Genomic DNA, 61556 nt, shown 5'->3' on the forward strand with positions numbered 1-61556 from the left:
GGGTCTCTCCTCACTTGTCAAGATATGGTTTTCGTTATTTCCTATTGATAATGGATGTCTATTCTCATTTTACCTGGGTTTTCCCACTTGTGCAAAGGTCTGATGCTCTTAAAACCTTCATTATTTTTCACAAACAGGTTGAAAATCTAACTGACCACAACATCAAAATATTTCAATCAGATAATGCCTTAGAGTTTAAGAAGTTCACTTCTTATCTCAATGATTCAGGCATTCAACATAGATTTTCATGCCCTCACACGTCACCTCAAAATGGCCTTGCAGAACGTAGAATTCGTCATGTGACTGAATCTGGTTTGGCACTTTTGTTTCATGCACACATGCCTCGTTCCTTCTGGGCTGATGCCTTTACCACAGCCTGTTTTTTGATCAACAGGCTCCCAAAATCCAACTCAGAGTCTATAACTCCTTTAGAACTTCTTTTTCAAAAGTCTCCAGACTACTCTTCCTTACGAGTTTTTGGTTGTCTAGCTTACCCCTGCCTTAGGCCTTATAATGCAAATAAACTTGAACCAAGGTCACTTCCATGTGTCTTCATAGGGTATAGCAGTGCACACAAGGGTTATTTGTGTTTGCATCAGAAAACAAACAGGCTTCACATATCTCGTCATGTTAGGTTTGAATAAAGGCGTTTCCATTCAAGTCTTCTCGGCAGCGCCACACTCCGTTGACTTGTTCAGGTAATGATCCATCAAGAACTAGTGTTTTACTTTCTCCTCCTTTTAATCAATGTAACTCTCAAGTACATCAGGAGGCTGCTACATTATCTCCAATGGTTCTTGCTCCATCACCAACTGCATCATATGCTCCAGATTCACCTGCTCTGGTGAATTCTTCTGCACAATCACAGGCTGTATCTGATCAGATTTCAGCTTCTGATTCAGAGTTATCTAACACTGTTGCAGCTTCATCAAGGGATATTTCTGCGGAACCGACAGTTGTGGCCCACCCTATGACGACTCGAGCTAAATCTGGTATTACGAAACCCATTCAGAAGCTATGTTTAACCGCCACGAAACGTCCGCTGTTGGAAGAGGACTTCATGGAGCCGACTTGCTACTCTATGGCCTGCAAGCTTCTTTAGTGGAGAAAAGCTATGGACGTCCAGATTAATGCCTTGATTAAAAATGGTACATTCTCATTGGTGCCTTTCAAAGATGGTATGAATGTTGTAGGTTCAAAGTGGGTCTTTCGTGTAAAACAAAATCCTGATGGCAGTATCAGTCAGCATAAAGCCCGTCTGGTTGCAAAAGGGTTCAATCAACAAGCAGGGATTGATTATGGTGAAACTTTCAGTCCTGTGATAAAACCATGTATTATACGTCTTGTCTTATCTATTGCTGTGATGCACGGTTGGCCGCTAAAGCAATTGGATGTCGAAAATGCTTTCCTACATGGAAATTTGGAGGAGGAGGTTTACATGAAGCAGCCTGCTGGGTATGTTGATCCAAACTATCCACATCATGTCTGTAAGCTGCATAAATCTTTATATGGTCTCAAACAAGCCCCACGTGCTTGTTTTTCAAGGCTAAGCAACTATCTGGTTAAGCTTGGTTCCACAGGTTCTATCTCTGATAGCTCATTGTTCATATTAAAAACTCCTGAGCATGTAACCTATGTTCTCATTTATGTGGATGACATCATTGTCACGGGTTCTAATGCCTTAAAGATACAACAGCTGATTGAGTCTCTTGGTTCTGAGTTTTCTCTGAAGGATATAGGGGATTTATCATTCTTCTTGGGTGTTGAGGTCATCAGGAGTTCCAATTCACTGATACTTACTCAGAGAAAGTATGTAACTGATCTTTTGAGACGTACGAAAATGGATGGTGTGAAGCCTGTGTCCACTCCTCTAGCTGCAAATGCAAAGATTCAGAAGGGAGGTAGTGAGAGAGTCAAGGATCCTACTCTCTACCGTAGTGTAGTAGGTGCGCTGCAATATCTACATCTTACCAGACCTGACATTTCTGTTGCTGTAAACAAGGTGTGTCAGTATATGCATGACCCGTATATTGAGCATTGGGAAAATGTCAAACGAATTCTCAGATATTTAAAAACCACCATAGACGATGGCCTTCATCTTGGTGGTTCTCGTGATTACTCTCTCCATGCGTATTCTGATGCAGACTGGGCTGGCAGTCTAGATGATCGACGTTCGACGAGTGGTTATTGTGTTTATTTTGGTGGCAATCTTATCTCATGGAGTGCAAGGAAGCAGAAGACGGTCTCTAAGTCTAGTACAGAGGCAGAGTATCGAGGCATGGCTATTGCTACTTCAGAGGTTATCTGGATCCAATCTTTGCTTCGGGAACTTGGCTTCAACATTGCACCACCATTGCTCTGGTGTGACAACCTAGGGGCTACATATCTTGCAGCAAATCCAGTTTTACATGCCCGTACCAAACACATTGAGATAGATTTTCATTTTGTCCGTGAAAGAGTTGCTAGCAAGCAGTTGCTAGTAAGGTTCATCAGCTCAAAGGATCAGTTTGCAGATATTTTCACCAAGGGCCTTTCTGCGCCAAGGTTTAATCTTTTGCGAGCCAAGTTGCACATTCGTCAACTCACGCACAACTTGAGGGGAGGTGTTAAGCAAATAGCTCAGTCTTCCTAGGCGTCAGCTATCAGCTCAGTTCAGTTCAGTCTTCCTCAAGACTAGCTACCAAGTCTCGTTGAATGCATATAACTCGTTCACTCTTTGTTAGCTATTTTATCGGTTGATAAACTCTATCTCTGTAACATCTTCAAGTATAAATAATGAATGAGTCTCCACAGTTCAGGTGTGGAAGATATTAAACCAAAAACCTTGTTCTAACTTTCAACAACGACTGCGGGAAGTGATCAGACAGAATCACCTTCCCTAATTCGTTCCTCTCTAATATCACAGTTTTGATCACTTTCCACCAGCTCCTAAGACCCCATGAACAATAATAAAATAAAAATAAATAAAAGCTTCTTGTTCCACTCTCTTTGGATTCCTCTTTCTGCTTCTCCTTTGAGGAGTCTTTTTGGTTGCTGGTAAAGATACATCTGGAGACTGAGAACGTGTGAAAGTGCGTGCATAAAGAATCTGTCCACAGTTATGTGGTATCTTATAGGACGTTTGAAGCTTTCAAGTGTTTTAAGTCTCTTTTTCTTTTTAGCGATCGATTAGTATAATAAATAGATTACTTTTAATTAATTATTAATTAATAAATAACAGCGGTAGTAATGATTTTGTAAGCGATAATCACTGATTACGTTGTTGAAATATTAGAGATGGTAGTAATTGTGTTGATTAAGGTTTAAAACGTGATAGTACTATTATTAGTCTGCCTAATTTGTAGGCTTTTAGACATTTGTATGGGGGACAGCTTCTACTTTTTAGACATTCAAGATCCGGTTTTGAATTATGAATTAGCTGATTAGAATCGATGTCTTTCGTAGAACATCGTCTCAGTCTAACTTTCAGAATGCTGTATCTTTTCATAATTTGCTGTAGTAGATATGACTGTTTGAGTGTTTCAAATGGAAAAGGGACAGGGATTTTCGTATTACATAGGGGGAAATGATTGATACAAATCTGCACATGACTAATGAAATATAAATGTGACATTTGACGCAAGATTATTGAATGTGCATGTAATATAGCTAGTCTTAAGATTACTAAAGGGCAACTCAGTTTTACTGTTTCCAAGTTAACTGAAAGCTTATTTTTTCTTTGGTTTCAATTGCAGTTTCCGTGCACTTGGAGCCATCTATGATGTAAAATCTTGAGGCTATAGAAGGAGTTTATACCAAATTTGCTAGATTTCACTGAGATCGATCAAGTTCAAAATCAAACTATGTGATCAAGATAACTAGAGTGACTGCCACTGTATTCTTTTTTTGAGTGAAGAGACTCCAGCACGCTGCAATGTTCTTGGCCCTAGTCCACGAAAGATTCTGAGTTCAAGGTTTGGATATGTGAGTTACCTTACCGAGCTAGCTCTACTAAATGGTGTAGCTAGTTTGACATCAAAATAATGGATATAGGACTTTTTCAATATTCCTACTGGCGGCCAGAGCCACTATTGGGCATGTCCGGTCCTAAATGTTAATTCTTCGCAAATTGAACCTTCTATCCGATCTTCTTCTTTTTTGTAAAAAGATTTAGATATTTACATGGTTAGGACGGTGGAAACGCGACCAACTAAAACACAATACTTTGCACAAGATAGATGGTTACAGAATCTTCACAAGGAAAAACAAAATGATACCATCCACCAACAAGTGATGGTATCAAGTCATACCAGACGTTTGAACTTTTCACCAGGCTTCATCATCCCAGAAGATTCAGCTAGGTCAAAAGCTTGGTTTACTTGATCCTTGGCCCACTTTACGTAAAATTCCTTGGCCCGGTTTGCGTTTTCCTTGAGCTGAGATTTCAGACCCGCAACTTCATCTTGCAGTTGAAGCTGCACACCCGCATGTTGTAGAGCTTGATCCTGGTTTGAACTTTCAAGCTCTTGTATTCGGGCATTCGCAATTCTCAGCTGCTCTTGGACACCTACACAAAGGAAGAAAGGATATAAAGGCTGATAAGAATGATATAATCGGAGAAAGGCGAGTATCAGTGCAAACCAAACTACCTTCCATACAAGTCGAACTTACTGAACTCGATCCAAGGCTCTTTATGTAATTATATGATCTACATTTATTTGTTGCTTTCACGGGACCTATGCTTGGTGGATATGGATTCATAGTCCTTACCAAGCCTAATAAAATATGCTCGAAGGTTCTTGAACTTCTTCGTTTTTCTGTGGCAAGATTACAGTTTTGTGCACTAAAGATGTCACAGGCAGCAGTAGTATTCTTTATTCTAGAATTGCCTTTTCTAGGCTGGCCCTAAGTTATAAATAACAGCCTCAGCATTGTCACTAAAACGTCTTCAGGTCGCCTAAGGATTTTTCTAGCTGGGCCACACGGTCTTAGGGATTTTCCTACGGACTATTATGAAGGTCAGATTGAAAGTTTTCTTGCACAAGGGCTCGCAAAATTGAGTGATCATATTCTTGGAAAAAGCAAGGATTGTTCGGACTTGTGGTTGACTTCGTGTAACAGGAAAAAATGGAGGACCCCAGACGACCACCACAAAAATGACTTTATCAGCTCACGAAAGAAAAGAGAGCAGTCTAGAAACACTTACAATTAGTGGTTTCTATTTGTTTAGCCAGTGCAGTGTCTGCCTCGTCTGCACGACTGACCAATCCCTGCATCCGCTTCTTAAGACCGCAAACCTCTGACGCCAGCAAATCCTTCTCACGCTGAGTACCAGACAAGCGGGTAGCAAACTCTTTGAATTTGGCATGGTTTAACTTACGGGCCATACGGCAGTACTCACCAAACCTAGCAAGCTGGGGGTAGAAAAAAAGAAGTTAGAATCAGAGTTTGGCCATGGTCAGCATAAAAAGCAGCAGGAAGTCAGAATCACTTACAGAAGAGAAGGCAGACTCGTAGTCCAACATGGCGGACTGCATCAACCCATCCTCATCCTCGAATTCTTCAAGAGCAACAAAGGGATTACAGAACATATGGGACTTCGTCGGCTCGACGCCAGATGAAGAGGATAGCGGGTCAGAAGCAATTATGTTGGATGACACTGCACCAGGAACAGACACAGAAGCTTGACCCGCAGCCATGGCGCCAGACTGCACTTCTGAAGTGAGATTTGCACCAAGAGGGGTAGAAGCTGGACCCGCATCCACAGCAGGAGTGGCACTGGAAGAATATTCTTTTGAAGGTCCACCAAAGATACTACCTGGTACCTCAAACTCATTGCCTCCATCACCGACTTCGAAATCAAGAACGCTCGAATTCACAAAAGGAGCAGCATGAGTAGTACTCTCTTCCATAACCCTTGGGGCATCACCGTTAGGCAATGGCACAACATTCGTAGCAACAGGTGGGTTGGCCAAAGGATCAACGGGTGGAATGGATGCATCCCCACTTGAAGAATTCACTGTATATTTCTCACACAAACCCACATCACAGCTGGTGGTTGAGGTGTCAAGAACTTGCAGAGCATCGTCAACATTTGGGATCTCCACATCTTCAGTATTCTTACTAGAAGACCGGACATCCAATGTATCAGGCCTAGACCTTTTCACAGTTGTATCCTGCGGCAAGGCAGTTCCTAAACATGTTTAGACAAAAAAACAGGGGCACATATATGAACTACTTCAAAAGATTATTCTTTACCTCAACAGTCTTGTCACCAGGGGCGGGCTTTCGCTTCAGACGAACTAGTGGAGTCGTCCAATTGGGATCATCACCAACTGTGGCAGTCCCATCGGTAGAACGAGGAACAGAAGTCTATGCAGAGAAGCAAACAGGCAAAAAAGTTAAAAGAAAGCATGAGCAGATTACAAAGGGTAACATAAGGTAGGAATCTACCACTTCAGTACTAGCAACCATGTTTAGAGTCCATGGTTCGTAAGGAGGATAGTATTTCACAAAGCTGGTGCGGGGATCTCCAGAAGTTAACCAGCCCATCACCCAAGGACCCTTAATACGCAAGGGAGTCCGGAACCACTTGTCATCATGATCAAGTCGCACCATATCAAACTTTTTCCCCTTATTAGGCTTATACTCAGAGAGGAGCTCGACTTTACCGGAGAAATCCTAATCCTGGCTATAAGGGATGCGACGAGGGCCGACACACCAAGGAAACCGGTTCCTCACTGATATGTTATCACCCCAAGTCCACTTGAAGTTGGTTGCAGTGTAATCCTCACGACGAAACTGAGGAACAATAGACGTGATCCCAGTGCAGCCCTTGCTACGTTTGCGACATTCACGCAAAAAACGAAAGAAATTGCCGGTGTACTGAAAGATGCCCCTCTTATCAGCACGTTGACTCAACACCTCATAATAGAAAGGATTTTCCGGGTAGTACAAAGGTAAACGTAGCCCGGCCTCCAACTGGCCGACAGCAATCAATAGGTTATCTCTGTCATAAGGAAAATTCTTGATAAGTGTGTCAGTCAGCTTATCTCCTCCTTCGACGAACTCAACTTCGAATCTTTCATCAAGATGATACCTAACCTTGATTTCATCAATGGAATACTTCCGATAACAATCTGATTTCTTGAGCGACGTGGGTGTAACAAAAACTGCAGCAGAAACTGGAGGAGGCGTCGACTGATCATCAATGTTAGACTTGGAAGAAACTGGAGGACGCGTCGACTGATCATTGATTCTAGAATTGGAAGAAACTGGAAATTTTTCATTTTTATCCCAGTTAGACCTAGAAGGAAAACAAGAAATATTAGAAATAAACAAGGTAGAAAGGTTACGGAAGGAGTAAATGGATAAGGATGGTGATAGACACATTGACAGTTTTATTTTTTAAACATGGTCCATATGGCATCAAGAGCAAATACTGGTGTTTGGAGTACATAGCCTTGGAATCAAAAATGCATAAACATGGTATACTAGTGGGAAGTCAGTAGTGTGAAACTATACCTTTGAACAGCTGAAGAATTGTCCTTTGCTAGCTTCTTTCTGTTCTTGGTTTTTTCATGTGAAGACTTCATACCAGAATGGCCGGATTCCTCGAGTTCGATGGGCAAGAACTCCTGAATCACAAAATCAACAAACACAACAGTTAATTAATTTCATCATAATATTTCAAGGCTAGCTAATTATATCATAATTACAGAATTGCCTACCACAACATGATATCAAGATTAGTATCCAACTATCCATCAAAGCAGAAATTGTATGTAGCATATAAATAGTAGTAGTACTGCAGAAACTTAGGGGTTGGTCACAAAGATGAGCAATGTACCATTTATAAGGACCTACAGTGAATGTAGGCGAGAAATGATTGTCCTGGTTCAATTCAGAAACTTTTTCGATCCTCCATTTGAATTTGGCAGAAGGGAAGTCGTCCATAACTGCATGCCGATTTTGTACTGCGAGAAACATTGCAGAAATGACTAAAACAATGACTTAACAAAACCATCATATTTGCAAAAGAAAATGACTAAACCAAAGTAAAGATTACTATCTTACATTTGAGGTAACTAGAACCTCAACAGGGAGTACTGCAATTTCACACTAGCAACCAAGGGTGACCTGAATAACCCCAATTGGTAATCAGGACAACAATCAAATGACAAATTTACAAACAAAATACTAAAAAACTGAACCAACTTTTATACCTTTGATTTGATTTCCACTTGATTGCAATATCTTGAAGAACCCTAGCTAGTAGGGTTTATAAGAATCGTACTACAAAAACAACCCACTCTTCAGAAGATGATCAAAAGGATAAATCTATGTTTCTTCCTCAGAATAGAACTCGAAAGTAACCTTTGATTGATATAAATAACTCAAAATTCATAGAATTGATTTTTCTGAAACATGAATAGTAGTAAATCAAAGTGCATGCAACAACATAATCTCTTAGACAACCAGCATTAGCTCCTGATTAAAATGGATTTCTTACTCACCCTGTAGTTAAAATATCAAGCAACACCGTGAAGTAGCAGTAGAAACACCAGAACTCTCCGCAATCAAATGAACTCTAACTACTCGGGAATGACTAGTGGGAAGGAAGTCGGAAAAGTTGGAAAGATGGTTTGACACTATGACCGCATAACAACTTTAGATGGTGTTTGGATGCACCTTCACTAATTCCTTCAACAGTGCTTCTTCACAGACCGCCACCCGCAAACCACGCCAAAACCGAATTGTCTTTTTCTCTCACGGTTTGACCCGCAAACCACGCCAAAACCGAATTGTCTTTTTCTCTCACGGTTTGGTATGGTGGGTCCCAGTGGGCCCCGTCGGAGGACAGCAAGGGGACCATTTATGATGGAGCCATTGAAAATTCTGTGAGAGGTAGTTTTCACGTTGTCTAAATCTCTCGGTTCATATAGAATTTTTGTTCCTTCAAAGCAAAAAAAAATTAGGTTGGGACTTGGGATTTATTTTTGACTTTTTGGGTTGACTTTTGTATTTGGTATCCAACATCTTTTACTTTTAAAGTTTGTTTGTATCCCTGAGCATTAAAATATTACTTTCCGATTTCTATAAACAAAAAGTCAAAAGTTAATTTGGATATGCAATTTTTAAACGGGGGTGATACCATCTGAGCGATCAGACAGATATAATGATATCACCCCCACTAATTTTGGTATCTCCTTTATAAACCGTGACAATTTGAAACCAACTTCGAAAAGCAGTTTTAGAAAAGCAGAAACAATTCTGTTTTTGACATCCAAACATCCTCTAAAAGTTACTCATTTAGTACGAGAGGTTGATTATTATGAGAAGTTAATCCAATGCCCCCTATGTACATACCCTGAAGGAATATATTACCTTATAGCATCTTTAGTGCTTGGGGTCAAGATCATCCTATGTGGAGGTCTTATTAACAGCTTCTCTTAGTTGGTCATTGCTAAAAGACCAAAAAAAAAAATCATTTAAAGTTCATCTGTAATCTTCAAGTCTCTAAGATCTTATCTAACAAACTTTGTTTAAATTTAAAAACAAATGATGATATGGACTTAAGACTCAAGGTCATAGAGAGATTCTAGTCTATAAGTTCTCCTTTACCCCCACTTAGCCATGTTATCATTTTTATGAGCTTCACCTTTGCATTGAAGATGAAACTTTGGTGGAAAATGACTTAAATCCTAGGCGTCATGCAATTTTAAGACTTTGGCCCCTTGCATTGGAGATGTTTGAAACAATATAGAAAATTTCACAAAATAAATCTCAAACAGCTGAGTCACGGACTAGGTCGCTATCTTTAAGGTATTTCGCGACTCTGCCTCTTTGATTGTGCTAGCAGTCCAAACTGTCGAAAAACCTATGGGATAAAACAGCTGATACTCTCTTGTTCGATTTCTCTGCACTATGAGAAATCGAATCACAATACTCTTTCTACACTTGCTCTCTATTTTTACATCCTCTGCAAAACTAGTCTAATATAGCTCAAGAGAATCAATCAAATTTAATGAAAATAAATTTTGAGTAACTCCCCTCAATTAACTTTCCGTAACAGTAAGAAAACGGGCAGAAAAGACTGTCAAAATTAAAGACAATTAACTAGAGAATAATTACCATAAACGTTTCAAAACTAGTCATAAAAACCCAAGGTGACCAAACTTGTGGTACAAAAACCCCATTCAAATGTTGGGATCCATTAAAATTCCATCTTAAACAAAATTGATACAAAAACCCCAAATTTTTAAAAATTGATACAAAAACCCCAAATTTCAAAATTGGTTTCATCAAATTCTTTGGGGTTTTTGTGTTACTTTTTTTTTCATGGGGTTTTCGTGTTACTTTTGTTTTGATGGGTTTTTTGTGAATGGATAGTGACACCTTTGGGGTTATAACTCGCGAACCGTAAACGTTTTTCAAAACCAAAAGTCAGATGTGCAAAAAAAAAAAAAAGTTTTTGAATCACAGACCCCCAAGGCCCCACTCTCCCGGATTTTATTAAATAAATATAGATATATAAATATACCTGGTCACATGCATGGGGTGAGACTTGAACCCAAGTCTTTATTGTGGGAGCCCAAAATAATACCACCACACTATCTCTCTAAGTTTGGTATATTATTACAAAATTATGTTTTTAAATATACATACCCCAACAATCCCCCACTTATATTTCAAAACATTTAGCAAGTGTTGTATAGTTGTGCATCTGTAAAGGTGCCTTTCGACTTGAACCTCTGCATAGTGTTAAACTTTCTAAGTACCAGGTGACTAGAGTGACTTGCGTCTTGAATTCTAACTAATATTAGATTATTTAACACACACAACTATATCTAGAGTAAAGTCCTTAAGTTCGCACATTAAGGCTATGTGTTTATCCCTTTTTTTAACAAATGATCTAGAGAAATGCCCAATTTCTCATAGAAGGCGACTACACCTTCACATTCGTATAGGTGAGTCTATCAAGAATACTCCTGTGTATCCCACTCTAACTTAAGAGCTATAGACTTCGTTAAGAGTTAAAAAAAAACTCAACCTGTTTCCCACTTCAGGATATCATGCTATGGGAATGCATGACTCTATCATATTATTTATAACTTCGTCTAGTCCCTTTGAACCTATTTCTAGGTTGGGTATCCATTACAAATGACTCAACTTCTCACGGGAAAAAGTCCCATACTTTTAGAGATATTCCATACCTTTTCTCTTGTTAATCCTTTCGTCAAAGTATCAGCTATATTTCCTTCAGACCTTACATGATATACTCTAATAACACCATGAGAAATTATCTAACTGTGTCGTGCTTTCGACGTATCTGTCGATTCTTATTGTTATTATAACGATTCTCTACTACTCTGATAGCCGCGGTACTATCGCAGTGGATCAAAGTGGCTGGTAACGGTTTTTCCCATACTGGAATGTCTGACAATAGACTCTTCAGCCATCCTGCCTCTTCACTAGCTGCTGGTAGTGCCATCAATTCAGCCTCCATCGTAGATTGGGCTATAATTCTATGTTTGTTTGATCTCCAAGATACAGCTCCCCCAGCAATAGTAAAAACATATCCACTTGTGGCCTTGGAATCATCTGAAAGAGTGTTCCAATTAGCATCGTTAAATCCTTCAAGGACTGCGGGATACCTCTGATAGTGTAATCCTAGGTTTGTGGTTCTTTTCAGATACCGCATAACCCTCTCAATAGCATCCCAGTGTTCCAAACTAGGATTACTGGTAAACCTGCACAAAACTCCCACTGCATAGGCAATGTCTGGTCTAGTACAATCAGTTGCATAACGCAGACTGCCAATTATACTAGCATATTCAGATTGTCTAACACTTTCTCCAGTATTCTTAAACAATTTCACATTAGGATCAAACGGAGTACAAATAGGTTTACAATCAAAATATTCATACTTCCTCAGAATTTTCTCAATGTAGTGAGATTGATTTAAAGAAATACCACTATCAGTTCTAGTTATTTTGATTCCCAAGATTACACTAGCTTCACCCAAATCTTTCATGTCAAAATTCGAACTAAGCATGCTTTTAGTTTCATTGACAACATATAAATTGGAACCAAATATCAGCAAATCATCCACATACAAGCAAACAATCACACACACATCATTTTCAGATTTATAATAGATGCATTTGTCACCCTCATTTATTCTGAAGTTATTTGAAATCATTAAATTATCAAATTTCTCATGCCATTGTTTAGGAGCTTGTTTCAAACCATAAAGAGATTTTTCTAGATTACATACTTTTTGTTCTTGTCCAGGAATTACAAAACCTTCAGGTTGTTCCATGTAAATTTCCTCTTCTAGTTCACCATTCAAAAAAGCAGTTTTAACATCCATTTGGTGAATAACAAGATTATGAGCAACAGCAACGACAATCAAAACACGTATAGATGTTAATCTAGTAACAGGAGAATATGTATCAAAAAAATCTACGTTCTCTCGTTGCCTAAATCCTTTAGCAACCAGTCTAGCTTTGTGCTTATCTACTGTTCCATCAGGTTTGAGTTTCCTTTTCAAAAACCATTTACAACCTATAGGCTTACAACCAGGAGGTAAATCTACTATACGCCAAGTTCCATTAGACATGTGAGAATTCCATTCATTATTACAGCTTCTTTCCAGAAACTAGACTCTGCAGAACTAAATGCCTCTTGTAAATTAGAAGGTTCTTCCTCTACAGCGTAAAATTCAAAGTCAGGATTTTTATCTTTTGTCTCAGTCCTAGTTCTTTTACTGCATCTAGGTTCAAATTCAGTGATCCTAGTTTCTTCACTTCTAGGTTCTTCTAATCTAGGTTCAGAATCAGAACTAGGTAAAGTACTTGGTATTGAACCCCCACTATTACCCCCATTATTTCTAGATTTAAAAGGAAATCTCTCTTCAAAGAAATCAACATCAATAGATTCAATAATAACCTTATTATTAATATCAAAGAACCTATAAGCTTTACTGTTTTGAGCATAACCAATAAAAACGCATTCATAAGCTCTACTTTCTAACTTATGTCTTTTAGGATCAGGTTTTCTAACAAAAGCTAAAGAACCCCAAACTCTAAAATAAGAGACATTAGGTTTTCTACCTCTCCATATTTCATAAGGAGATATTTTGGTTTTATTATTGGGAATGCGATTCAAAACATGGCAAACAGTCAACAAACATTCACCCCACCAATGAGAAGCAGCACCAGAACTAAGCAAACAAGCTACAGTCAATTCAGTAAGAGTACGATTCTTTCTTTCAGCTTTCCCATTCATTTGAGGATTATATGGAGCAGTTCTTTCATGTATTATGCCATTAGTTTGATAAATTTCAGTAAAGGGTGCAGAATCATATTCAGTGCCTCTATCACTACGAAACCTCTTAATTTTTCTACCAAATTGATTTTCAATTTCAGCAATAAAGATCTTAAACTTTTCAATAGCTTCATTTTTATGGCTCAACAAATAAACATAAGTATAATTAGAACATTCATCAATGAACGTCATGATATACCTTTTTCCATTTCTAGTTAGGATACCTTCATATTCACACAAATCAGAATGTATTAAGTCTAGTGGTTTGGATTCTCTTACAACAGATTATGTGAAGTTTTGGTTATTTTTGCTTGACTGCAATATTCACATTTTTCAAATTCATTTTCAGAAAATTCAGGGAGGACACCTAACTTGCTCATGTTATTTACTAACTTTTTACCCACATGACAAAGCCTACCATGCCAAACATTAAAATTTCAAACCATATAAGCAGAAGATTCAATTTTATTCATAGCATCAACATTAAGCTTAAACATTCCATCAGTAGCATAACTTTTCCTATAAAACTCTTATTCTTAGTTATAGTGTAAATATCAGACCCAATAGTTTGATACAACCCAGCCTTGTTGGGAAGATAGCCGGAAACAAGGTTCTTTCTCATTTCTGGAGTGTGAAGGACATCTTCCAGCATGAGTGTCTTCCCAGAAGTAAACTTCAACTCTATCGTACCAGAACCTTTCACCATGGTGCTGTGAGAGTCTTCCAACAACACTTTCTTATCCTTTGTTTCAGCATATGTCTTAAACATGGACCTATCAAAACAACAATGACGCGAAGCAGCACTGTCTATCCACCACCCATCAGATCCACCAACCATGTAGAACTCTGGATCAGAGACCATGGAAATTATAAGTTTATAACGTCACCCACAACATTAGCTTGTGCGTTATTCTTTTCCTTGTTAAACCTGCAATTCCTAGCCATGTGGTTTGGTTTATTACAGGTATAACAAAGAAACTCAGAATTGGAATTTTTTCCATTTCTTGATGGGTGTTGGTTCTTGTTTTGATTAGGCCTTCCTTCTTTCTTTTGGTTCGGGTTAGGTTTTAGGTCATTCTTCTTAGGTTTCAAACTAGGATGAGTCTTATTGTTAGAAACAACGAGAATCGCTTCCTTCTTATCTTGTTTCCGAGCTTCTTCCTCAACCCTGAGCTTAACAATCAAACTTTCAAGAGAAAATTATTTAGGTGGTAACTTGTCAATCATTACAGAAACTTGAAATTGTTCATCAGTTTTCATACCTTCGTTCATAATTTCGTGGTAAATTTTTTGAAGTTCATGAGCCTGTGCAACAACTGACCTATCATCCACCATTTGGTGTCTCAAATACCGGCTCACATCATACTTCTTTGAGCCATCTTCCTCGGTGTCATATTTTTTCTGTAGTGCATTCCACACATCTTTAGCAGTTTCAAAAGTTGAATAATACTCATATAAATCATCAGATAATGCGTTAAGAATGTAGTTTTTGCAATCAAAGTCATCATCGACCCATTTGTCAATGGCCTTCTGTTTCTCCTCAGGAGTTTGAGAAACAACGTCTTTGGCACCAGCGGTAGGAGGTGGATCAGTAGCAGCAGCACCAACATCAGCATCGGCAGCAGCAGCAGCCTTATCAGCAGCAGCAGTCTTATCAACAGCAGGTTCCAGGATGAACACTCGACACAATCATATGCAGCTTCATGAGTTTGAGATAAAAGAACATATTCATCTTCCATCTTCTGAAATGCAGCCCTTCAAATTTGAATGGCTTGTTGGTATCATCAACGCGCTTCTTTTCAACCTCCATAGAAAAATCAAATTACCTTAAAATTGTTGGAAACAATATAGAAAAATTCACAAAATAAATCTCAAACGGCTGAGTCGCGGACTAGGTCGCTATCTTTAAGGTATTTCGCGACTCTGCCTCTTTGATTGTGCTAGCAGTCAAAATTGTCGAAAAACCTATGGGATAAAACAGCTGATACTCTCTTATTCGATTTCTCTGCACTATGAGAAATCGAATCACAATACTCTTTCTACACTTGCTCAGAACTCAAAAATATATGTAAAACTCTGTTTTTACATCCTCTGCAAAACTAGTCTAATATAGCTCAAGTGAATCAATCAAATTTAATGAAAATAAATTTTGAGTAACTCCCCTCAATTAACTTTCCGTAACATTAAGAAAACGGGCAGAAAAGACTGTCAAAATTAAAGACAATTAATTAGAGAATAATTACCATAAACGTTTTTCAAAACCAAAAGTCAGATATGCAAAAAAATAAATAAAAATAAATAAGTTTTTGAATCACAGACCCCCAAGGCCCCGCTCTCCCGGATTTTATTAAATAAATATAGATATATAAATATACCTGGTCAAATGCATGGGGTGAGACTTGAACCCAAGTCTTTAGTGTGGGAGCCCAAAATAATACCACCACACTATCTCTCTAAGTTTGGTATAATATTACAAAATTATGTTTTTAAATATACATACCCCAACAGGACATGCCCTTACCGTGACAAATTTGAGCGTCAACATGGTCTCTGAACTGAGCTAATTTCTCTGAATAGGAGGAGCAAGTAGAAATCATCGTGATACACGATAATAGGGCTATAAAGGATTATATACCCCAAGTACTAGCAAAGAGATAAAAACTTTCAAAGCTGAAGATTCTTATCAACAAAAGGCCTTCACTTATGTCAAAAGTGATATACCTTTAACGCCAGTCAGTGATGAAAAGAATAAACTTCATTAAGCTAGAAAACACGTGCATCCTAATCCATGTAAGTATCACATTCCTCATGCCATAAAACACTTCTTTTATAAATCACTTACAAAAGAGTTACAGATTCCGTAAAGAGAATGAAAAAATCACATTCTTTTTTTGTTTGGCTTGATTATGTGAACTTAAATAGAAAAGATTAGATTCCGTAAATGGGAAGAAGAGTACTTACTTTGAGACATTTTTTTTATATTCTTTCTTCATAATTAACAGTTTTTCTTTTTCTTCTTCAAATTCCATGTTCCAATAATGTAAATCTGTGATTTCTCATTTAAAAGAGGTCTATTTTGCGTTTGCTCCCCTGCCAAGATTGCTAATTAGCGTTTCTTCCCCAAAAAGATTGAAATAAGTGAATCCTCTCATCTTAGGAATTTCATCCAAGTTGAGTCAGCTGTTGTGCACGCATGGCAAAACTGTACATGTGGTTCCGAACCTTCCCAAAAATCCCTTCCACTAAAAAACAAGGTAGATACACGTGTAAGACATTTCATGGAATAAGATCCGACGGTTCTGCATATGTTAGAAAATGAGCGGTGATTAACTGCTCACCTATTCGTATGCCTATTATATTACAACCCAAATCTAGTTTTGTTCAATTTGAGGTTTCGATCGTAAAGAAGAATATGTTGTTGCAATAGAAAGACGATTAGTGATTGGGTTTGTTCAATTTCTTCCGATCTGTGATGAATCACCATAGATTGTGAGTATTCGATTTTTTTGCTTTGTTTCCAATTTTGAGTTTCAGCCCTTATTGATGTGATCTAATCATCTTTGAGGGATAGGGTATGATATGAACAACGTTGTCGTGTTGCATGATTACGGTTTGATATAGATTAGGTTTTTAGGGTTTGGTTTTTATGCATGATTTAGACGATTCAGTCAATGAGATTAGGGTTTGTTTTTGTTTTTCTTTGATTATGAAACTGTGTGCAGTTGATTCATGATGCGATTGTTTTTGGAGTAAGATTAAAGGGTTCATGGAATTGTTGCAGATGAAGTTTCTGTTTCCCTGTTTTTTTTTCTTTCTTTAATTTGATTTAAAGGGAATTGGGTGTTTTACATGTGATTGTTTATGTTGTCTGTTTTATTTTGTGACAATGCTAGAGTTTGTTATGCTATCAAAACTTTTTATATACACTATGATGGGAAATGGCCTAGTGCACAGCCAAAAGGTGGATTTACTTACATGGATTATATGAATGGGAAGGAATTGCGCTGGCCTAAATATGATGGAGACTTATTGAACTTGAAGGACTTGTTGGATAGTGTTCATGAGTGCATTGAGGAATTGGATGGGGCACAATGAATATTTCACTACTTGCGGGATGGGGTTTTGTATTATATTGATGGAGAGAGTGAGTTGCTGAAGTTTTGGAATGAATCAGACCAAGATATACCAAGTGAAGTTCATTTGTTTATGAGTTATGATAAAACTATGAATGTTCTGAAACCTAGTGAACAATTAGTTCCCTCAGTTTTTGTGACTGATGAAGTAGATCCTGCTATTGTGGATGATGAAGTTGTTGAGCCACAAACACAGACTCAACAAGAGACATCAGTTATCAGAGATTGGGAGAGTCTTGATGATGAATTTTGGCAAATAACTTTTGGTGAAGAAGAAGATATAGTGGAAAATGATCCAAGTCAGCACACATCACAAAGTGTCGATATTACAACAACCAAGTTAGTTTCCACTGGACATGCCTAGTCAGCAAACACCTCAGCATACACCTCAGCAGCTGTTTCAACATGCACCTCAACATACACCTCAGCAGAAACCTCAACAGACATCTCAGCATACCCCCATAAAGATACATGTTTCAAAATCACCCACAAACATCCATGTTTCAAAATCACCTAGAAAGACACCTGTAAAAAATAAGAAACAGAAGAACCAGCCAACATTTGAACTTGATGAGGAGCATGATACATTGGAAGCGTTGTTAGCTGATGAAGAACTTGATGCATTTCCCGAGAGTACAAATTTGAAGAGCCATGATATTCATGACTTGCCTATTGAAGATAACTATCACAGTGGAAACTAATCAAGCTCTGATGATAATGATGAAGGTGGTCAAACTGATACTTAATTGGATGGAGAAGAACCTGGCAGATATGAAGAAAGCCAAAGTTATCACCAGAAGTATGATGATTTGTATGATGATGCAGAACGTGAGGAAGTGAAAGAATGGACTTGTGACACAGGTGAGGAAGTTGTTGAAGTGAGTATGACATGGCCCACCATGAATGGATACAAGAAGTAGGTGACAAAGTTCTGCATTGCAAACTGCATTGAAGTGAGGAATATAAAGGATGACCCAAAGAGACTGAGGTGCCAATGCAAAGTGACAACTTGCCCATTCAGGCTTTTTGCTCACAAGTAAATCCACTTCTCTTATGTTATTATATTATTATTTGAATCTTAATGGGATTTTAAAAAAAACCAAACAAACATTTTTTTCTTACTTTCATGACAGGCGATCAACAAAAGATGGTCATACTATCAATATTACCAAGTATATTGATAAACACACTTGTGTTAACAAAAGTGGTACTGGAAAGAACAGAATGACAAATTCAGATTGGGTAACAAGTGTGATTGAATATAATATCATGGAGGATGAACATTTACTGCAACCTAAGAAGATCATCAAAAGATTGAAGACCAGATATGGAGTAGATATCAGTTATTGGGTAGCTTGGAAAGGTAAAGGAAAGGCATTGAACAAGATATTTGGGTCATATTAGGGGTGTGCAACGGACGGACGGATGCGGATAAGGGGTCACCCACGTCCAATCCGTCAAAGTTGCGGATTTGGAAAATACAACCGTATCTGGCTCAATCACCCTCGGATTTGACATCCACGGATAAGTGGGTGATGCGGGTCGGGTGCAGATTAACCGCGGATTCAATAAAAAAAAAAAGTAAAACAAAACCTAATTTAAGAAAATACCCTAAACGTAAATATGATCCAATAGCTAAAGTTTAAGATGAATGTTTTTTGAAACGTCTATGGTGGCTTACTTTATCAGAATGTTGTTAATTTTCTACCCCCACTAGATACCAAAATCCAATCTTTTGGAATACAACAGTTTCTTAATAACTTCACATACTGCTGATTAAATAATTAACGACCTGTAGTTCTAATGTACATTAAAGAACATCTGTTTTAAGTTTCAAATGAACTCTACGTATATTCCTCCCGTTGCAAGCCAGTAAAGTCTACTAGTGAACATAGCATAGTGCATGTGATGTCTCTGATCTTTGTTTAGGAAACATGAATCCAAAGACAGATGCAGATAAATTTATGATGTAAATAAAGAGAACCCATTATTGGTGAAGATTTCGAATTGATGTTTGGCTTTCTCAAATAGCCCATTTCATTATTAGCTTCGCTAAGGTCTCACCACTGAATTAACCATTTGTGGGAAGAGGTAAGGAGTTGTGATTTTCTCTGATATAACTGCTAATATGCAGAGTAATTTATAGCATCTACAGTCCGGGTCAATCCGCGGATTTCAAAGTCTAACCGCAACCAAACCGCTAAATGTGTGGATTTGAGAATCCCACCCGTGTTCGGCCCATAGATCTTATGGATTGGGTTTCACCAGCAATTTTGCGGATGGATACGGGTGAAATCCGCGGTTCCGGACTTTTTGCTCACCCTTAGGTCATATGAAGATGGTTACAAGTGGATACCTGAGGTTTTAGATCAGATAAAGAAGAAGAATAGAGGATCCATAGGTCAATTTGCAACTGATATGGATACGGATTTCAGTTGTTGTTGTCTTTCATTTAATGCATATTTAGAAGGGTTCAAGAATGGATGCAGGCCATTCATAGGTCTAGATGGATGTCACCTTAATGGAAAATATGGAGGAGTGTTGCTGTCTGCATTTGCTCTTGATGGAAATAATGGTATGTATCCCCTTACCATCTTCATTTGTGATTGTCATAATAAAGAGAACTGGTTACTGTTTCTGAACCTTATTAAGGAAAGGCTATTAGAGCATCCAGCAACATTGACATTTATCTTAGATAGACAAAAGGGATTGATTCCTGCTCTTGAAATAATATTTCCTTCAAATAGAACCATATATTGTTTCAGACATATCTATGAGAATTTTAAGACTAAACACAAAGGTATTCATATGAATTCTTTATCATGGGGTGCATCAAATGCCTATAAAGACACAGACCACCATAGGTACATGGATTTCATGGAAAAGGATATCAAGAAGGCACGCCAGTGGTTTGAAGATGTACCAGCACACCAATGGGCTAGATCCACTTTTGACTATACTTCAAAGAGTGAGCATGTAACCAATAACTTTTCAGAAAAGTCTCAACAGTTGGTTGCTGGAGTTGGGATGCAAATCCATCCACATGATTCTTGGAGGGTTCAACTTGAAGATGATGAGTTTGATGTTTGATAGAAAGATGATAGCCAAGAAATGGGAAGCCGAAGGTTTGATATTGGTCCTCAGAGCTGATAGGATAATGAAGAACATAATCAACTTGAAAAGAAGATACCAGTTGTTTGGGTCAGAAGAATATATTTGGTGTGTGATGAACAATCTAACATCCATAAGATGGGAGGTTAATTTGACAGAGAAAACTTGCACTTGTTGTGTGTGGGAGATTATTGGGATACCATGTGTTCATGTTGTTGCTGTAGCTTTCCATCTAAGAATGGATCTCAATAAGTCAGTCAAAATCCTGACATTGCTTGGTTTTCCATCACGTATACTATTTTGTTTGTTTATCCACTAACTTATCTAGTTTATCTATCTCTGTTAGCTTGGTTGAAGAATACCATAAAGTTTTTGCATATAAAAAGGCCTATGGTGGAAGGGTGAAACCATGTGCTAGTCAAGATATATGGATTGGGGTGAATTCTGCAATTTAATTTGCATTGAATTTAAACTGCAATAAAGTTGTACTGAATATATTGTTGTGTTGCATTTATGTTGTATTGAATATGTTGATGTGTTGCATTTAAGCCTGAAATGGAGGTCAATATACCAAAGTTCAAGTCAAAGGTGGGCAGACCTAGAACTAAGAGGATAAAATCTGATGTTGAAGGACAAGAGTCATATAAGAAGGGAAAAAAGGTGACGCACCCATTGTGGTTTTAAATCCCATAATATCAGGCGTTGCACAACCAAAAACAATGGTAGTGCTCCAAGGACCATGGGAAAGGGCAGGTAATTATCTACCTACTTTGTTGTTTGAATAAATTTCTCATATGGTTTAAAAGGTTTAATAAGTAATTGTGAACTTCAGGGGAAGAAGAAGAGGAGCTTCTGCAGCACCACCACCAGCACCAGACAAAGGAAGAGGATCTAATGCACCACCACCAGCACCAGGTAGAGGACGATGAGCTTCTGCAACACCACCACCAGCACAAGCCAGGGGCAGAGGCTTTGTATATTTGTTGTTTGGTACAACTACAACTGCCCCACACAAGGTAGAGGCAGATCTGCACCAACACAGGGTATATGCAGGTTTGCACCTCTTTCAGCCACAAGGTCTGCAACAATTGGAAATTACCAACATTTGTATGGATCTCATCCAGATGAAGTGAGCTAGAGAACCAAGCAGACCACAGTCCCAGGTGTTCAAGCCACCTAGATGGAGGAATTAGTTCAGTAAGATTGTCATTTTTTTTTTGTTATTTTAGAGAAAACTATCACACTCTGTTTTTAGGCATTCCTTTTGTTTTGGTTGGAGGATTAGTTATGAATGCGTCATTTTTTATTTCATTACTAGATACTATTAAAAAACAGTTTAAGACTTGAAATCCTAGATCTAAGTAATGAAATACATTTTGTTAAACATTGCAGTCTCATTTTTCAGCTTCTTCTCCATCTTTTTCTACAATCACACCTTTGAATCTTACACAAATTTCATCAAACAATTCTTCATTGACTTCTGAATCAAGGATCATTTTCATGTCATATTTTTCTTCAGTTGCATATTTTCCTTTGGGAAAACATCCATCACACTCATCAATAGGTTTCACTTGTTTCTTGGATGCAGGTGAAGCTTCTGGAAAGTTTGAAACCCAATGAGAATCACTACTACACTTGACACATCTATCTTTAGATTGTTGTGTGCATCTTGTTGGTGATTGCACAACCTGATCTAACCATTGAAATTCATTGCAGATTGGTTGATTTAGGCACTTTAAGAATATCCTTCCTTTGTTAGCATCAGTATTTGCTTCCCATACCCTGCGTATGCCATCACATTTTCTGCATTTTGAGTACAGGAATGGGAACTTCATGGATGAATATGAAGGTGATTTGCAAATTTGGTAGCTGCATCTACACTAGAAATGTATAATTTTATTAGTGTTTCCTCCACACTGTAAATGTATAATTAACATTACCTCCCCGAATGGCGAATCACTTACCTTACAGGTGGAGTTCGAGGATGACTCCCCCATTGATTCGCGTTTCCTTCTTCACTTAAGTTATTTCTGTCTTCAGATTGTACACTTTCAGAAAACTAATGGTACTGTGCTGAATCAATAGGTCTTCTTATTTATATATAGATGAGAAGAGGAGATGAAGAGAAAGTGACCGTTATTCAACCAACGACACAATTTTGGAAGATTTCCGACCTTCCGGATGCTTTATCTCCAACCTTACACGTATAGTTTTTTCCACGCGTGCACAACAACTGACTCAGCTAACCCAGCAGTGGACGGAATTCCTAAATATAGGAGGATTCACTAATTTCAATTTTTTTGAGGAGGAAACGCTAATTAGCAATCTTGGTAAGGGAGGAAACACAAAATAAGTATAAAGTATGGATGAACACAACAAATCCACCTTGCAGATTAGATACAAATAGAACTACCAAGATCTGTTTGGTCAGAAAGGTCGTAATAAATTTTTTAAACTGTGAAATGATGGATAAAGTAATTTTCAAGTATATAGGCTATTGTATCTCTAGATCTTTTTAGTTTCAACAGAAGATTGGAAATTCAAGCATCAGACTTTTGACTAATCAAATAGGTTTTGGTTGCTTCGAAAAGAAAAGAAGAAGATAGATTTCGGTGAGTCCAATTTTGTGCACACTCCTTTAAAGAGTGTGCACATAATAAAATAATCTTATTGGTTGGCTTAGCAAAACCGTTATTTTTTTCATAATTTATTTTTCTTTTAGTTTTAATTTAATTTTAATATTAGGAAAGAAAAAAGTATGATATCACTTAAATATAGCGATTTTCAAGCTGGAAGCAGTGATCTTTTCATCATCAAACCAATTATTTAAAAAATTGGGTTAAAAAAATTTCAGTAAAAATGGAGATTTCATTAACAGAAACAATTTATCATCACGAGTTTATGTGATTATTTTTTCTTAAACAAAAAATCGAGAATATGATCGCTGGTAAAATAAATACCAACTGTGAGACCAAAAATTGCTTCGAAGACGCACTAATTGGTTATATGGATATGCACTTATTTTCTTATCATCAAGGACAATCAACTGATCATCACGTTTTTTTGTCTAAACAAAGTATTAATGATCATCGTTACTCTTATTTATTGGTTACAATGTTATTGGTAAAGCTAGTTTATCTTTTGAAAAATATAACATATATGTTATATTTATTATTTCATTTTTAAAATATACCTGTTATATATAACATGCATCTTAAACAAAGTATTACCGGTTATATGGTATGTTATTATTTCATTTTTAAGATTAACTTCAAATTAAAACAAAAAAATAGAAAATAATAAAATGCATAACGATTCTTTTAAACCAACCAATGAGATTATTTTGTTACATGCACATTCTTAAAAGGAATGTGCACAAAATTGGACTCGATCTTGGTTTAACAATTTATTTCTGATTGATGATACCATTGTGAATATATATATATATATATATATATATATATATTTTACAATTAAGCCATAATTTATAATAATTAATTAAATCCATGTTGTACTCTAAAATTCCAGTGATGAATATAGAAGTGGTCGCTAAAAAATTATCGTTAATTTTTTTTGTTTAAGCATATATTTCAGTTTTGGAGCAGATTCTAAAAATAAAACTTAGCATTTTGGGCCGTCAATGAAGATTGTCGATGAGTGTAAGCCCTGTTATTACCCAACGTGTGTCATGGACTCATGGCTATGTAAACATTTGTCCCACATTGTTGAAGGTTACTTCTCATTTTAGCTCGTCGAGAAATGGTCCAACTTTTTTTGTCTTTCCTTCTGATTTTATTTTTCTTTTTGTTGTCTGTTGATCAATTTCTTCCTTCTGATTTTTTTTGTTGCTGCTCACATTGATTAGAGCGTCAATCTTTACTACTTGTTGAGATGTTTTTCAGTTTAGAAAAGAACCGATGGTTTAGAATTTCTTATTTCTAGATGGATGAGCTCGAACTGTTTGTTGAATTGTTTGAATGAAGTTTAACTAGTTAAATTTGAGTTTGGGTAACCGATTCTTATATTTTGTACTTAGGATTGACATTTTGTTTTGTTCAGTGTATGTGTTGATGAGATTGTCTTTTTTTTTTTTTTTTTTTTTTTTTTTTTTTTTTTTTTTTTTTTTTTTTGGTATGTGTAGAAAATGGTGGATAAAGAGAATTGAGATGAGGACTTGCTGAGAGATGCAGAGATGGTAAAACCGCTTTCAAAATCAATGGGTGTTTCAGAATATGAACCTCGTGTTTCACCAGTTATTAAAACTTTGGTTTTGATATGCGGTGGATGTTTTAACAGTTGCTCAAGTTTATTCAGAACATGCTGGTAAACCAGCGATTGAACTGATGATATTTCCTTTTCCCCTAGTTGTTTCTTTGTAGATTTCTTAGACCGTTTATCCACTGTATGCAAGCATGAGAATTTCATAACTAAGCCGTTGCTAGATTTATCTTTGCTTTACTGAATACGTTTATGTATCACAATTTAACCAATGGGGGTAAATGCTACTTCTTCCGGGTTCGTCTTGCCCAGAGCTATATGACTTCGTATCCCAACCATTTGTGTTGAGTAACTTCAAACCTTTTAATCCAGGAATTCTTGTTTTATGTGTGTGTGAGAATAACTGTGCAATGTAAGTTAGATCTCTCAGTTTCATAGCTTTGATAAATTCCTAAGATCAAAATTTTGAGTATTGCTTTGCATGTTCAGGTCCTGCTAGAGCTTGCAAGGAACAGAAACAAAATGCCACTGCAGAAGTCGATTACATGGCCTTGGAATCCCAGTCCCACCAAATGAAGACACACTGATCAGCCTAACTACCACCTTGCGATTCCCAGACAACCACTAGCCCAAGCAGATAAAGGAATGGAGGAAGATGCAGAGGTGGTCAATCCTAAACAAAACTCCAATCTAAGTCCATCCCAGGAACAAAAGACAAATCGGAGACAAGCTACTCCTAAAAGAGTATCCTTTCCCCTCGCTGGAAAAAGTCCAGGGTGAAATCTAGTAAATGTCAATGTTTTCAAAGAAAACTATTCTCTTTACTGTCCATTTAGGTTTTTGTATCCGAATACAACGTTCCCACTTTAGTGCTGAGCGTAAGGAGACTCAAGTAGTACCGGTTCCACCTACCAGTGGGTCAACAACTTGTAAGTTTCTAGTCTAAATTTCATCTGCGCACTTGCTTTTGCCAATATCGTCAAAGCGAGCAGCAATAGTCTTGGTGTGTTCAATGAAAGTTACTGTTGTGCTTGGCTAACACTACAAACATACAAGTTTCCATTTTTTCCATCAGAAATTGATGCCCTGTCTAGCCATCTGCATTCTCTTCCTTGTTATACGCTAAGTAAATTTCTTAAATTTCAGGGACCTTAAAGCTTGTGCTTTTACTATGCAGCCAGAGCCTGATAAAAATAAAGGATTTCAGGGGAATTTTCGGGTAGGAAGCTTGTTGATGGTGCTACACCAAATCAAATGCAGGTACAATTACATTTTTACTTTTGTATTGTTAAAATGTAAGGAATTTGGGAATACTCAATTTTAATTTTTATATTGATTTGAGAATTAGAAGACCTGCAAGAATCAGCACCATGGACTTCCAGAAGAAAAGGGACCGAGGTACTTGACGCGGTCTGGACCATACCATGGACTTCCAGAAGAAGCAGCAGGCTTCTTTGCGGATGTCTTCCTCATCGAGATCTTGCTGTTGCTGCTAGATCTAACATTGGCGGGGAATTCTGTTTGTGATTTTAGAGTCACAGCTTTCCCTGCAAATGATGGGGAAGAGAGAGCCATGGTTGCCATGTATATGTATTTTTGTAGTTAGATTGATTGAAAGATTATTGAAGAAGGTATATGTATATGGATTTTGTGTGAGTTAAGACTGATGCAGTTCAGGTTCTTTATATAGGCTACTAGTGCTGGATTCTGGATTGGATATATCTATCCTCATGAAGATCTTCAGCCGTGTTCTCATTGGTTGTAGAGTTGGCACCACAAATTCTGTGGGTTTTTTTTTCAGCCACGCAATGAATTGGATAGGGACAGTACTGACTGATATTTTGAGTATTATTAGTTGATATTTGCTGCCGCACAGGGCCGTACCAAGTTTTTTAAGGGCCCTAGGCGAAAGTCGTTTTTTTTCCCGATCGTTTAAAGTAAGAAGATCCACAACATAAATATGTTTCAAGAAAATAAACAATAATATAAGTATGTAATAATATTTTCAAATGGAAAACGACTATACAAGAATTGTTAATCTACGAAAAATTGGTCTTCCTGCCCTATTGTTTTCTCCAATCCACTAAAACTAGTACAATGTTGAATTCTTAATCATGATTATGGGATTGACAATAGTTTTTTTTTCTTTCTTTCTAACGGTTGAATACAATAAAATAAAATTGGGACCCTAGGCGATTGCCTATGATTCCTAAGGAGTTGGTCCGGCCCTGCTGTCGCAGAATTCCAATTCAATGATTCCATGAATTGAAGTATTTGTGCTTGGAAGTTGCCTACAAGCCAGTTTAATTTGAACCATGCCCAGAAGTCGTTTTAAAATGAAAGTTAATTTGTTAACATGGCTTGAAATATGGTGCGGTAATGAATGCCTAGATCGCATATCAGGCAAGGATCTTCCGGTGGATAAAAATCTGCCGAGACAAAAAAAAAAATGGTGAGCCGACAGTAGCAACAGTCATTCACGTGCGTGTGACAGGGCTAGCCCCCTTTGTTAGGGGTGCAGGCTCACCACTCGAACCCACAGCCACAGATCCTGTATGCTTGGGTCGATGCCGGGTTTAGCCAATGTTGAAGTTTAAATACTGAACTGATGTCTATTTTGTTTGCGATGTGGGACTAAAAGTCTTCTGAGAAACAAGTTAGGAAATTGAGTTTTGTCTTTTAATTTGCATGTTGCTTGTCGTGTATTGATTTTTCCTCACTGAGCAGAGTAATCAAGTTTCTGGTGAAGCAGAGGCTATTCCAAATGCACCTGGGGATGAACTAACTTGTAGTATCTGCTTGGAGCAAGTGAATGAGGGCCGGAGAAATCATCCGTACCCTTCCATGTTTGCGTCAGGTGTGGCGTGTGGGCCCCTCAGTTTATCACCATTCAAGCACTTACCTTTTCTTATTGTTTATTTATGCTGTAGATGCTATATGCTCTGTACTAGTTGTGGAGTCTAAACTTCATTTTTTGCAAAAAATGTCAAAATTCATTATTTCCATCCAGCAATACGTTGTAACTTGTAACCATCTCTCTGATCCTTGTTTTCTTGACGAGCGCAGTTCCATTCCACCTGCATTGACCCATGGCTGCGGCAGCAAGGAACATGCCCTGTCTGCAAGTTTAGAGCAAATGAATTGCAGGAATGACGCGGGTACTGGAATATATGATGGCTCCCCTATGATGTGACGGTATACTCTCAGCCTTTGAGTCTCAGGTTCAAAAACATCCACCTTGTAGTAAAAATAAATGTGTCGATTATGTATATGTAGGTATTAGAAAAATCAGTGTGGTAGTTTATTGCTTATAACCAACATGTACGCAGTCTGTATTTAAGGACAGCGGCTATAGCGTTTTGAGTTTTATTCCTGTCGCACTTGGTCATACATGTAAGTAATTAAAAAAAATGATCTTGAGTATGTAAATTCAACAGCAGAAATCTTGTCCATGAAACTGTGCTATCCAATGTTCCGCCTTGAGATGAAACTCATTGTTGTAAAATTAACTGTTTCATCTACTTCAGTTCCTGATTTTGTAGCAGTGACACGACTCCTTTTTAGGTGTGAATGAATCCAATTTTGTTTTTGTTTTATGTGCCTTAGTAACTAACGATCTTGGTCATATAATGACATGTTTTGCAAGTCAAGCAATATCTCCTTTTTTCTTTGTTTCTGATAAAGACATGTTTTGTAGTACAAGTTCACAAACCTTGACAAGTCAAAAATAGTACTGCATCTTATCTCTAATCTTTGGTAGTGGTACTATACCTGAATAATCCTCAACTTATATTGAGAATCAGAAATTAGATCTAGGGGGATGAACTTTAGAGAGAGCAGCCATGGCAAGTTGTAATACCATGAAATTAGCTCTCAAATCCAACATAGTAACAATTCTAATCCTTTTCATTTGTGTATTTTCATTGTTTTTCTCTCAAGTTGTTAACGGTCATGGAGGTTCTCATGATGAAGATGAAGAACATGTTGACGATGTCGGGACGCACTCTGACGTGCATTCCAAGGGGTTAATTCTTGTGAAAATTTATTGTCTTATAATATTGTTGGTGTCCACTTTTGTTTGTGGAGTATCCCCGTATTACTTGCGGTGGAATGAAACTTTTCTACTGTTAGGAACTCAATTTGCTGGTGGGATTTTTCTGGCGACTTCTCTATTGCATTTCTTAAGTGATTCGAATGAAACTTTTGAGGATCTCACCGAAAATCACTATCCTTTTGCTTACATGCTTGCTTCATTTGGTTATATCTTTACTATGTTGGGTGATTGCATAATTTTATATGTCACACAACGCTCTCGTAGTAGTAGAGATGCTAAAATTGAAGTTGATGTAGAAGAACAAGAGAGGAATAGGATTGCGCCGTCAGCTCATCTTCAACCAGCAGAAGTTTTATTGAGGAGTTCATCATTTAGCGATACTGTGCTTCTGATTGCTGCACTTTGTTTTCATTCTGTGTTCGAGGGCATAGCCATTGGAGTTGCAGGTATTCTTCTACTCCATCAACTTTTTATTGTATAAATATGCTGTCTTTGCTTTTTCTTGAGAGGTTGTCATAACTTCATCATGACTGTTAGTTGTTGATTTAATGTCTACAAAGTTCTTTAGTCAAGCACTCCTGTGGTAAACGCGTTTATTGGTGCCATTACTTTTCAACGATGGCTATATGGACATTGCAACTGATTATAACCACAAATTTTTCCAGATAATAAAGCAGATGCGTGGAGAAGCTTGTGGACTATATCACTTCACAAGGTATTTGCTGCCGTTGCCATGGGAATTGCACTGCTCAGGTTGTTACCAGACAGGCCGTTCCTCGCAACAATTGCTTACTCATTTGCATTCGCTATTTCAAGTCCAATTGGTGTAGGCATAGGGATTGGTATTGATGCCACTACACAGGGAAAAGTAGCTGATTGGATCTATGCCATTTCAATGGGTTTTGCAACTGGAATTTTCATCTATGTGGCCATTCATCATCTTATTTCTAAAGGCTACAAACCAGAAAAACCTTCTTTCTTCGACACACCGTTTTTTAAGTTTGCTTCGGTGCTTATAGGCGTGGGAGTGATGGCAGTGGTCATGATCTGGGATTAATATCGATGTTGGTGATTTATTTGTTTTGTTGAGTATTGATCAACACTAACTTGAAGAATCTCTGCAACACTTCTAAGATTGCTCATCTTTTGCCAACCGCACACCAGAGTATAAAATTAATTTCAGTCTGCCATCAACTGGGGAACAACAAAAGACTTACACGTAGCTTATGAACTTTCTCGCACAACAGGCAGAGGAAATGTGCCGGCCTGGTGAATTTTTTTTCTTTTGCTGGTGTCTCGCATTTAAGCAATGTGACAACCTTAACTAATTCACCTCTTTTGTGAAATGTAAAACCTGGTCCTCCCATAGATATCTCACTTGTTCAGTCAAACTAACACTCGGTTGTTTAATCTGACTCGAGATCTGAATCTGACGTGACTGAGATAAATGTCATATCAATGGGCACATATTTGATTTGACTGAAAATTCTACAACTCAGAATATACTCCCTCTGTTTCTGTAAATAGGCTAAAGTGAATAGTGACTGTATTCTTTTATGAAAACTGGGTAGTAATAATTTTTGAATCAATCAGGCAAATCAGTTGAATCTCAACAAAGAAAAGAAAAAGCACCGTTTTTTTTCTTGGGTATTCAAGTAAACCTGGTGCTGGTAATAGTCCAGCCACACTCCCAGGGTAATAAAATTCATACTCAGAAAAAGGTATTGAGAAGTTACTGAGTTGCACAATTCAGAAAGCGATAAATGTCCGGACAAAGGCATGAATCTATTTATTTATTTTTTAAAGAATTTCATTGATGGGGATGATTTTCGAATTCAAGCCACTAATATCATCACCTAATAATTTTAAAGTGAAAGGCATAAATCTAATTAGAAGCTAGTTTTTTAACCATAAGAGATCATAGCCTCCTCCTCCTCCCTCCCCTTCTTAGCAGCAGCTCGTGCCTTCTATTCCTCCTCCTCTTTCTGGACCAGCTCCAGCATGCCCATCCTTTCGTTTGCCCACCTTATTGCAAGATCATTATTCTGAATCACCAACAATACATACAAATAATAAGCACTAAAAGTCACAAGCTTGTTAACTGAATTAATTGATAATTACAGTATAAATCAAACTTCAGTTCAAGAAATGCAATTTCCAGCCCGTGAAGTCCATCCTCTACATCGTTCAATATCTTAATACAAGTATATCGCAAAACCCGGTCAGCTTTCATACCGGAGATTTCATACTCCAGCTCCTATAAGATGAGAAAGCAAACAAAAAAACAAACCTCAGCAGTAAAAAATACTACCCGTTTCAAAAAACGATAAAGCTGGTTTTATGTGTAAATTACATATAAAACCAACCTATTATTTTGAAACAGAAAAGAAAAACAATCAATAATTTACATGTTTTGTTAGTAATACCTCGAACTCTCTTATCTTTTTACCAACGTTATCCAACTGGATATTAGTCAGATATTTCTTGGAATGCATGGATCTTTCCCCGTGAAATATGCATTTGTGTTTTCTCAAGACAGGCGGAAGAAGGAGGGTCAGGGGATATGCTTAGCTTTTATATTTTGTGCTTAAAAGTAAGCATTAGGCATAAAACACAATTGATCTGATGATGATAAGTAAATTAGGTCTAGAACACGGATAAAACATAAATATAGACAAAAATTTAACGGTCTACGAGTTTGGCCTGGATCCACAGACCGTAGAGAAAAATATTTTATTGTTAATATAATTATCCATACTTTTGTGTCAAATAACTTAGAAAGCAAAATTGGTGGAGCCTTTCTTGGGTCGGGGACAGTGGATACTGGCCAGGCCGGCTTCGCTAGTGACCGTTTCGGCTATTTTGCAGAGGGTACATAACCCTTGGGCTGCATGATTTTTCTTTTCTTGACTGCTCCGTTGTTTTGTTTGGAACCATTTTTATAGGGACCATGGTTTTTTTGGGGGACCATGATCTTATTAGGCAACCTCCCTATATTTATAAGGTGTGTCATAAAGTTAGGTAAATACACATTTATCATTTACTTTAATTTAAATTAAAAATAACTTAATAAATATTAAAATATAATCATATACATCTAATCTAAATGGATTTATTAACCAAAATCAAAATCGAAAAAAATAAGAGGGGAATCGAAATTTTGTAGTTTTGAAAAAAATAATTATTCTCTTCTTCTTCTCTCTTTTCTTAACGTTCCTCGCTCGATTGAAAAACCCATCAATCTTTTTAATTCGTTTTTTGAAACGGCGCGAAAGTATCACTTTTTCTGAAACGAAGGGAGAATATCATTTTTTTTTCTTCTGAAACGGAGCGAAAGTATCAAAATTTTTTGAAACAAGACGAAAGTATTATTTTTTCTAAAATGGGACGAAAGTAGTCGTAGACAAACACAATCTTCGAATTCTTCTTCGATCGGCCCTCCCATCGTGACAACGGTTATACTAGTTATGCTTCGAAATAAATATTAACACGCTTCTCAATCAAACTTTCTATCCCAGTTTGTCCGTTAATTGGAAAATAAATGTGGAAGAAAATTCTCATTAGGATATCCTTCTCTTTACGCAAGAGTAGTATTTCCTCCATTGACTGCACCTGTAAGTCTTCGAATCAAGCATGTCCACTCGAAATCTCAGATCTTATCTCTAAAAGAAACTTTGTAAATGGACACTCATGGGGCCAGAAAAAAATTGTCCACAAAATTTACAAACTTTTTATTCCAATTTGTCGGTTTGTTGGATAATAAATATGGAAGAGAATAGCATTTCCGACCTCATGAGTGCATGTTTTCCTCTATTGACTGCACCTTTAAGTCTTCGAATCAACCATGTCCACTCATTGTAAATGGACACTAGTGCTGGGTAACGTCACTATGATGTTACCTACACAGAAAAATAATTTCATGACCGACTACCCAAGTCAAGCTCTAGAGAGGTGAATGAAAATTCAAACTCATTTGAGATGCTGATGTTAAACACTTTAAATACCACTCCATACCAGTGCACATTTGGTTAGTTATCAACTAGCCATGAATTCATTCATTCAATAAGACTACTCAAATGACATCATTTCGTCTCCTTGTCATCAATCTTCATTTTTTGTTCTGTTTATTGATCAGCACGGCTCAAACCTGTCATGGATGTCATCAACAGGATAGAAGAGCCCTCCTAGATTTCAAATTCTCTTTGAGTGATCCTGCAAATCGTTTGGCATCATGGCAAGATAGCTACCAACATCAAAATTGCTGTAATTGGGACGGAGTTGTATGTTCATACGACTCTTTTCGGGTCATCTCCGTCAGTCTTCCAAACACAGTCTATGAAAATTACCGCAGAGAATTTGATGATTCAATCCCATTTAATCCACGAAAGACTTCACTAACAGGTAACTTCCCTCCTTCCCTTTTTAGAATTCCTCATCTCGAGTATATTGATCTTTCCTACAACGATTTCCAGGGAACACAAATTCCGCTCCAGCTTTCCAATCTCACAAAACTTTCTCATCTTGATCTCTCCCGCTCCAACATTGGTTCACCAATTTCAACACAGTTTAACAACCTTTCATCTCTACATTACCTTGATTTATCTGAGAATTTTAACTTACAACCATCATCTGTAAAATGGGTGAGAGGGTTAGTTAATTTACAGGTGCTAAATTTGAGTGATATTGATCTATATACATTTTCACAGGAAATTTTGGGTGAGCATATATCTCATCAGAGATCTTGATCTCTCATATTGCAATATATCTAGCACAACTTTTCCCAATTTTCACAATATAAAGCTCCTAACCAATCTCGACTTGTCCAACAATAATTTCCAAGGTCCCGTACTAAAATCAATATCTAATCTAAAATTCTTAACGAATCTCGACTTGTCTAACAATAATTTCCAAGGATCCATACCAAAATCAATATCCAACGTAAAATTCCTAACCATTCTGAGATTTGTCTTACAATAATTTCCAAGGATCCATACCAAAATCAATATCCAGCCTAAAGCTCCTAACCAATCTCGACTTGTCTCACAATAATTTCCAAGGATCTATAACAAGTTCAATCTGTGAGCTTATTTCTCTTCGGAAACTTGATTTAAGAAATAATAATATAACAGGAACCATACCGAGTTGCATGTCGAATCTTCATAACCTTAGTGATTTTTCTGTCTATAACAACTCAATTGAGGGAAGCGTTTCATTGAAATCTCTGATTAACGATCTAAACCTAACAACCGTAGATCTGAGCTCAAACAGGCTTACTGTAGATATTGATCAAAATTTCAGTTTGTACTCTAAATTCAAACTAGAGTCTCTGTATTTGAAATCATGCAATCTAAAAGGATTCTTCCCTACTTTCATCTGTAAATTGAGTAATCTCGAGTATTTGGACTTGTCTCATAATAACCTGACAGGAGTTTTTCCTTCTTGTATCTCAAAACTCAAAAATCTATTTTCATTTGATGTATCGAACAACCAACATTACGGTCCTCTGCCTCTTCCACCTCAAGCTGCCTCTCCCGACTCATTTTTTCAGTATCCTCTTTCTTTTGATATATCAAATAATAAACTCAGTGGTAAAATCTCAATAGAAGCTGGAAAAAGACTATCTAATTGGTACGTCATAAATCTAGCTGGGAATCAAATTTCGGGTTCAATTCCCTCTTCTATATGTTCAAAAAGTTCACCATCTTATCTTCAAGTAATCGACCTCTCTAACAACAGGGGTTATACCAAATACCTTAGGGTATTGTAAGGATCTTCAATCACTAAACCTTGGGAGGAATAATCTCACAGGAAATGTTCCAAATGAGATTGAAATATTAGAATCATTGGGTTATCTTCAACTGCAGGACAACTATCTCGATGGTACTCTTCTCAACTTCATCAGTAAACTCCCTTCGTTGAGAGTTCTTAACTTGGCGAATAACCAATTCGAAGGAAGTATACCCACGACACTATTTGGTGCACAATACTCTTTTTTAAGTATCATTTCTTTAAGGTCAAACAAGTTCAATGGATCAATTCCTGATGAAATTAATAATTTGAATCAACTGCAAATTTTTGATTTATCGCACAACAATTTCTCCGGCCATATTCCTAAGCAATTAGGAGGCTACTGGATGAATTTTACAGGCGTATTTGAATCTCTTACGGATGTGTATGACATTCAATTGCAGATGGTGATCAATGGGATCATGTTGGAATTTGAAAAAATATACACTTATACCTCGGGATTGGATCTATCATGCAACATGCTTGATGGTAACATTCCAACAGAGATAGGTCGGTTAAGCGGACTTGCAAGGCTCAATTTGTCCCACAATCATTTTTCGGGTAGCATACCTGCGAGTATTGCAGATATGTCTAAGTTAGCTTCCCTGGACTTAAGTTTCAATAGACTATCCGGGCAAATCCCAAAATCGTTAACATCACTGGACTCTCTTGGGTTTTTTAACCTATCTTACAATGAGTTGAGTGGTCAAATTCCAAAATGGATTCACTTTAGCACGTTGGGTGGTGATGGCTGGGCTTTTGTTGGGAATGCATTATTGTATGGAGAACCTACAAAGAATGTTTGTGAAGTGGAAGAAGACGATAAAAAAAAAGACGATCAAGAAGATGATCAAGAAAATTACCAAGAAGATACAAATGAGAAATTGATATTGTATAGTATTATTTCTTTAGGGTTTATATTGGGATTTTGGGGTCTATTCTTTGTGATGCTTATTAAAAAGGAGAAATGGTGGTTTCCATATTGGAGATTTATCGATTCTATTGTAGTTGTGATCATAAGATGTATTCAAAGTGAATAATTATAATACCACCAGTTTATATTTCATTGAAAGCTCAAACTATGATGAGTGCAGGAAAAATGAATTTTATTTGATTAAAAATTATCGGGAATCATCTTGCTTTATTCAAGGATCAATTTTTTGCCCATATAATAGTCGAAAAGACAAGGTTCATCAGAGAAGTGTGATATCACCTACGAGAAGAAATTCGACTTATTAATATTAGTGCGATGACAAAAGAAAAGATCGCGTAAAGATATCTGAAATAATAGGAGAGAAAGAAGGTTTTATTAGTTGTAATTCACTATGTATATTAGATGCCGCCTATTATGTAATTTCCTATATAACGGGCAAGAGAATATCTAAGAAGGGAATGTAATTTTTGATAATTAGAGAGGTATTGAGCGAAGAGAATGTATGTGAGTTCTAAGTTAGGATTGGTGAAAACTTTATATTTGTGTTATATCTTCTTAAATGAATCCTTTCTTTCAAATTATAATGTCTTCGACAAATAGATAAAAATAATTATTGAGTGTGCTAGGGTTTTCTTGCATCTACATGTTGGCGCATAGAAATAGTTTTGGCGCATAGTGATCAAAAAGGAATCATGTACAAACGATCTTACCTGGGTCCATTGCTAAGATATTTGTCGCGAGAAGAGGGCATGGAGATTCTAAAAGCTATACATTACGGAGATGAGGGAAACCATGGTGGGACAAGATCTTTGGCACAAAAAGATAAAGGACAAGAAAAGGTGCGAAGAATGTCAGCGATATGAAAAGAAAATTCATGCTTCAACAACAACTCTGAATTCAGTACTAAGTGTGCGGCCCTTTGCGAGTGGGGTATTTATATTGTGAGGCCGCTTGTTCTAAAAGTATAATATATTAGAGTTCATTTGGTCCAGTTAACTCAGTCAACTATTTATTTGGTCTTTTTCTAAAATATATATTACTGTTTGGTCCTATAAATTATTGTTTGGACCTAGATGGACAATACCCACGCGGGATGACATCATGAATGACGCAATTGTCATTTGGTAATGGAAGAAATACCCTTTTGATGCACCATATATATAGTACTCAATTATTAAGATAGAAGGGAATCATCTTAGAATTTGTTTTCACTTTTTTCCCCCAAATCTTCTCTCTCTCTCTATTTCTTCTTCTTCTTTTTTTTCTTATGAAGAAAGATGATGATGAAGACGACGACGACGATGATGATGATGATGATGAAGACGATGATGATGAAGAGGATGCAGATTTTTACGTTTTTTTGTTGTTATTGTTCTTGTTGTGGTTGAAGATGATGGAGATTTTCTGTTTTTTTTTTCTTTTTTCTTTTGTTTCCGTTGTTATTGAAGATGATGAAGACGATGAAGAAGATGAAGATTTACGTTTATATGATATTTTTTCTTTGATTTCAAATGAACTTTCCATTTTTATGGATTTTTGTTGTGTGTTCATGTTAAAGAATGAAGTCTGTTTTAGATCTTGAATTATTAGGTGTTCATTCGAAAGAATGAACTCTGTTATTTTGTGTGTGTTCATGTTAAAGAATGAACTTTGTTCTAGGTTTGAATTAGGTTGTTTTTGATAGGTGTTCATTTTGACGAATGAACTCTGATTTTTTTTTAATAGTTATGAACTTTTATTGGGTGTTTATTTTGACGAATGAACTCTAATTTTTGTTTATAATAATGAACTTTTATTGGGTGTTCATTTGAAAAAAATGAAGTTTTATTTAATAATGAGTTTTGATTGAGTGTTCATTAGAACTTTGATTTTTTTCATAATATTGAACTTGATTGGGTGTTCATTTTGACGAATGAACTCTAATTCTTGTTCATAATAATGAACTTTGACAGGGGTTTATTTGAAAGAATGAACTCTGATTTTTTTCATAACAATGAACTTTGACTGGGTGTTCATTTTGACGAATGAACTCTGTTTTATAAGAATGAAGTATGTTTGATCATATTAATGAATTTTTGTTGTGTGTTCATTTTTAAGAATGAACTTGAATCTACAAAAAGCATTACCAAACACCTGATAGTTTATCAAACAGAATCAACTCCTACAAGAAAAAAAAAAGAAAAAAGAAAGTTTAGAGTTCATCAAAGAGCATCCACTCAAATAATTATGGAAATAGAAAAGTTACGAAAATAAATGCTAAAATAGTACGAAATGATATTTTTGTCAATTTTTTATTTTTAAATGATTATGGACCAAACAGGAAACGCGTTTTACTAAGAGCAACTGCAATGGTACGATCAAAACCAAAGACCAAAGGCCAAAAAAACGACCAAAATTGAGTTTAATCCGTAGTTTCACCCTACGGTGCTGGAGTACATTTAGTTGAGCGGGAGTATAATCTTCGTTTGCTGAGGGGCGCATGTATTATGCACGCCTGGATGGAGCGTATATACGCATTACGCCCGATGTTGAGCGGACACTTCACAAACGCCGAGCGTGCGGCGCGTGTATAATTAACGTCCCAAGAACAGAGGCAACTAATACATACGCCTGATGGCGCGGAGTTATAATGTCTGCCTGTGTCAAGCGTACATTATTCGCCTGTAGTGATGCGGACAATATAAGTTCGCCTGTATGGTGGCTACTACGAAACTAATTGACTCGAATTCAAAACTTATACAAATATTTCATATTTTTAAAGATAAAACTAATCAAGCCTAAACCTTATGATAATTTATTAAGCTAGAGCTAAAAAGATACTAAAATGAAATGGAAATACCACAACAAAAATCAAGATTCCAGCAGCCACCATAATAATATAAAAGTAAATTATTCCAATGAGAACACCTATAATTATCCAAGCAGTCCCTGATATCCTTGGCCATCTGAATCCTTTAATTCGTTTTACTATTCGACTCCATAAATTTCCATGGGTATTAGATTTGTTATGAGGCGAACAATATATACACGCCTAATCAGGACGAACATTATATACACATTTCATTGGGTGAAATTGAAATCCCCGCCTGTTATGAGGCGAACATTATATACACGTCTAATCGGACGTACATTATACCAACGCTCCACCGAAACGAACATTATATACACGCCTCACCAATGAAACGAACATTATATACACACCTGTTATGATGCGTACATTATATACATGCCTGTTATGAGGCGGACATTATATACACGCACATACATTATAACTTCGCTCGACTAAATTTGGTTTTGGTCTGGATTTGAGACCAAATATACTTCGAGATTGGCTTTAGTCCAGGTTTTGTTCTTTAGTCCGTTCGACTGTGTCTCGTTTCTGGATCATATTTATAGTTTTACTTGTCCATTGTGGTTGCTCTAAAGGACCAAACTGACTTGGGACCACCTAAAAAAGACCAAACCGATCATTTCCCCTTGTGAAATTTGGAATAATACCATCAAATCGTTTTCTGGGATTTTGACATCTACAAGTCAAGAAGTTATTTCTCATCTAAAGTCGTAAAGGCCTAGATAAATAAAGCTCCCACGTTGAACGGTAAAGAAACCCTCGTTTCTTATTGATCGAAATAGGCTTTTTTTGAATTTTGTGAAACGATCGTTTTGGTAAGGACATGGCAACGTATAATTGGTTTAAAAATTACAAACTCAAAAAGAAAACTTAGCTCAACGTGTTTGGAATTTTATGGACGTCCAAATTCGGTTAGGAAGTCCAATACCTACCGTAATATGACTCTTTTTCCCAAATTAATACATATACACAACGATATTGTGTAAACAAGTGTTTGGGACGTTGCCCACCATATGATCGTCCAGAACACTCCAGTTTTTACTGGACTCAATTTTGGATGAGAACCAGTCCAACTAGATAAGGTTAAGGGGAAATTAGGCTCAGGCCCAACCCATGGATAACCCATAACATGAGGCCCTTAATTAAAAAAAGTTTAAATCTAGGCCCCGAGTTTTTAAAAGACCTTGATACCCTTATGCATATTGTCAAGCCCATAATTAAATAAAATTTAAATCTAGGCCCAAAATTATTAAATCTAGGCCCGAAATTATTAAAATACAGTGCGAAGGTGTAAACAGAAGTTACACATGCATATGGCATGTGTAACCAGAAGTTACACATCCTTATGATATGTGTAATGCAAAGTTACACTTGTATATATATGCAAATAAATAGACATCAAAAAAAAACACAAAAAAAAAAGTTATTACTTTAATATTCATCTACAATAATTTCTTAGCATGTGTAACTAGAAGTTACACACGCATCTGTTTAGTGTAATTGAGAGTTACATATGTGTCTATCTAGTGTAACTGAGAGTTACACATGCATCTGACTTGTGTATTCAGCGTCAACTCCAGTTCCAGCGAGACCATTACCACGTTTAAGCAATTAGCTTTTATGAAGTTATCTAAAACCTGAAATATAACAACAAGCAATCAGTATTTATACGATTAAAATGAACAGTACATAAAACAATGTATATTTCAGTTTCACAAGCATCTGACTAGTGTAGCTAGCGGTTACACATGCATCTGAATTGTGTAACTGAGAGTTACACATGCATATAACATGTGTAACTAGGAGATACACATTCATCTGGCTAGTGTAGCTAGCAGTTACACATGCATATGACTAGTGTAACTAGGAGTTACACATACATATTGATATGTGTACCCAAAATCAGTATGTGTAAGTAAAAGTTACACATCTAATTAACATGTGTAACTTGCAGATACACATGCATCTGAATTATGTAACTAGGAGTTACACATGCATCTGACTTAGATATGTCAACATAAAATCAGAAAATCCATCTCTAAATGAATAACACTAGCAAAAACGAGAGGTGACTATCAAGCAATTACCAGTCATAAAATAATACAGTTAACCTTGCAAGTGAATGAGAAGCTCTTAATTAAGATATCACTGCTTCAGCAGAAAGACGTTGTTAGCACTGTATTAACAGAAAGATTTTACAGCGCTAGTCTAGATGTACCTAAGCCATTTTCATATTATCGATGACGAAGGACATTTTAAGCAACAGAAAGTAAAGCTTCAGACAGTAAGAAACATACATATTGATAAGTGTAACTGGGAGTTACAGATGCATCTAAGTAGTGTAGACGCAAGTTACACATGCAATTTGGATGTGTAGACGAAAGTTACACATGTTCATAATCGTCAAAATGAGAAACACAATCACATTGAAATATTAATCAAAAAACACCACCACTGACTTCAAATATTAATCACATTGAACTTGGTTAGAGAAACTGATAGTGTAATTTTTTATATGAATCATCTAACAGGAAGTGTAACATATTTGATGCGGGGGGAGGGGATGAGAGCACTAACCTTCACCCTCGCCTGCTGGAGCATAAGCTGATCGTCTGGATCGCGCTTGCTGGTGTGGTGTGGGCTGGTAATAGCAAACAGGAAAACAAGTGAATTACTTGTTTGTTACAAAATAAGAACTATATCGGAACAGTAACTTTGAAACATAAAGATACCTGTAATTTTGGTCGGAGTGCCTCGAGTGGTCCTTTAGGCTTTGCTTTTCCTTGCTGTTCAATCAGACAATAACATATATCACACATTGAAGCAGGTAGCACGACAAACAATTAGTAACTAAAATTATGTGGGAAGTGATAACTAGTATAAATTACCTTTCCAAGAGCCCAATTAGCAGAATCAAAGAATGCACGCTCATGATCCTGGAAAAAACAATAACACTCGTCGATTAATTACAGCCTAAAAAGTAGAAAAACTAGGTAGCGACTATTAATCATAAGAACTGTAGAAATAGATTGTTACCTTGGATATCAAAGGAGTTTTCTTGGATAAAATTCCTCCATATTTCTTCTTGAGTAATTCTTCCTGAAGACATATTTTTAATGTTAAGTTTCTAACATTTTTAAATTAGGATTGTACCATAAGGAATCCAACTTTGGTACTCCACAGAAAATCATCAAACATAATCATGCAAGTAAGCTCTAAACTGGCTTGGAAAATAACTCTTTCCAGAAATGCAAATAAACAAATATTCAGTTAGTACCTCTTGCTGAGGTGATGGCATGGGATGTTCTTCTATTCCGTGTTCATGCATTGGGTTATTTTCAGGCGAGTCTTCGTTAACTTGGTCTTTGCTTGTATCCTCTACATGTTCCTGCTTCTGGGCATCCTCTGCATTTGTGCTTGACATTTTGTTAGCTTGGTCTTCTGCAAAAATATTTAAAAATAAAGTAAGCCTCTAAATACATAAAACAGATTTTATTATTTTCCTCTGACACAGCTCCCTTGGCGATGAACAATAAGGGTTGCACTTGACAGCTAATGATAGAAAACAAAACTACAACAAGAAGAAGGCACTCATTTCACCTTGCAAATAAAGACTCGACTCAAAAAAGAAGTAATTACTAGTTTTAGACAGTTCTGCTATTGATTAGACAACTTCTGAGAAAAGACAATGTACTTGAAATGGTAAAGACAAGAGTGAATAAGACACACAGTAGCACAATTGTTTGATGCTTCCAGTAAGTAGTATTATTTCAAAACCTCCACTCTACTTACTTAAAACGGAGATAGGTAAAGGTAAGCAGAATGACACATCATGCAAGAAGGAAGTTCAAAAACATCAATATAGATCAAAAGTAAATAAGTTAAAATTATTTAACCTTTCCAATAAGAACAGACTTAGCCTTATTAAAGTTTCCACCAAGCTTCTCATACTCTGGTGCAAGCTTCTTACAGTGCCCACACCTACCCAAAACCAAAATTTAAATAGTTTAAATGAACATATAAAACCAATTTTTACGAATACTACACACTTGAAACGTAAAAAAAATAAATATACTTAGCAGGTACACATGCAATGGCTTGTGTAAACTGTAGTTACGCATTCATATTGCTTGTGTAATAAGAAGTTACATATCCACATGGCTAGTGTAATCTGCAGTTACACATCCATATGCTTAGCAGTACTCAAATTCATGACTTTAAAGATACATAATTATTAATTATTGTTTCCTATTGGCAGGTAAATTTTGAAAGAATTACCCAAACTACTTGTTAAGGTTGTGTGCAACAACAATTCCAGTCTTGCCTCCTCTATATCTCTTGCTGAAGTCAATCCTTGACACGTTCTAGAAATGCAACTGGAACTTGTCTTCTGGCAGCTTCGCTGCGACCACGCAGTAGGCTAAAAAATTCAGAAAACATAAGAAACCAACAAGATTAAAGAGATATATCAATCAAAAAAATTTAAGAAGATAATGAATTATATGAGTTCATTACACTTCGATATCAATTCACAGATGTATTACGAGAGCTTCTGTTGCTATGAGCGAGTTCAGGTTGCAGAGATCTCAGCTCGTACTTGTTGTGAATCGACAACATTGTTATTACTAGATACTCGGTAAAAGATTGAATTGACAATGAAACTCAAAGTAGATTTTTCTTCTATTAGATACATAGTTCTAGCCGTGATACTAAATTTCATTGTTGTTATAATTTGAACAAAAAAAAAAAAAAACAAACTTTATGAAATTTATCAAGAATAGAACAAGTTGACAAAATTAAGATTAGATGAAACTCAAATCAAATCGAGGGGTAATAAAGGCGATGATTAATTGATATCGAATCTCAAATCAGTTATTAGATTGTAGCTAGAAATTGATAGATACTACGATTTCGATGAAGAACATATCTGAAAATTTGTTCAAGATTCTTTAAAATATTTACATGAAAATGATCTAAGCGAGTAGATGATTGTAAATCTAAGATCTGATTTTGACTCAGATAAGTCAATTGAAACGAATTTGAAGATTTAGATTTGGAAATCCTAAATTACTTTTCTGAAATTGCTTTTCTAAATCAATCAACTAAAATCACTTAATCGAAGTACTACGACAAGAGAAAATGAAATTAACTTACCTTATACTTCGTTGCTGATGATCTGTGTTGTTGGAGTTGCAGATTTGAAGTTCGCCAATGAATTTTTCTAAAACCTAGATTCAAACGAAGAATCAATCAAATCGTCTGAGCCTGATTTGTGAAGTAACTGATGATAAGTTGTTAAATTTATAGATTTAGGTTCGTTGATTGATTCTACACTGATATGATTCTGCTCTACATCTGCTTAACACTGATATGATTCTTCTCAGATTTAGGTTCGTTGTTTTCTTCGGTTTGACGAAGGAACTCTAATTTATTTCAGAGCAGAGACGAGAGAGAGAAGTGAGAGAACACGAAAATGAAAATGAATCTGGAAATGAAACATATAGCCTATTTCGTTAGGTATATATACTAAGGGGTATTTTTGGTATTACGAATTTTTTCCAAACCCTAAACTTTATTAACAAGCCCTGAAATCTAAAGTTCTGGGCCTAAAAATATTAAAAAGTGAAAGTATGGAGTTGATAGGGGAGGATCCATTTAGTGGGGCTTCTATATATTTAACCCATATAGTAGGGGGTTCTAGTATTTTTCACATTTTTCTATCCTCTCAGTGTTTCTCTTTCAGTTTCTCCTTCCCTTCATCTATGTATCTTTGCAGAGATTAAGATGCGGATGGATATGAATTCATTAAATCCAATCCAGACGGTATAGGTATGTATCTGTATTTAATTTTTCTTTTATATCAGATAGTAGGTTGATTGTAATAGCAATTTTTTGGTGTTTGAAACCCTAACCCTATTCTTACCATTAAAACCCTAATTCCTGTGCTTCTCCTTTATAATTCATTGGGTGCATACTTCATATCCTAATAATAGTTGAAGGGTTTGGGAAATTAGGCTCAGGCCCAACCCATGGATAACCCATAATATGAGGCCCTTAATTAAAAAAAGTTTAAATCTAGGCCCCGAGTTTTTAAAAGACCTTGATACCCTTATGCATATTGTCAAGCCCATAATTAAATAAAATTTAAATCTAGGCCCAAAATTATTAAATCTAGGCCCGAAATTATTAAAATACAGTGCGAAGGTGTAAACAGAAGTTACACATGCATATGGCATGTGTAACCAGAAGTTACACATCCTTATGATATGTGTAATGCAAAGTTACACTTGTATATATATGCAAATAAATAGACATCAAAAAAAACACAAAAAAAAAAGTTATTACTTTAATATTCATCTACAATAATTTCTTAGCATGTGTAACTAGAAGTTACACACGCATCTGTTTAGTGTAATTGAGAGTTACATATGTGTCTATCTAGTGTAACTGAGAGTTACACATGCATCTGACTTGTGTATTCAGCGTCAACTCCAGTTCCAGCGAGACCATTACCACGTTTAAGCAATTAGCTTTTATGAAGTTATCTAAAACCTGAAATATAACAACAAGCAATCAGTATTTATACGATTAAAATGAACAGTACATAAAACAATGTATATTTCAGTTTCACAAGCATCTGACTAGTGTAGCTAGCGGTTACACATGCATCTGAATTGTGTAACTGAGAGTTACACATGCATATAACATGTGTAACTAGGAGATACACATTCATCTGGCTAGTGTAGCTAGCAGTTACACATGCATATGACTAGTGTAACTAGGAGTTACACATACATATTGATATGTGTACCCAAAATCAGTATGTGTAAGTAAAAGTTACACATCTAATTAACATGTGTAACTTGCAGATACACATGCATCTGAATTATGTAACTAGGAGTTACACATGCATCTGACTTAGATATGTCAACATAAAATCAGAAATCCATCTCTAAATGAATAACACTAGCAAAAACGAGAGGTGACTATCAAGCAATTACTAGTCATAAAATAATACAGTTAACCTTGCAAGTGAATGAGAAGCTCTTAATTAAGATATCACTGCTCAGCAGAAAGACGTTGTTAGCACTGTATTAACAGAAAGATTTACAGCGCTAGTCTAGATGTACCTAAGCCATTTCATATTATCGAGACGAAGGACATTTTAAGCAACAGAAAGTAAAGCTTCAGACAGTAAGAAACATACATATTGATAAGTGTAAACTGGGAGTTACAGATGCATCTAAGTAGTGTAGACGCAAGTTACACATGCAATTTGGATGTGTAGACGAAAGTTACACATGTTCATAACGTCAAAATGAGAACACAATCACAGTGAAATATTAATCAAAAAACACCACCACTGACTTCAAAATTAAATCACATTGAACGTTAGAGAAACTGATAGTAATTTTTTATAGAATCATCTAACAGGAAGTGTAACATATTTGAGCGGGGGGAGGGGATGAGAGCACTAACCTTCACCCTCGCCTGCTGGAGCATAAGCTGATCGTCGGATCGCGCTGCTGGTGGTGGTGGGCTGGTAATAGCAAACAGGAAACAAGTGAATTACTTGTTGTTACAAAATAAGAACTATATCGGAACAGTAACTTTGAAACATAAAGATACCTGTAATTTTGGTCGGAGTGCCGAGTGGTCCTTTAGGCTTTGCTTTTCCTTGCTGTTCAATCAGACAATAACATATATCACACATTGAAGCAGGTAGCACGACAAAACAATTAGTAACTAAAATTATGTGGGAAGTGATAACTAGTATAATTACCTTTCCAAGAGCCCAATTAGCAGAATCAAAGAATGCACGCTCATGATCCTGGAAAAAACAATAACACTCGTCGATTAATTACAGCCTAAAAAGTAGAAAAACTAGGTAGCGACTATTAATCATAAGAACTGTAGAAATAGATTGTTACCTTGGATATCAAAGGAGTTTTCTTGGATAAAATTCCTCCATATTTCTTCTTGAGTAATTCTTCCTGAAGACATATTTTTAATGTTAAGTTTCTAACATTTTTAAATTAGGATGTACCATAAGGAATCCACTTGGTACTCCACAGAAAATCATCAAACATAATCATGCAAAGTAAGCTCTAAAACTGGCTTGGAAAATAACTCTTTCCAGAAATGCAAATAAACAAATATTCAGTTAGTACCTCTTGCTGAGGTGATGGCATGGGATGTTCTTCTATTCCGTGTTCATGCATTGGGTTATTTTCAGGCGAGTCTTCGTTAACTTGGTCTTTGCTTGTATCCTCTACATGTTCCTGCTTCTGGGCATCCTCTGCATTTGTGCTTGACATTTTGTTAGCTTGTCTTCTGCAAAAATATTTAAAAATAAAGTAAGCCTCTAAATACAAAACAGATTTTATTATTTTCCTCTGACACAGCTCCCTTGGCGATGAACAATAAGGGTTGCACTTGACAGCTAATGATAGAAAACAAAACTACAACAAGAAGAAGGCACTCATTTCACCTTGCAAATAAAGACTCGACTCAAAAAAGTAATTACTAGTTTTAGACAGTTCTGCTATTGATTAGACAACTTCTGAGAAAAGACAATGTACTTGAAATGGTAAAGACAAGAGTGAATAAGACACACAGTAGCACAATTGTTTGATGCTTCCAGTAAGTAGTACTTATTTCAAAACCTCCACTCTACTTACTTAAAACGGAGATAGGAAAGGTAAGCAGAATGACACATCATGCAAGAAGGAAGTTCAAAAACATCAATATAGATCAAAAGTAAATAAGTTAAAATTATTTAACCTTTCCAATAAGAACAGACTTAGCCTTATTAAAGTTTCCACCAAGCTTCTCATACTCTGGTGCAAGCTTCTTACAGTGCCCACACCTACCCAAAACCAAAATTTAAATAGTTTAAATGAACAGATAAAACCAATTTTTACGAATACTACACACTTGAAACGTAAAAAAAATAAATATACTTAGCAGGTACACATGCAATGGCTTGTGTAAACTGTAGTTACGCATTCATATTGCTTGTGTAATAAGAAGTTACATATCCACATGGCTAGTGTAATCTGCAGTTACACATCCATATGCTTAGCAGTACTCAAATTCATGACTTTAAAGATACATAATTATTAATTATTGTTTCCTATTGGCAGGTAAATTTTGAAAGAATTACCCAAACTACTTGTTAAGGTTGTGTGCAACAACAATTCCAGTCTTGCCTCCTCTATATCTCTTGCTGAAGTCAATCCTTGACACGTTCTAGAAATGCAACTGGAACTTGTCTTCTGGCAGCTTCGCTGCGACCACGCAGTAGGCTAAAAAATTCAGAAAACATAAGAAACCAACAAGATTAAAGAGATATATCAATCAAAAAAATTTAAGAAGATAATGAATTATATGAGTTCATTACACTTCGATATCAATTCACAGATGTATTACGAGAGCTTCTGTTGCTATGAGCGAGTTCAGGTTGCAGAGATCTCAGCTCGTACTTGTTGTGAATCGACAACATCTTGTTATTACTAGATACTCGTAAAAGATTGAATTGACAATGAAACTCAAAGTAGATTTTTCTTCTATTAGATACATAGTTCTAGCCGTGATACTAAATTTCATTTGTTGTTATAATTTGAACAAATTTAAAAAAATAAACATTAAACTTTATGAAATTTATCAAGAATAGAACAAGTTGACAAAATTAAGATTAGATGAAACTCAAATCAAATCGAGGGGTAATAAAGGCGATGATTAATTGATATCGAATCTCAAATCAGTTATTAGATTGTAGCTAGAAATTGATAGATACTACGATTTCGATGAAGAACATATCTGAAAATTTTGTTCAAGATTCTTTAAAATATTTACATGAAAATGATCTAAGCGAGTAGATGATTGTAAATCTAAGATCTGATTTTGACTCAGATAAGTCAATTGAAACGAATTTGAAGATTTAGATTTTGGAAATCCTAAATTACTTTTCTGAAATTGCTTTTCTAAATCAATCAACTAAAATCACTTAATCGAAGTACTACGACAAGAGAAAATGAAATTAACTTACCTTATACTTCGTTTGCTGATGATCTGTGTGTTGAGGTTGCAGAGATTTGAAGTTCGCCAATGAATTTTTCTAAAACCTAGATTCAAACGAAGAATCAATCAAATCGTCTGAGCCTGATTTGTGAAGTAACTGATGATAAGTTGTTAAATTTATAGATTTAGGTTCGTTGATTGATTCTACACTGATATGATTCTGCTCTACATCTGCTTAACACTGATATGATTCTTCTCAGATTTAGGTTCGTTGTTTTCTTCGGTTTGACGAAGGAACTCTAATTTATTTCAGAGCAGAGACGAGAGAGAGAAGTGAGAGAACACGAAAATGAAAATGAATCTGGAAATGAAACATATAGCCTATTTCGTTAGGTATATATACTAAGGGGTATTTTTGGTATTACGAATTTTTTCCAAACCCTAAACTTTATTAACAAGCCCTGAAATCTAAAGTTCTGGGCCTAAAAATATTAAAAAGTGAAAGTATGGAGTTGATAGGGGAGGATCCATTTAGTGGGGCTTCTATATATTTAACCCATATAGTAGGGGGTTCTAGTATTTTTCACATTTTTCTATCCTCTCAGTGTTTCTCTTTCAGTTTTCTCCTTCCCTTCATCTATGTATCTTTGCAGAGATTAAGATGCGGATGGATATGAATTCATTAAATCCAATCCAGACGGTATAGGTATGTATCTGTATTTAATTTTTCTTTATATCAGATAGTAGGTTTGATTGTAATAGCAATTTGTTGGTGTTGAAACCCTAACCCTATTCTTACCATTAAAACCCTAATTCCTGTGCTTCTCCTTTATAATTCATTGGGTGCATACTTCATATCCTAATAATAGTTGAAGGGTTTGGGAAATTAGGCTCAGGCCCAACCCATGGATAACCCTAATATGAGGCCCTTAATTAAAAAAAGTTTAAATCTAGGCCCCGAGTTTTTAAAAGACCTTGATACCCTTATGCATATTGTCAAGCCCATAATTAAATAAAATTTAAATCTAGGCCCAAAATTATTAAATCTAGGCCCGAAATTATTAAAATACAGTGCGAAGGTGTAAACAGAAGTTACACATGCATATGGCATGTGTAACCAGAAGTTACACATCCTTATGATATGTGTAATGCAAAGTTACACTTGTATATATATGCAATAAATAGACATCAAAAAAACACAAAAAAAAAAGTTATTACTTTAATATTCATCTACAATAATTTCTTAGCATGTGTAACTAGAAGTTACACACGCATCTGTTTAGTGTAATTGAGAGTTACATATGTGTCTATCTAGTGTAACTGAGAGTTACACATGCATCTGACTTGTGTATTCAGCGTCAACTCCAGTTCCAGCGAGACCATTACCACGTTTAAGCAATTAGCTTTTATGAAGTTATCTAAAACCTGAAATATAACAACAAGCAATCAGTATTTATACGATTAAAATGAACAGTACATAAAACAATGTATATTTCAGTTTCACAAGCATCTGACTAGTGTAGCTAGCGGTTACACATGCATCTGAATTGTGTAACTGAGAGTTACACATGCATATAACATGTGTAACTAGGAGATACACATTCATCTGGCTAGTGTAGCTAGCAGTTACACATGCATATGACTAGTGTAACTAGGAGTTACACATACATATTGATATGTGTACCCAAAATCAGTATGTGTAAGTAAAAGTTACACATCTAATTAACATGTGTAACTTGCAGATACACATGCATCTGAATTATGTAACTAGAAGTTACACATGCATCTGACTTAGATATGTCAACATAAAATCAGCAAATCCATCTCTAAATGAATAACACTAGCAAAAACGAGAGGTGACTATCAAGCAATTACCAGTCATAAAATAATACAGTTAACCTTGCAAGTGAATGAGAAGCTCTTAATTAAGATATCACTGCTTCAGCAGAAAGACGTTGTTAGCACTGTATTAACAGAAAGATTTTACAGCGCTAGTCTAGATGTACCTAAGCCATTTTCATATTATCGATGACGAAGGACATTTTAAGCAACAGAAAGTAAAGCTTCAGACAGTAAGAAACATACATATTGATAAGTGTAACTGGGAGTTACAGATGCATCTAAGTAGTGTAGACGCAAGTTACACATGCAATTTGGATGTGTAGACGAAAGTTACACATGTTAATAATCGTCAAAATGAGAAACACAATCACAGTGAAATATTAATCAAAAAACACCACCACTGACTTCAAATATTAATCACATTGAACTTGGTTAGAGAAACTGATAGTGTAATTTTTTATATGAATCATCTAACAGGAAGTGTAACATATTTGATGCGGGGGGAGGGGATGAGAGCACTAACCTTCACCCTCGCCTGCTGGAGCATAAGCTGATCGTCTGGATCGCGCTTGCTGGTGTGGTGTGGGCTGGTAATAGCAAACAGGAAAACAAGTGAATTACTTGTTTGTTACAAAATAAGAACTATATCGGAACAATAACTTTGAAACATAAAGATACCTGTAATTTTGGTCGGAGTGCCTCGAGTGGTCCTTTAGGCTTTGCTTTTCCTTGCTGTTCAATCAGACAATAACATATATCACACATTGAAGCAGGTAGCACGACAAACAATTAGTAACTAAAATTATGTGGGAAGTGATAACTAGTATAAATTACCTTTCCAAGAGCCCAATTAGCAGAATCAAAGAATGCACGCTCATGATCCTGGAAAAAACAATAACACTCGTCGATTAATTACATCCTAAAAAGTAGAAAAACTAGGTAGCGACTATTAATCATAAGAACTGTAGAAATAGATTGTTACCTTGGATATCAAAGGAGTTTTCTTGGATAAAATTCCTCCATATTTCTTCTTGAGTAATTCTTCTTGAAGACATATTTTTAATGTTAAGTTTCTAACATTTTTAAATTAGGATTGTACCATAAGGAATCCAACTTTGGTACTCCACAGAAAATCATCAAACATAATCATGCAAAGTAAGCTCTAAACTGGCTTTGAAAATAACTCTTTCCAGAAATGCAAATAAACAAATATTCAGTTAGTACCTCTTGCTGAGGTGATGGCATGGGATGTTCTTCTATTCCGTGTTCATGCATTGGGTTATTTTCAGGCGAGTCTTCGTTAACTTGGTCTTTGCTTATCCTCTACATGTTCCTGCTTCTGGGCATCCTCTGCATTTGTGCTTGACATTTTGTTAGCTTGGTCTTATGCAAAAATATTTAAAAATAAAGTAAGCCTCTAAATACATAAAACAGATTTTATTATTTTCCTCTGACACAGCTCCCTTGGCGATGAACAATAAGGGTTGCACTTGACAGATAATGATAGAAAACAAAACTACAACAAGAAGAAGACACTCATTTCACCTTGCAAATAAAGACTCGACTCAAAAAAGAAGTAATTACTAGTTTTAGACAGTTCTGCTATTGATTAGACAACTTCTGAGAAAAGACAATGTACTTGAAATGGTAAAGACAAGAGTGAATAAGACACACAGTAGCACAATTGTTTGATGCTTCCAGTAAGTAGTAATTATTTCAAAACCTCCACTCTACTTACTTAAAACGGAGATAGGATAAAGGTAAGCAGAATGACACATCATGCAAGAAGGAAGTTCAAAAACATCAATATAGATCAAAAGTAAATAAGTTAAAATTATTTAACCTTTCCAATAAGAACAGACTTATGGTGGGCCCGGGAAAGCGTGAAAATTAAGCGTAATAAAAACGGGCCTACAGTAATACCGCAAGTGCACGGTCGTCGGTTGTAGCTCGTGCAAGTACGGGTCGATCCACAGAGACTGGGTGTGTTTGGAGTTTCTAGCTATTTTGGGTTCTAATTTGCTGTTGGGCTTTTGAGTGGTCAATGGGCTTTGAGTACCCTTCTGTTTTGGACTATGGGCTTAGTGAAGTGATCTGGGCCTTGAGCCTCTGAAGTTTACTGGGCTTGGATATGAACTTGGGTTCAATGGAGTGAACTGAGCCTTGGGCTCAGTTGGATGAGCCTCAGGTTAAGCTAGGATTTTCTTGTTCTGAACCTATTTCTGGGCCTTTGGTTGTGAACTAAACCTTGGGCTTTGTAGCTTATGACCTGGGCTTTGGTTAAGTTCAGTGGACTGATGGGCTTTTGGTCTTCGAACCTGGGCTTGGTTTGGACTGGTTTGAGCTTTGGGTTGAGCTGGGCTTTCACAGTGAACTTTCACAGTAAAAGTGAACTGGGCCTTAGCTTGAGCTGGGCTTCTGAATTGATTTGAATTGCACTGGGCCTTTGGTAACAGTGAGCAAGATAGTGAGAAGAAAGGAGCAAAACAGAAAAGAAACTAAAGATACAAAGAACAGGAACAAGAGTGATAAAGAAACAGTTGCATACCAAGGCCTAAGCCAAGGGCAGTGATGTGAAGAGAATAGCAAATGAAAGAAAGAAAACAGTAAACAATGGAATGAGTCTAAACATGAAAAAGAGCAAAATAAAAACAAAACAGTGAAGACAAGAGGATGAACTCAACTGATCATGCCAATTCTTCCTTAAAGCAGGTAAAGGTAAAGGTTCAAGCCTGCCTTTTACCTAAGGTGTTTCACCAATGGACAGTTGAATCACAACTAAAGTGTCAATCCTAAGCACTAAATGTCTGACTAAAGCACAATTAGTCAGAGAATTTGACAATATCAATAAGGTATGAGTTGTGGTAATATCACATAGTTTTATCCTAACTACAATGCATACATGATATGCACTGTGAGAGTAAAATGTGGTTTACTTTGATTCAATTCTATCCTAGAACATTTCACACATCTAAGAATGACATGAACAACATGAGAACATTACAAGACAGAACAGAACATACACATTAACAGAGAATATTGTCAAATTCTATCCAGGGTATTAACATACACATTAACAGAGAACATACACATTAACAGAGAACATACACAGAACAGAACATACACATCTAGGATATTAACAGAACACAGTTCTGGACGCTGGCTATTCCAGCATGAGCCAATTTCACACCCAACACCTTCTATTTATACAAGCAAGCAAAAACCTAAAAATCCCCAAAATATCAGAGAATTAGGGTTTCACCAAAAAGTGAAATTGACTCACCTAACCTACTGATAACAGCCATCATACGTCGACCCATGCCTCTTATCCTTCTCCTGATGCAACCCATGCCTTCAATTTGTACATGCAAGCTCAATCCCAAAAATCCCCAAATTAACAGTAAAATTAGGGTTTTGATTTTTTTACTCACCAACTGTGATAAGACGAGTCCGTCTTCAACCCATGCTTCTTCTCCCTTCTCTGCTCCTTCCCATGCCTTCAATTTCTCTTTCTAGCTCGACATATTTCACTAATCTCTCCTCTAGGGTTTCTGAAAAGGAAGAGAGAATGGTGAAATAGGTAGGTAGAAGGGTAGGATGATGATGGGTTTGTAGTTTAGGGATGGTGTGAGACAGGTAGAGGTGGTGATGGAGTCAGAGAAGGTGGAGAAGGTGGTGGTGGCTCTGCAACTGTCGGGTGGAGGAGAAGAAGAAAGAAAGAGGAGAAGAATGGGTCGACAGTTTAGGGTATAGGGTATCCGTTTTTAGGGTGTTGAGCGGGCGCATCAAAGTTAGATGTTGGCGAAGCTGAGCCACTGGAATAGAAGCTGGTAGGTGAATCGGACGGCTCCGCCTGAAGAGGCTGGTAGAGACCGTCGGATGTCTTGATACAACGAAGTTAACGGCTCTAGATGGGGTTAGGTGTTGAAGTGTTAAGCGGAAGTATCGAGATTTGATGCGCAGGCAAAGAAGCGACCGTAGGATCTAAATGTGATCTAATCTGAAGGCTTGGAATTTAGGCACTATGGTGTTTTGCAGGGACTTCAGATTTTGATGCACGATGAAGAAGCGACCATTGGATGATGAGATGGATCCAATCTAACGGCTGAGAATGGAGGCGGGTATGGATATAGAAAATGGGTTTGGGTAAGGGTTTTGGGCCTTGGGTATGCCAAGCCCCTATCTTCTTCAAGAACAATTCTTCCTTCTTGAGCCCATTCCTAGCTTTTTGGACGTGTGCTCCATTCTTTGCGGCTTCCTTGCGTAATTTCTTCCGGATTTTCACTACTCTTCAGCTCTTTTCTGCTCCGCAAATCATCCAGACTTTATTTATTACCTAAAAATGCAAAATTAAGTAAGAAAAATATTTATTCTTGAAAACAATGAAAATACAGAATATGGGATAAAATGTAGAATTACTGCACAAAAGATGAGTTAAATGCCAACAAAAAGGGATAAATATATGCACTTTTTAGCACTCATCAAATACCCCCAAACCTGAATTTTACTTGTCCTCAAGTAAAACAAAACTAAGGAAATCCTACCTATACCACTGTCGCTGGTCTCTCGAATGCATTTAGCGTATGCACTAAGACTTTTAAACCACTAAGTGTCCCTAGTGGACGAGTTGAAGTCTCGTGAAGGTTTGCTTAGAACGTACCTACAAAGTTCTAGGTCAAAATATAAGCTCAGATTCCATCAAATGTGACATGTGCAAAACAGTTTAAGCTCACAGCAAAATGGAGATGTCAATCTAGCTATCAAAGGCACAATCCTAGCACTGATAACAAAAAAAGACATGTGATAAGAGTGTAAAGTGTATCTACACATGTGTAAAGAAAGATCTGAAGTTATGACTACTAATCACCAAGAGATAGTTTCTCAGGCTAAGAACCAAGGTCGAAATCTAGCTAGCTGTCCGGACTTTACGAGAATTGTGAATGAGTTGGAGGTATTTCACAATTACTCGCGTTGTACATCAATGGCATACACCCTCCTTGCTTATTACAATGAAACAACAAAATGACTATTTACATGACTCTTATTTACATTGACTACTCTCTTTTATTTTTGGAACAAGAGAGGATGGAATTGATAAATACTTGATTTTTTTGTATTTTTCTGATATTTTTTTCTTTTTTTTTTTTTTTTTTTTTTTTTTTTTTTTAGAAAAGGAAACACTTTTGATACATATACAAAAGGAAACAAAAGATTACATGACACTTTGCAAGAGGTAGCCCTTTTTGATGCACCCAGTTAAATTCGATGGTTGTCTTTCTTAATGTAACCTCCACCTTCTATCCCAACCAACCAAAGAACAAGCTAGTCAAGTTTCGTTCAGTATTCTAAAGTGATTGGCAATCGTAACTTCCTATCAAACACCTTGAAGATCGAGGCCATACATGTATTGGTAGATCGTGCGCGTGCAAATTTCTTATCACTATGTGAATTGTGCTAGAATCAGGGTGCCTAAATATCTAGACTAAGACTCCTAAAAAAAATACATATTTGCACAAGAGTCAACATTTCAAGGTAAATGAGCTCCATTTTTATGATTTTTCATTTTTTAATTTTTTTGGAATTTTTCTATTTTTTCAAAAAGATGGAGTTTTGTTTTCAATTATGGCATATTATCGTGGTATTTACTCTATACCCCCAAACCTAAACTAAACATTGTCCTCAATGTTTCAAAATATGAACAAAATTATAATACAACATATGAAGAGGATCATGTTGAGTAGAGAAAAAGGAAAGAGAATACCCGATTTCGGCGAAAGCAGAATTAAAACTCCGTTATTCAAGGCAAAAAATCCAACATATTTCAGTCGAGATCATATTGGATTAGCAAAATATATACAAAAGGAACAAAAGGGTTTTTAAGAAATTTTATCTACTGGATTATATACAAAAATTCACCATACACTAACAATCTAAAGAGTTGAGAATCAACCCAAAAGACAAAGTGTAGAGGTTTCAACAGCTTCACACAATAATAATATGATATGCATGCAAGTGAAGCTGTGAAACAAAATGAGCTACCCCCAAACCTGGATTTTACAGAAGATATAATTTTGAAAACAAAATCGCGCAGTTTCGGGGGTTCATCATGCAAAAGGTCTAGCTCGAAATGAACTGTGCTAGGGACGGGCAAACATGCAATTTCCAACTGTGGTTCCTCAAAGATATTATACTTAGAAGCAAAATAGTCCAAAGGACTTGGGAAGCACACAGTTCCAATCCTAGATTAGGATTTCAGAAAAATTGGTTTTACAATATTGGTACAAACCAAATCTAGGTTGGGTGGAAGGCCAACAGATTGTGACTCATGTAGGAGAATAGGCGTCATTATTAATCAAATCAAAATCTCCTAAATCATCTACACATGTCACATCATGCTCACAATCATCAATCATTAGCAAGTTCACACTCAGAATCATCAACATCATCAACAAATTTATTCTCATGCATCGGCAAATCAGGAGAAATATCACAATGTGACCTAGGTAGAGAATCAGACACATCACTTATATTTTCATGCATAATAACATTAGTGTCTACAGAAGATTCAACTATTCCTATGTCATGCTCATCTTCACAGAATAATTGTACGAATCCCATGTCAATATCAAAATCATATGAATCAATGAGTATTAGAAAAAACAACATTCATGAAGGTCGAGGGCGAGAAGCCATATGTTTTGAACCAACAGGTTCCACAATATTTTCATGTTCTTCTAACATATCATCATAATCATCATCATGGTAGCATGCATATTGGTCCTCATTAACAGTGGTGGTGTCATTAGTCGATCATGTTCTCTAAATTAGGTTCATATTCAACATTATTTACATGAATGGGACTAGACACTTCATTAGGACAACATACATTTCCTCATGAATTTCCTCCTTTTGTAGGTGAAGCAAAATCTGATCTAAATATGCCTGAATTCGTGATGTAGATCTATCGAAGTTTTGCTCATGAGTCTGAAAGCTTCTGTGGTGGAGTCTAAATTCATGGGAGTACAAAATTCTTCATGTTCAAATTGTGGTGATTGGTACATGTGTGCATGGTCATTAGGGTTTATAAAAGATTGATCGCAACCCTCAAAGGATTGATTATGGTCCCAATGACTACCATTCTCACAATTTATGGGCATTTCATACCTTGGATTTTCTCTAGATTGCCTAAAATTATGCAAAATATGACAATTCTCAACAGGGTGGTCTAAACTACCACATGCGGGACATGCATAGATTTCAGGTTGCCTAAGAAAATTAGATGTGACAGATTCCTCATGTGATTGCATTTCTAAAGCTGCGATTCGAGCTTCTAATTGATCCACAAGATATGATTGTGTGAGTGAGGTATTAGCAAAATGTTCATTTTCACGTTGTGGTGAATGATGCATGTGTGAATAGTCATTAGGGTTCATGTATTGAGGCTCGGGACTTTGAAAATGTCCATAATAATTCCTATGACTATTGACATCATGGTCTATGGGAGGTTCATAACGTGAAGTTTGTCCACACGCAAGTTCTCTAAGGGATTCGTTGTATTCCCCAACTGTAGAAAAAGATCTAGACATGATTGGGTTCAAAAGCTAAGTAAAGAGTTTACAAAGCTCAAAATTTGGTTTTTAAGGGAATGAAAAACATTTGGTTTTTGATGGGAAACATTTGGTTTTTATGGGGATAAAAGAAAAAAAATTTGGTTGTTAATGTGAGAGTACAAAATAAAATTTGGTTTTAAAATCTGGGAGCAAGTAAATTTTTTTTTTTTAAGAACAATAAAATGAAGAAAATAAAATTTGGTTTTTTTGAAATGGGAGCACGCCCACTGTTGGTTTTGTGTTTGCTTTGGCTCCGCTTGGTTGAAAACTTTTGGTGGAACTGAGTCCAAAATCTCGGCCTAGAATTTGGGTACTCGGCCCACTAACGAGTTCAACTAGCGTGATCGGTTACAAGCTCAGCTGGGTTTAAAAACCCAGAATACAAGATACAAGTCCAATTTAAACAAGCCCACAAATTAAACAAACAAGCCCACAAATAAATTATTACAAACCCAACAGAAAATAAGAGAAGCCCAAAAATTGGCTTTAATATTACAAGCCCACAATTAAAAATTGGAAGCCCACAATTCGGGTTCTCTTAAATGGGTTACCTTTTAAGCACAGCCCAGCTGCTCTGATATTGTTGCAAAAACCCAGTTGGGCTTTGGTTCTTTTCCTTGGTGGCGTCCCAGCAGAGGAAAAACAGGTTCAGAACAGCAGGTCCAACAACAAAAGAAGTGAAGCAGATGCAGATGCAAGTGCTATGCAGTGAAATGCAAAAATAGCTAATAAAACAACAAGAAAAACAAAGCACCAGTCCCCGGCAGCGGCGCCAAAAACTTGGTGGGCCCGGGAAAGCGTGAAAATTAAGCGTAATAAAAACGGGCCTACAGTAATACCGCAAGTGCACGGTCGTCGGTTGTAGCTCGTGCAAGTACGGGTCGATCCACAGAGACTGGGTGTGTTTGGAGTTTCTAGCTATTTTGGGTTCTAATTTGCTGTTGGGCTTTTGAGTGGTCAATGGGCTTTGAGTACCCTTCTGTTTTGGACTATGGGCTTAGTGAAGTGATCTGGGCCTTGAGCTCTGAAGTTTACTGGGCTTGGATATGAACTTGGGTTCAATGGAGTGAACTGAGCCTTGGGCTCAGTACTGAGCCTTGGGCTCAGTTGGATGAGCCTCAGGTTAAGCTAGGCTTTTCTTGTTCTGAACCTATTTCTGGGCCTTTGGTTGTGAACTAAACCTTGGGCTTTGTAGCTTATGACCTGGGCTTTGGTTAAGTTCAGTGGACTGATGGGCTTTTGGTCTTCGAACCTGGGCTTGGTTTGGACTGGTTTGAGCTTTGGGTTGAGCTGGGCTTTCACAGTGAACTTTCACAGTAAAAGTGAACTGGGCCTTAGCTTGAGCTGGGCTTCTGAATTGATTTGAATTGCACTGGGCCTTTGGTAACAGTGAGCAAGATAGTGAGAAGAAATGAGCAAAACAGAAAAGAAACTAAAGACACAAAGAACAGGAACAAGAGTGATAAAGAAACAGTTGCATACCAAGGCCTAAGCCAAGGGCAGTGATGTGAAGAGAATAACAAATGAAAGAAAGAAAACAGTAAACAATGGAATGAGTCTAAACATGAAAAAGAGCAAAATAAAAACAAAACAGTGAAGACAAGAGGATGAACTCAACTGATCATGCCAATTCTTCCTTAAAGCAGGTAAAGGTAAAGGTTCAAGCCTGCCTTTTACCTAAGGTGTTTCACCAATGGACAGTTGAATCACAACTAAAGTGTCAATCCTAAGCACTAAATGTCTGACTAAAGCACAATTAGTCAGAGAATTTGACAATATCAATAAGGTATGAGTTGTGGTAATATCACATAGTTTTATCCTAACTACAATGCATACATGATATGCACTGTGAGAGTAAAATGTGGTTTACTTTGATTCAATTCTATCCTAGAACATTTCACACATCTAAGAATGACATGAACAACATGAGAACATTACAAGACAGAACAGAACATACACATTAACAGAGAATATTGTCAAATTCTATCCAGGGTATTAACATACACATTAACAGAGAACATACACATTAACAGAACATACACAGAACAGAACATACACATCTAGGATATTAACAGAACACAGTTCTGGACGCTGGCTATTCCAGCATGAGCCAATTTCACACCCAACACCTTCTATTTATACAAGCAAGCAAAAACCTAAAAATCCCCAAAATATCAGAGAATTAGGGTTTCACCAAAAAGTGAAATTGACTCACCTAACCTACTGATAACAGCCATCATACGTCGACCCATGCCTCTTATTCTTCTCCTGATGCAACCCATGCCTTCAATTTGTACATGCAAGCTCAATCCCAAAAATCCCCAAATTAACAGTAAAATTAGGGTTTTGATTTTTTTACTCACCAACTGTGATAAGACGAGTCCGTCTTCAACCCATGCTTCTTCTCCCTTCTCTGCTCCTTCCCATGCCTTCAATTTCTCTTTCTAGCTCGACATATTTCACTAATCTCTCCTCTAGGGTTTCTGAAAAGGAAGAGAGAATGGTGAAATAGGTAGGTAGAAGGGTAGGATGATGATGGGTTTGTAGTTTAGGGATGGTGTGAGACAGGTAGAGGTGGTGATGGAGTCAGAGCAGGTGGAGAAGGTGGTGGTGGCTCTGCAACTGTCGGGTGGAGGAGAAGAAGAAAGAAAGAGGAGAAGAATGGGTCGACAGTTTAGGGTATAGGGTATCCGTTTTTAGGGTGTTGAGCGGGCGCATCAAAGTTAGATGTTGGCGAAGCTGAGCCACTGGAATAGAAGCTGGTAGGTGAATCGGACGGCTCCGCCTGAAGAGGCTGGTAGAGACCGTCGGATGTCTTGATACAACGAAGTTAACGGCTCTAGATGGTGTTAGTGTTGAAGTGTTAAGCGGAAGTATCGAGATTTGATGCGCAGGCAAAGAAGCGACCGTAGGATCTAAATGTGATCTAATCTGAAGGCTTGGAATTTGGCACTATGGTGTTTTGCAGGACTTCAGATTTTGATGCACGATGAAGAAGCGACCATTGGATGATGAGATGGATCCAATCTAACGGCTGAGAATGGAGGCGGGTATGGATATAGAAAATGGGTTTGGGTAAGGGTTTTGGGCCTTGGGTATGCAAGCCCCTATCTTCTTCAAGAACAATTCTTCCTTCTTGAGACCATTCCTAGCTTTTTGGACGTGCGCTCCATTCTTTGCGGCTTCCTTGCGTAATTTCTTCTTCGGCTTTTCACTACTCTCTTCAGCTCTTTTCTTTCTGCTCCGCAAATCATCCAGACTTTATTTATTACCTAAAAATGCAAAATTAAGTAAGAAAAATATTTATTCTTGAAAACAATGAAAATACAGAATATGGGATAAAATGTAGAATTACTGCACAAAAGATGAGTTAAATGCCAACAAAAAGGGATAAATATATGCACTTTTTAGCACTCATCAACTTAGCCTTATTAAAGTTTCCACCAAGCTTCTCATACTCTGGTGCAAGCTTCTTACAGTGCCCACACCTACCCAAAACCAAAATTTAAATAGTTTAAATGAACAGATAAAACCAATTTTTACGAATACTACACACTTGAAACGTAAAAAAAATAAATATACTTAGAAGGTACACATGCAATGGCTTGTGTAAACTGTAGTTACGCATTCATATTGCTTGTGTAATAAGAAGTTACATATCCACATGGCTAGTGTAATCTGC

The 61556-nt window shown here is 36.6% G+C and overlaps 5 protein-coding genes and 1 long non-coding RNA gene across 7 annotated transcripts; 3 read left to right on the forward strand and 3 right to left on the reverse strand.

Moving 5' to 3' along the window:
- Window positions 1–4178: 4178 nt before the first annotated feature.
- LOC113337167 lies at window positions 4179–8602 on the reverse strand. The gene is made up of 10 exons (XM_026582865.1): window positions 8496–8602; window positions 8205–8274; window positions 8056–8118; window positions 7829–7955; window positions 7504–7616; window positions 6433–7285; window positions 6238–6351; window positions 5475–6155; window positions 5186–5393; window positions 4179–4546 (listed from the first exon to the last, which is right to left on the reverse strand). The coding sequence occupies exons 6-10, from the start codon at window positions 6595–6597 to the stop codon at window positions 4284–4286; spliced, it is 1431 nt and encodes a 476-aa protein (XP_026438650.1). The 5' UTR covers window positions 6598–7285; window positions 7504–7616; window positions 7829–7955; window positions 8056–8118; window positions 8205–8274; window positions 8496–8602; the 3' UTR covers window positions 4179–4283.
- A 16314-nt stretch (window positions 8603–24916) lies between these two features.
- LOC113316310 lies at window positions 24917–26717 on the forward strand. Its single transcript, XR_003342991.1, has 3 exons — window positions 24917–25702; window positions 25920–26033; window positions 26464–26717. It is a non-coding gene; the product is annotated as an uncharacterized LOC113316310 (long non-coding RNA).
- Window positions 26718–28544: 1827 nt separating this feature from the next.
- On the forward strand, window positions 28545–30351 carry LOC113316298 (zinc transporter 1-like). 2 transcript variants are annotated; one of them, XM_026564517.1, is made up of 3 exons: window positions 28547–29273; window positions 29493–29918; window positions 29953–30351. In XM_026564517.1, exons 1-2 carry the CDS (start codon window positions 28616–28618, stop codon window positions 29882–29884), a joined length of 1050 nt encoding a protein of 349 aa, XP_026420302.1. In that variant the 5' UTR covers window positions 28547–28615; the 3' UTR covers window positions 29885–29918; window positions 29953–30351. The 2 variants fall into 2 exon arrangements, with proteins under 2 accessions (XP_026420297.1, XP_026420302.1); XM_026564512.1 differs by having other exon boundaries at window positions 28545–29273; window positions 29493–30351.
- A 3622-nt stretch (window positions 30352–33973) lies between these two features.
- On the forward strand, window positions 33974–35654 carry LOC113360533 (receptor-like protein 36). The gene is made up of 2 exons (XM_026604037.1): window positions 33974–34585; window positions 34692–35654. Exons 1-2 carry the CDS (start codon window positions 33974–33976, stop codon window positions 35652–35654), a joined length of 1575 nt encoding a protein of 524 aa, XP_026459822.1.
- Window positions 35655–37692: 2038 nt separating this feature from the next.
- LOC113360537 lies at window positions 37693–41834 on the reverse strand. The gene is made up of 6 exons (XM_026604042.1): window positions 41677–41834; window positions 41436–41498; window positions 41288–41335; window positions 41132–41185; window positions 40977–41040; window positions 37693–37709 (listed from the first exon to the last, which is right to left on the reverse strand). The coding sequence occupies exons 1-6, from the start codon at window positions 41821–41823 to the stop codon at window positions 37693–37695; spliced, it is 393 nt and encodes a 130-aa protein (XP_026459827.1). The 5' UTR covers window positions 41824–41834.
- A 452-nt stretch (window positions 41835–42286) lies between these two features.
- On the reverse strand, window positions 42287–51633 carry LOC113360545. Its single transcript, XM_026604049.1, has 13 exons — window positions 51592–51633; window positions 51099–51146; window positions 50943–50996; window positions 50788–50851; window positions 47437–47458; window positions 47184–47268; window positions 47017–47072; window positions 46571–46733; window positions 46331–46393; window positions 46183–46230; window positions 46029–46080; window positions 42549–42570; window positions 42287–42380 (listed from the first exon to the last, which is right to left on the reverse strand). Exons 1-13 carry the CDS (start codon window positions 51631–51633, stop codon window positions 42287–42289), a joined length of 813 nt encoding a protein of 270 aa, XP_026459834.1.
- Between the last annotated feature and the right edge of the window lie 9923 nt (window positions 51634–61556).

The sequence above is a fragment of the Papaver somniferum genome, chromosome 1, assembly GCF_003573695.1.
Source record: "Papaver somniferum cultivar HN1 chromosome 1, ASM357369v1, whole genome shotgun sequence".
Taxonomy (NCBI): domain Eukaryota; kingdom Viridiplantae; phylum Streptophyta; class Magnoliopsida; order Ranunculales; family Papaveraceae; genus Papaver; species Papaver somniferum.

Bases quoted from the DNA above. Each gene is read 5' to 3' on its own strand.
- LOC113360545 (XM_026604049.1), bottom strand. From the start codon at position 51,633: ATGTCAAGCACAAATGCAGAGGATGCCCAGAAGCAGGAACAT. The intron at 47,073-47,183 runs GTTAAATAATTT...TTAAGTAAGTAG, and splicing joins AGTCTGTTCTTATTGGAAAG to AGTGGAGGTTTTGAAATAAG. The intron at 46,734-47,016 runs GTGTGTCTTATT...ATATTTTTGCAG, and splicing joins CATCAAACAATTGTGCTACT to AAGACAAGCTAACAAAATGT.
- LOC113316298 (XM_026564512.1), top strand. From the start codon at position 28,616: ATGGCAAGTTGTAATACCATGAAATTAGCTCTCAAATCCAACATAGTA. The intron at 29,274-29,492 runs GTATTCTTCTAC...AAATTTTTCCAG, and splicing joins CATAGCCATTGGAGTTGCAG to ATAATAAAGCAGATGCGTGG.
- LOC113360533 (XM_026604037.1), top strand. From the start codon at position 33,974: ATGTCGAATCTTCATAACCTTAGTGATTTTTCTGTCTATAACAACTCA. The intron at 34,586-34,691 runs GTATTGTAAGGA...CTTCAACTGCAG, and splicing joins GTTATACCAAATACCTTAGG to GACAACTATCTCGATGGTAC.
- LOC113360537 (XM_026604042.1), bottom strand. From the start codon at position 41,823: ATGTCAAGCACAAATGCAGAGGATGCCCAGAAGCAGGAACATGTAGAG. The intron at 41,499-41,676 runs GTACTAACTGAA...ATATGTCTTCAG, and splicing joins TGCCATCACCTCAGCAAGAG to GAAGAATTACTCAAGAAGAA. The intron at 41,186-41,287 runs GTAATTTATACT...CTGATTGAACAG, and splicing joins CTAATTGGGCTCTTGGAAAG to CAAGGAAAAGCAAAGCCTAA.
- LOC113337167 (XM_026582865.1), bottom strand. From the start codon at position 6,597: ATGGTGCGACTTGATCATGATGACAAGTGGTTCCGGACTCCCTTGCGT. The intron at 6,352-6,432 runs GTAGATTCCTAC...TTCTCTGCATAG, and splicing joins TGGTTGCTAGTACTGAAGTG to ACTTCTGTTCCTCGTTCTAC. The intron at 6,156-6,237 runs GTAAAGAATAAT...GCCTTGCCGCAG, and splicing joins CTGGTGACAAGACTGTTGAG to GATACAACTGTGAAAAGGTC.